This window comes from Podarcis vaucheri (genome assembly GCF_965113315.1).
Source record: "Podarcis vaucheri genome assembly, chromosome: 8".
NCBI lineage: Eukaryota > Metazoa > Chordata > Lepidosauria > Squamata > Lacertidae > Podarcis > Podarcis vaucheri.
In genome coordinates, this window is record NC_138766.1 from 16,099,054 (window position 1) to 16,171,142 (window position 72,089).

The following is a 72,089-nucleotide window of genomic DNA, read 5'->3' on the forward strand; positions in this document are numbered from 1 at the left end:
ATTCCGGAGGTCCGCTCTTAACATGAAACTGTTCTTAACCTGAAGCACCACTTTAGCTAATGGAGCCTCCTGCTGCCGCCGTGCCGCCGGAGCACAATTTCTGTTCTTATGCCGAAGCAAAGTTCTTAACCCGAGGTACTATTTCTGAGTTAGCGGAGTCTGTAACCTGAAGCGTATGTAACCTGAGTTACCACTGTATTTTAAAAGAGAGTGAACTTTAGATTCTCTAAAATGTCTTTGAGGAAAGGCTTACAGCAGTGTTAGTGATCCTGATCTCGCCTCCTGCCTTGTGTTCATAGGCACAGAAGGAGAAGCCTTAAAAAGTCCTTAAATAAGGACAAACCTATCCTCATGATGACAACAACTCAATCCTAGAAATGGCTGCTGTTTCCTCTTCTGACTCTTCTTCTTTGCAGCTTCTGCACACACAGGGGGAAATGAACCCTCGCCAGTTGACAGAATGATTCTTCTTCAGAAAATGCAAACCGTTTGTTTTAGAGTGTACATATTTGTGCAGTATACATCTTTTTCTGCTTTCTGAGGGGAGTCACAAAACAATGTAAAATAAATTTTGTAAGCACATGGTTTAAAAATAAACTTTTTAAATGTCATAAAAGCAAAAAGAAGAAATATCATTTTTCTGCTCTATTTGTATCATAACAAGGTATTCGTTTCCAGAAAATACCATTTTGCCAGGGCTGTGTGTGTGTGTGTAAAGCACTTTATTGTTATGTTAAGCAAAATTTTGCCAGCTAAAACTGCTACTAAGCTACAGCTGTGCCTCTCATCATTTTCTTGTGATCCTCCCTGGTTTCTAAATATCCTTTCACTCTTACATACATGGCCTCTGTTTCTATTCCTGCTTCTCTTCTGTCAAAGAGTAACCTTGAAATGGCCTTTCTGCACCATAGATTCTTCACCATAAGAGAAACTCCTTTCCTTGGGCTCTTGGCTTCTTTCCCACCCTCCCTTACTTTGAAACTCATTTGGATTTAAGGAAAAGATACACTGCTGGTAGAGTACATAATAATAGCAGGAAAAGGTGCTGTAATAATCTGCACCAACCAGCAAAAAGGGAAGTTTTTTTAGGGCGGTTTGAAGCTCAACATAAAAAAAACCGAAGATCATGGCAACTGGTCCCATCACCTCCTGGCAAATAGAAGGGGAAGAAATGGAGGCAGTGAGAGATTTTACTTTCTTGGGCTCCATGATCACTGCAGATGGTGGCAGCAGCCACGAAATGAAAAGACGCCTGCTTCTTGGGAGAAAAGCAATGACAAACCTAGACAGCATCTTAAAAAGCAGAGACATCACCATGCTGACAAAGGTCCGTATAGTTAAAGCTATGGTTTTCCCAGTAGTGATGTATGGAAGTGAGAGCTGGACCATAAAAAAGGCTGATCACTGAAGAATTGATGCTTTTGAATTATGGTGCTGGAGGAGACTCTTGAGAGTCCCATGGACTGCAAGAAGATCAAACCTATCCATTCTAAAGGAAATCAGCCCTGAGTGCTCACTGGAAGGACAGATCCTGAAGCTGAGACTCCAATACTTCGGCCACCTCATGAGAAGAGAAGACTCCCTGGAAAAGACCCTGATGTTGGGAAAGATGGAGGGCACAAGGAGACGGGGACGATCGAGGATGACCAGAACTTTTTCTGCGGTTGAATTTTTCCTGGCATAGCACCCTCATGTGAGTTGCTCAAATCCACTCACTGTTGATCCAGCAAGGGCAATTTGTCTATAGAAAGAGACCTATGTGAATGAATTGCGCTGTTGGATGATCCTATGGTCGTGGAAAAGATTGAGGGCACAAGGAGAAGGGGACGACATAGGACGAGATGGTTGGATAGTGTTCTCGAAGCTACCAGCATGAGTTTGACCAAACTGCGGGAGGCAGTGGAAGACAGGAGTGCCTGGTGTGCTCTGGTCCATGGGGCCACGAAGAGTCGGACATGACTAAACAACAACAACAAGGTAACCTGAAGTGTCTGTAACCTAAGGTACCACTGTATGGAGCCCACAGCAAGGCCATTAGAATCAACAGATGCATTTCTAGAATTGAATTATCTTCATAACTGGACAACAATAGGGTTACACACATGTAGCGTTTTGGATTGCTTTTTCCTCCCCCTCACGGCTTGTTTCATGTACCTACTTGAGCTATGTTTTGTATCCATATTCCAAAATCGTTCCCATGCTTCTATGTCTATATTATGACCAATATCTATTGCCCAATGTATCATTGAAGATTTTACTTGCTCATCCTTTGTTTCCCATTCCAACAATATTTTATACATTTTAGACAGCACTTTTACATTACATTCCAACAGGTCTCTCTCTAATTGTGATATTTGTTCCCCAAACCATTGTGTCCTATCTTTCTGAAATAGTTCATTCAAATGATGATCTTGTATCCATGTTGTTAATTTTCCTGATAATTCCTTAAATTCTTTTAATTTATACTCTCCTCCCTCTTGTTTCAATAAATTTCTGTACGTTGTCCACCCTTCTATCATATTCTTTTTCTTTACCGCTATAGCTTCGAACAGTGAGAACCAAAGTGGTGTTTTTGCCACTAATAAATTCTTATATTTATCCCATACGATATACAAGTTTTCCCCAATTATATGATTTGTAAATCCTTTAGGAACCTTTGCCTTTTCATACCATAGATAAGCGTGCCTACCATAAATATTGTCATGATCTTCTAAGTCTAGAATATGTGAATTTTCTAATGGCATCCATTCCTTCAATCAACAAAGAGAGGATGCCTCATAATATAGTCTCATATCTGGCACCAGAACAAAAAAAAGACTTGAACCAAGTATGTGAGCCATGTTTTGTGTTGACAAATCTTTTTGAAGTTTACCTTTGTTAACAAGTCTTCTTTTGTTAACAAGGGTAAAAACTTCCAAAAGATATGTCAACTCAAAACATGGCTCAAGTACATGCAAGTCCTTTTTTTGTCCTGGTGGTGGTTGCTTGATTCTTGACTGATCATCTGTCTCCCATTGTCTCCCATCCTTTTGTCCCATGCTGCACCAGGTGAGGATCCCATCTTTCTGTTTCTATATTGTCCATGAGCAGATCCAAGAGAGACAGTTCTCAGGCCCACCATAGCCACATCCCATAGCTCAGGCACCCAGCAGCTATGCCAGTTTCACATTTTGACATTGGCCAAAGGGGCAAGGGAACTGTCGGGAAAACATGGAGGATATTGTGGGTGTCTCACTGCTCTACGCAGGAAGGCAGAGACACACACTCCATGCATCTGTATCTCCCCCAAGAATAAGATAAAGACTCAAGGATGGGAATCACTGTTGCTTCCTGTTATTTTAAATTAATTACTGAACATTTATGAATACAAACAGCAAAAAAGTGAATAGCTTTGTTGAATGCAAAATATATTGCCTTTACTAAATAATTGGAGAGCTGCTTCTGTAGGTCAGCATCTTGACCATCAACAAGCCCCACAAGTCCATCTGAAAATCCATAGGGAAGAGCCTGGAATCTGTACTGTGACCTCAACTGTCAGGGGCCAGAAGACTTTGCCATATATTGCCTCCATATACTTCTGTCATAAATGTATCTCTGTGTGCATTTTAATTGCAAGCCACTTAGAAGGCCAATCTCAGCTGGAAATTATAATTCATAAATACATACATGCTTACAACAGTTCATTTTAGTTTTGTATAATAACAATTTAATGGAATTGTAATACTCGTCTACTGAGAATTTGTCAACTGGCTCATACTGTACTCTGCTTCTTCTTATGACCAAAAAACGTAATTTGCAGTGATGAATCTAAAGGTTGTTTAAATTCTAAAATAAATATACTTGGGTTTAGATTTCTCTAAATTTCTCCACATTTCAACGGTAATTTCAAATGAGAAACCACATTTTTGAGGCATTATATAACCCTTTAATCCACTGCTGAGTTACTAACAACAGCTGTATCTGCTATGACTGTTTTAGCAAACTCTTCAGCATACCTTTTGGGTGGTTTACCGTTTGTGGCCCTTTCAGATCTGCATACTATACACTAGTCTTCCATGCTAGGCTTTTTCTTTTCAGGAGAATGGTGGGCAGGGTGGAGGCCTGGGTCGTCCTCTTATATACCTGCTGGGATTGACAAGGCATCTGACCCTCACCTGAATCTCATAGCTCTCTTGTAGCTGCCTCTGATTAGTTATCATTTAACTCTTGGGGGAAATAATTAACATCACACATCATGTGCATAGAAGTTGCCGAACCAATTAACCAGCTAGAAGGATTACTGTTTGTTGTTGTTGTTTAGTCGTGTCCGACTCTTCGTGACCCCATGGACCAGAGCACGCCAGGCACTCCTGTCTTCCACTGCCTCCCGCCGTTTGGTCAAACTCATGCTGGTAGCTTCGAGAACACTATCCAACCATCTCGTCCTATGTCGTCCCCTTCTCCTTGTGCCCTCAATCTTTCCCAACATCAGGGTCTTTTCCAGGGAGTCTTCTCTTCTCATGAGGTGGCCAAAGTATTGGAGTCTCAGCTTCAGGATCTGTCCTTCCAGTGAGCACTCAGGGCTGATTTCCTTAAGAACGGATAGGTTTGATCTTCTTGCCGTCCATGGGACTCTCAAGAGTCTCCTCCAGCACCATAATTCACAAGCATCCATTCTTCAGCGATCAGCCTTCTTTATGGTCCAGCTTCTGTTAAGATTGTACAAAATCACTTCTGTTAAGATTGTACAAAAACAAGATTGGGTGCAGGCCTGGCCAGGACATAGGCGTCGTGACTGTGACAAAGGTGACCTGTGTGCTTGCTTGCTTGATTAACAGCTGTTGGCAATTTCAAGGTCCCTGCTCTCCCTTCTTATGGTCTTTGTACTGCACCTGGAGACTCCAATAGAGAGCATTCTATGTCAGGAAGGAGGTTAAATGCCATGAAGGCTGAACTTGATTCCTTAGAGAGGAACAGGACATGGGAACTAGTTCCAGGCCTGCCCAGGCCACAAAAGGTTTACAAAGTTCAGTTATTGCAAAAGTTTTTCAGTGTTAATTTTATGCATTTTTTAAAATCGCCATGGCATTTAACAATATCTTATGTCCTTTAGAGGAAAAATTGTGAATGGTAGAATTTTAAATACCCGTCATCATCCTTGGCTTCACTCAATTTTGTTTATAACACTCTTCCATTTTCTTCTAGTTGTGGGGGAGGGGCCTCACAAGTAGAGTAGCCTAGGGTCTCTCTCCATCTAAATTCAAGACTGATTGAGGGAATACATAGAACAGATTTTGTGGGCTGCATGGGGGAAGGTGAAGGGCAGGACGTTCCAATGAGCAAGCAAAAGTCCTTTAGCAAATGGGATGTTTCTTTGGATACAACTCTTAGGTTGAAATTCTAGCATGACTTATCTAGGAACATGTTAGTCCCATTGGAAAAGACAAAGGAATGGGACATAGGACTGAGTGATCTAAGTGCCATTGATTTCAGCTTGCAAATTGCTTTTGCTGGGCTTTTTCTTTATTTTTACTGGGCCTAATTCAGAGGTCCGCATTCCAGAGTGGCACACTCCTCACTTTTCCACGACCATAGGATCATCCAACAGCGCAATTCATTCACATAGGTCTCTTTCTATAGACAAATTGCCCTTGCTGGATCAACAGTGAGTGGATTTGAGCAACTCACATGAGGGTGCTATGCCAGGAAAAATTCAACCGCAGAAAAAGTTCTGGTGTTCACAGAGCCTCTCAAGATGGTTCAGAAATGGCAATAACATTCCAGTTCTTCTTAAAATAGTATTGTGATGGAAAGATTAATTTCCCATCTTTCAGATTAGTATTTTCAAGAGTGATAGTTTAATTTGCTTTTAAATAAGATGTAGCTAAAATTACCCACCAGGAACCAGAGTCTCAATACTCTTAGTTTAATAATTCAAATAATTAGTATTCAAAATATATTGCCGCCCGCTACTTAAAGGAGATAGAGAATGTATACCCTAGGACAAGAGTGCATTATCTCCCAATGACACATTTTCTTTATGTATTATCAAGATATGAGGGGAAACCCCCCCACATTTGATGTACAACTAATAAAACATTAAACGACAGAGCGATTCAAAAGGATCCATTAAGTACAACAATGTCTTCCATTTCAAAAGGATTGATATATCTGAATCATGAAAGAGTCTGAAACAAAATTTTCTTATTACTTCAACAAATGAGATTAAAACAGTTAATTGCATTAATTATGTGACTGTGGATTTTCCTTCTAATATTGGCCTGAGCTGTTTTCTGCATTTAAATCTATCCAGCTTAAAGCCAAATAAGCAGATGGGGGAAAGCGATGATCTTTTTTCCTATATATAAAAAACACCCTTGGTAATTAAATGGCATAATGTCTTCATTACTAAGAAAGCAACTCATTTCCATTTTTGTTTTGTTTTGTTTGTATTAAAAATACATTTTGCGCTGCTGCTCTGCTCCAACTTATTTATGACTAGTGGCAGAACACACCAAGCCAACCCCATCAGCTAAAACTCTGAATTGGACTTCCACCTGTACAATGGGGGTTCCCCCTTAACCCCCTTAAATTATCTGGAAGTGACAGGAGAAACCCCCCCCAAAAAAACAGTTTGTGTGGGGAGGAGGGGGGTCATTTCATCTGGCAAGAGCAGGATACAGTATTGAAATCTGCCCTTCAGAAAACTCATGAGGTAGAATTCAACTATGTCATATGCTCTAGGTATCAGCCCATTGGATTCCGTGGGTCTACACTGAGTGTGACTTGTACATATACTGTAGAGAGCGGGTGGCGCTGTGGTCTAAACCACTGAGTCTCTTGGGCCTGCTGATCAGAAGTTTGGTTGTTCGAATCCATGTGACGGGGTGAGCTCCCATGGCTCTGTCCCAGCTCCTGCCAATCTAGCAGTTTGAAAGCACACCAGTGCAAGTAGATAAATAGGTACGGCTGCGGCAGGAAGGTAAATGGTGTTTCCATGCGCTCTGGTTTCCATAACGGCGTTCCATTGCGCTAGAAGCAGTTTAGTCATGCTGGCCACATGACCCGGACAGCTGTCTGTGGACAAACACTGGCTCCCTCGGCCTGAAGCAAGATGAGCACTGCTACCCCACAGTTGCCTTTGACTGGATTTAACCGTCCAGGGGTCCTTTACCTTTTTTAGCTTTTACTGTACAGATGCCACTCTTCTGCTCATAGAAATCATACTGAGATACACAGATCAGAGGGGAAACTGGCTGCTTCTCCAAACTAGGGGCTGCATGCCAGTGGCAGGCAGGACCAGAGATAGAAAAGTGTGTGGCACCAGAGACAAAAAGTGGTTGGAGCAATGTGGCTCTTACTTTTGAACAGAAGCTTATACAGTCGTAAAGGTAAAGGTAAAGGGACCCCTGACCATTAGGTCCAGTCGTGATCGACTCTGGGGTTGTGGTGCTCATCTCGCTTTATTGGCCGAGGGAGCCGGCGTACAGCTTCTGGGTCATGTGACCAGCATGACTAAGCCACTTCTGGCAAACCAGAGCAGCACACGGAAACACCGTTTACCTTCCCGCCAGAGCGGTTGCTATTTATCTACTTGCACTTTGACATGCTTTCAAACTGCTAGGTTGGCAGGAGCAGGGACCGAGCAACGGGAGCTCACATCCTAGGCTCTGTGGTTTAGCCCACAGCGCCACCCGGGCCCCTATACAGTCATACCTCTGGTTAAATATGCTTCAGGTTGAGCGTTTTCAGCTTACGCTCCACGGAGACATGGAAGTAATTGAACGCGTTACTTCCAGGTTTTGCCGCTCGTGCATGCGCAGACACTCAAAATGACGTCACACGCATGCACAGAAGCGGCGGATCACGACCCGCAGTCACGGGTTGCATTCTACTCAGGATGCGAACGGATCCCATTCGCAACCAAAGGTACCACTGTAGTCAGAATTTTCTATACACATTATGATGTCAGGGACTGGCTGGATACTGAGCAGTGGTGACTGGCTCGGTGTGCACCAGGAGAACTGGGGTTGGAGACAGTTGCGGAGGAAGGGGCTTTGGTATCCGGGGCAGCGGGGGCATGGCACATTGCCCGTGGGGGCATGGCACATTTCGTGGGGGCGTGGCACATCGCACGTGCAAGCGTCCCAAGGGGGAGATGCGAGCATCATCCCAATTGGGTAGGCACCTGCCCGTGTGAGCATCCCAGGGGGGAGGCGCCACCCATGGCAATGTCACCCCCCCTGGCTGACACCCAGGGCCACTGCCCCCTCTGCCCCCTTCCTCCGCCACTGGTTGGAGACTGACTTGGAAGAAGGGAGCAGTCTCCTGGGGGAGCCTGTAACAGCCAGGAGATGATAGTCAGAGTCAAGAGACACGGCAGGATTGGAGAGTGAAGAAGAGGGGCAAGAAGGATAGATCAGGCTAGTGTAGAATCAAGAACTTCCACACCTCCTCCTCCACTGTCTTCCAGGACCAAAAGAGATTGAAGACGGATTCTTTGCATGCTTGCGCACGGCTCAAGTGGAGGGAGATACATGAGGTTGGGGACAGGGTCCCTCTGTTCTGGCAACTGCCTCATCAGGTGCACACCTAGGAGTAGCAGAGAGAGATGTAGGACTGAGGGACATGCGTTTCCTAACTTCTAACTTTATACAATTGTCAATTCCTCCCTCTGGACATTCCTTGCCTGACAGCGCTGGGACACACACAAACATGGAGCTCTGTGTCTAGATAAGGAAAAGGCCTCGTCGCAGTACAAGGGACCATTCCAGCCAAGAAATACACTGAAGGAAGACGGAGACCAGGGTTGGCAACAAAGGCATACCTAGGCTCCGTTGAGCTCTTGGCAAGGAGATATTGGCCACCAAGAGCACAGGAGGAGCTGCCCAGGGAGTACACAGATAGGTGCGCAGGCCAGAGTGGAGAGCCACAATTTTTGTGCTTCCCTGGACCTGAATGCTTGATGGGGGCCAGCCCCTAGGAGAGCAGGTGTGGCTTGGGGAGAGTTCTAAGAGGGGCTGAAGCATCACATTCCAATCCTCCTGTCAGGGAACTGACATCGGAGCTAGAGGTGGAGGGAAGGCTCTCAAATGATGCTGGAGAAGGGCCCAGCAGGGAGAGAGCCAGTTCCGCAGATGGGGAAGCAAATCAGCGCAACACCAGGGATATAGAGGGGCTGATGGGGGAATCGGCGAGAGGGCTCCAGGACTCTTCACCGGACACCAGCGGGGAGAGCACGGGTCCTCCGCTACCCACGCCCACCCTGCGCAGAAGACCTCCGCGCAGAGAGAGTAGGAGGAGACTGGGTGTCAAACAACTTTTATGTTGGAAAAGATTTAAGAAACGCCCACTGACGGATTCTGCTAGCGACTGAGGCAGCCACGAAGTGAAGGGCTGCCCAGACTGAAAGGTTTAGCAAGGCAAGAAAGCCTGGAGAGGCGGCAACTTACGCATGAGCAACCCATACTCATTACACCTCCCTCCCCTTCAAAGTCACAAAATATTTTTATATTGAACAAACACATTTTGTTATAAGGCGAACAATATCCAAAAGATTTCATAAAGGGTGTTAAAATAATCCCCTTTCTTGCACACTCCAGCTCCGGCCCAGTCTATGCTAATGTAATACAAGCACAAAGTAAACTTAGTACAATACTTGTTTCGTCTCAGAGGTTTATATTTTTCTTGGACGGAGCGCTTCTCTTCGTATTGAGCACTCTGCATTTACAAGCTGCCTTTTTTAAAAAAAGAAGAAAACTGATTTGATGCGTCTGAGAACAATATTCTCGCAGCTAATAAGGATAGCTTCCTTGATGCTGAAAAAGTGAGCTCTGCTAATGCAGTGTTTGGGAAGGAATGGCTGAAGTGTCTCGTCCATTTCCTGGTAATTGGTAAAGGTAAAGGTAAAGGTACCCCTGCCCGAACGGGCCAGTCTTGACAGACTCTGGGGTTTGTGCGCCCATCTCACATCTATTGGCCGGGGGCCAGCGCTGTCCGGAGACACTTCCGGGTCACGTGGCCAGCGTGACAACGCTGCTCTGGCGAGCCAGAGCCGCACACGGAACGCCGTTTACCTTCCCGCTGGTAAGCGGTACCTATTTATCTACTTGCCCCCGGGGGTGCTTTCGAACTGCTAGGTGGGCAGGCGCTGGGACCGAGCAGCGGGAGCGCACCCCGCCGCGGGGATTCGAACCGCCGACCTTTCGATCGGCAAGCCCTAGGCGCTGAGGCTTTAGCCCACAGCGCCACCCGCGTCCCCTGGTAATTGGTAGGCTCCTACAATTGAGGTGCAAATAACTCCTTGCCTGAACTAAATTCTATAGGAGATGCTGAACATAAGTGTGGCCTTGCTGAGTCAGTTACACTAAATGTTAAAAATTGAAGCATTCCAGCATGAAAGGAGGGACTGAAATATTCCCCTCAAGCCCCTCCAGTCTTTATTTTATTGTGCCTGATTGATGATATTCACAGCCCTTCCAGATTGCTGCTGTCACCTCCCCATGTCCCCTTCTAAGCTCCATCATAGCCTTTATCATTGCCATCAGCTTGCTAGAGATACAGTCCATTCAATGAGGGATCACATAGCCAGTAAAACTCCAGCTCAACAGCATGTTTAGGTTAGGCTGTGCAGTGACTTCACAAAGCCTAAATCAGAATAGACTACATGATGATATCAGTTGACTCGGTATATGGACAACACTCTAAATGGGCATCACAGAGTGCTACAAACATGCTGCCACACTGGGTATTTTCAGGGAAATGCTTATGAAGGGCACAATCCTGCATTTTGGCTTATTTCTGGTGCCATTACCTTTAACCGTTGTGAATAAGAACAGCACACACACAAACCCAGATAAACCTGTGGCATGATTCCTATCATTCATACACCATTTCTAGCAATCAGAGTTTGGAGGAACTCACCTCTTGGCAGTCTCTTTTAGCATAAATACATTTCACCTGATACAATTGGCCTGCTTAAATGGTACCCATAAACAATATCAGAAGTTAATTGTGTGAAACAATGTTTGTTATTAACATATGCCTGCTGGCTAGTTCCTCATAGATATCTAACCATAAATTGAAAATCAATAAAGCAAGAAACCAAATTAATTGTTTTTCCTCCCAAATCTTCTCCGTCTTGTCTCTCACTGTCTCTGGGTGATTCTGTAATTCATTCTGCACAGCAAGCGTGCTGTCTTTGAGTTCTTTCTGACAGGTTGCTCCATCTCTCATCTTTGAGATCCCTGCTCCTGCTAAAACTTGACAGGTTTTCCTTTTCACTTTTAGTTTTTAACCATCCAGTTCTATTAAAATACTTATTCATTCTCATATTGTCTTGAGAATTGATGTAATGTTATTTTACATGGTCTGAGGCCTTCATTTCCCCAGCACAACCATGAATAACACGCTAGTCCTTCTGCTGCTCACTTCAGTTTTCTTTCCTCTCATTTTGATCACCTGTTCCTTTTGCTTTATATTGGTTCTTCTTCACTAGATTAAGCTTAAGCTTCTTTTATTTGTTTTTCAGTGTCTTCGTGATCTGTGTCTCTGTGCCCCACAACTCTGCTTTCTCTTCACACACCTTCTCTGTCTCTCTGTGATTCAGTTTTGTTTCAAACCTCATCTCTCATACATCATTCCTTGGATTTGTTCTACGTATCTTGCGGCATAATCTGCTGGTCGACCACCAACACGACTGGCTTTTCCCATCATTTTATTTAAGACATTATTGGATCTATTCAGTATTGCTTTCCCTTTCTGATTTTTCTTCGAAGGTCACAAACACCCAATTCACATTTAGTACATTAGCCCTTATCCTTCTGATTTCTTTTCCTTGTGTGCTGTGTTTTACCAGATTGTAAGACTGCAGATAATAATAATAATAATAATAATAATAATAATAATAATAATAATAATAATAATAATAATTTATTTATACCCCGCCCATCTGGCTGAGTTTCCCCAGCCACTCTGGGCGGCTCCCAATCAGTGTTAAAAACAGTACAGCATTACATATTAAAAACTTCCCTGAACAGGGCTGCCTTAAGATGTCTTCTGAATGTCAGGTAATTATTTATCTCTTTGACATCTGATGGGAGGGCGTTCCACAGGGTGGGCACCACTACTGAGAAATCCCTCCAGCCACTCTGGGCTGCTTCCAACAAAACACTAAAATACAATAACCTATTAAACATTAAAAGCTTCCCTAAACAGGGCTGCCTTCAGATGTCTTCTAAAAGTCTGGTAGTTATTTTTCTCTTTGACGTCTGGTGGGAGGGCGTTCCACAGGGTGGGCACCACTACTGAGAAATCCCTCTGCCTGGTTCCCTGTAACTTGGCTTCTCGCAGCGAGGGAACTGCCAGAAGGCCCTCGGCGCTGGACCTGAGTATCGATGGAGGTGGAGACGCTCCTTCAGGTATACTAGACCGAGGCTGTTTAGGGCTTTAAAGGCCAGCATAAGCAAATAAGGTGAAGCTAGGCTTTCCCTCCATGAATAGAATGACTCCTTCTGATTGTGGAGAATTGGGATCCAGACAAGGCTCCCCACTGAGGGAAGGGAGCCTACATTTTTCCTGTAGAAAAACCACTCACGGATTAAAATTGCAGCTAGTTCTGTTTGCATTCCTCTAATACTTTACCTGTATGAAGAAGAAGAGTTTGGATTTGATATCCCACCTTTCACTCCCTTTTAAGGAGTCTCAGAGTGGCTAACATTCTCCTTTCCCTTCCTCCCCCACAACAAACACTCTGTGAGGTGAGTGGGGCTGAGAGACTTCAAAGAAGTGTGACTAGCCCAAGGTCACCCAGCAGCTAAATGTGGAGGAGCGGAGACGTGAACCCGGTTCCCCAGATTACGAGACTACCGCTCTTAACCACTACACCACACTCGCTCCACACTGGATATTTCCATGATTGTGATCGCAGTGCAGCATGTGTTTTGTCTTCTTCAAATCCTCTCTTGAAAAATTCTGTTCAAAACTAGATTATAGGAGATGCTTTAGCATGAAAGGAGTAAAATGTGCAACTTCAGATAAATTGGAGGCTTAACATATCACAAAAATGTAGATATCACAAAAATCATCATTTGCAATTACATACAGCCTAACACAATATAAAAGGGTGGTTGATGGCTGAAATACAGTTAATTTCAGTTTCCCTGCCCAAATTATTGGAGAAAGATTTTAAATTGCCAAAGCTGTTTTGTGTGTCTTTATGCATCAAGCCTAAAAATTCCTTTGATTACGGTCCTTGAGTTCAGATTCATACTGTAATTTATGTACAGAAAGCTTTACAACAGAAGCCATTTATGAAGTGTGCAAATTTGCACTTATTTGCATTGACTGGTTTGTCGTTTTGTTACCCATTCATTCTGTCTAGAGAGATCCACTTTGAATCCTTCACAGACAATTTAGGAGTTCATCGTCCTGAATAATTTGGCATAATCTGCAAACTTGATTACCTCACTGTTCACCTCTGATCCCAGATAATTTTCAGACATTAAGTAGCAGCAGTCCCAATACAGAGAGACCCTTGTAGAACTCTGCTGCTTACTTCCCTTGGTTTAATGCACTTAAATTGGTTGTGGGTGTAGCAGTCAGGTGTGTGCATCTGTGCTTAATACAGAATACAAACTGAATGTGCACGCATACACATATACAGATCATTTGGGGGCATTCATTTGTTTATACCTAATTCTGAAAGTCCTCCTCCTCAAGATCAGTTACATATTTGTCTGCAACATACATTAAGGCTGCAATCCTATGACCGAGGAGGAAGCTCCATTGGACTTACTTCTGAGTAGACACCTATAGAATTATGCTGTAAAACAGCCTTCCCCAGGACCTGTTGCTCTCTGGATATTTTGGATTACAACTCTCTTCAACTTTGACCATGTTCATGCTAGCCAGAGCTAATGGCAGCTGTCCTCTTAAACAACTGGAGAGTGACAAGTCAGGGAGGGCTACATTAAAAGCTGATTTTGAAGTGTTCCTTATTGCTCTTTAGACTATTTAACTTCCAAATGTGTGCACTCAAGGATCATCTTGTTTTAAGCTTTTCCGGTATCTTGGAATTCATTTGGGCACCAATGTAATGCATATACAACTGGATCCCACGACAGAAGTGCTGTTTAGTTCTTACTAACATTTTTGACACATCCTGTCAAGGAACTGCCATCGGCTCAGGGGCAAGAGGGGGAAAGCCGGATGGATTACAGAGAGCCCCCAAAGATCGTGGGAAGCAGCACCTTCTCAGCGAAGGAGAGTAACCACGCCTCCAGTGGAGAGGAGCTTCAGGGCTCGGAGGAGGCAAGGCGGTGCCAGGACACCTTGCCTGGGCCAAGCAGTGAGGAGAGAGGTCCTTCATTGCCCAACCCTCCCTGTGCTGTTGGGTTCTGTGCCAAGAGGGGAGGCGCAGATTGGGCGTCAAGAAACTACTCTGCTGGGGAAGGTTTAAGGACCGCCCACTCACAGATTCTGCCAGTGAATGAGCGAGCCACGGAATAGTGGCACTCTGCATGGTGAAGGGTTTTTGGCACCAATAACGAGGCTTTACAGCCGACCAGGGAGGCATTTGCCTGATTGCTCTCAAGTAACCCCCTGATATCCTTACACATCCCATTTCACAAGGACCTTGTTGTTGTTGTTTTCTTTGTCCGTATTCCGGCTCAGTCTACAATAACTATGCCTTTTCTCTACATACAGGCAGGTCTGCAGAAGTACAGTGGTGCCTCGCAAGACGAAAAGGATCCGTTCTGTGATTCTCTTCGTCTAGCGATTTTTTTGTCTTGCGAAGCAAGCCCATTGAAGGATTAGCGGATTAGCGCTATTAGCGGCTTTTAGCGGCTTTTAGTGGCTTTTAGCGGCTTTTCTGCTGATCAGATCAGCTGATAAGCGGCTTAGCGGCTTAGAAAAAGGGGGGGGGAAGGAAAAAAAACCAGCAGGAACTTGCAAGACATTTTCGTCTTGCGAAGCAAGCCCATAGGAAATTCGTTTTGCGAAGCACCTCCAAAACGGAAAACTCTTTCATCTAGCAAGTTTTCCGTCTTGTGAGGCATTCGTCTTGCAGGGCACCACTGTACTGCATGAAACGCACTGCTGCTAATTTGTCAAGGTCATTCTGGACCTTGCTCCGACTTATATTACTACGTACTCCATAGGCTATTGCACCGCCTAGTCATGCATATGATGGATCTGGGCCATCCGTCAAAATTAATCACTTTCTTCATTATGCAAATCATTAAGGATCGGATTGTTAAGGGGATGCACTGCATCCATCCTTCTCATCACAGTGAGGCATGGCAAGGGAGGTGTCAGAGTTAACAGGATGAGCCTGAAAATCTTCAAGAGATGAAGTAAAAAATTATTCCCGCAAACCATTAGCAAGAACACGTAAACATGATACTTCTAGTTTAAAACATATTCTGCATGCGAAATTGTTGTTGCCCGGCCAGGAAAAAACACACCATATCAATAGTATTTTTTCTGTTAGGTTCCACCAGTATAGCAAGCCAAGATTAATTGAAGTTGCCAGCAAGTTTTGTCTAAAATGAGTTCTAAGGTGAAATTGAAGGATCCTGCTCCGTGGGAACACAGGGAGGGGTCAAAGCTCGGAGCAGGAATGCATGATTTGCGTGTAGACCTTGTCAAGTTCAAAGACTAGCTGGAAACGCTCAGGTAGCATGGCTAGGAAGGACCTTTACTGGAGTCCTTGGGAACCTTCTGCCAATCACCGTAGACAGCGCTGAGCTACACGATCTGACAGCATATGACAAGTTAATATACACATACACACACTTTCAGTAGGAATGTCAAAGCAAGTTAAATTGAATGTGGATTAGACTGGCAAGGATTCTTGATGGGTGGGTTGCTCACTGCTATCCCACCATTCCTTCTAGGTGTCATACATGGAGCTATATGTAACTTTATCCTTGTAATCATCCTGAGAGGTTGGGAGATAGGGGCCTCCCTAAACTAACCCAGTGAATTACATGGTGAAGCAGAGCATTCAACCGAGGTCAGTTCATTTCAAGTCCAATATTCTGGTGTTATTTCCCTCAAGGAACCATAGGACTTGGGGAAAGGGTCTGGCAGGAAGGTCTGGGTACTGGTGGTGCAGGATCTGAGCTCCTGTCAAGCCATGCCCAATGCAATGGGTACTGGACCAACTCAAAATGAGGTTGGGCTTTCTAACTGAGAAGGATCCTCATTTTGAGCTCTTTTCCAATGCATTGCCCCACCATAATGAGAATTGATATGAGTCTAACCCTATTTGCCAGATTCCTAAACTAAATTAACAAGTGGCTCCTATCTGAATCGGGGGGGGGGGGCAGCAACGTGAAGATTTGTGCTTATTGCCAGGCAGATAAAGACTGGCAAAGAATGAGCAATCGGAGGCATATGGACAATACCCAAACCGTTAATTAGTTGGCAACATATTCCCCAAGAGTGGAAGACCACACTGTAAAATATTCAGTTCGTATTTTGTATATGCTGTTTTTCACTTTAGTGTATGCAAATAACATTTGTGCTGCAAAATATATATCCAGCTAAGGATACTCAGCAGATGATGCCCATTGATGCTACAGAAAGGGGCAGGCATTTTAAATGCTGCAAATTAATTTATGCAGTGGTCTATTTCTATTTTGCCTTGCCAGGTATTATAGTAGTACCTTGGTTCTCAAACTTTATCCATTCCGGAAGTCCGTTCCAAAACCAAAGTGTTCCAAAACCAAGGCATGCTTTTCCATAGAAAGTAATGCAAAATGGATTAATCCATTCCAAACTTTTTTTAAAAAAACCCCTAAAATAGGAATTTAACATGAATTTTACTATCTAACAAGACCATTGATAAAATGAAAGCAATAATCAATGTACTGTAGTATAAAATAAATAAGACAGTATAGTAGATGATAAAAATTATTATTATTTTCTTACCTGCACTGATGATAGTCATTGTTTGGATGGGGGGCTTTTAGCCATTTCTGCATTCACATAATCAATCAATCAATCAATCAACCAATCAGTAGCTGAACCGGGCTCCACACAGTCACAAAAACGAATTATCTGGAAAAGCCTCAAAAACAAAACGCAAAATAAATAGCAAAAACAAAAGCACCAAACTTAATCCATTCTGGAAATCTGTTTGACTTCCGAAATGTTTGAAAACCTAGGCACAGCTTCTGATTGGTGCAGGTGCCCCAGAAACAATAGCTAACAGCCACATCGGACGTTTGGCTTCCGAAAAATGTTCAAAAACGGGAACACTTATTTTCGGGTTTTCGGCGTTTGAAAACCAAGGTACCACTGTATACTACTTCCAAGCACATGTGTATGTTACATGTTTCATATCATAGGACTGTAGAGTGGGGATCCATGATTTTTTGCCATTCTTCACCAATATTTTTTCACAGGACACAATGGAAATGACCAAGCTTGCAACTTAAAAAAGAAAAACAAAAAAACCCCTGTGCCTTGACTCAACTGCACTTGTGCCCAGAGCTCTTATCAGATCATTGGCATTCAGAATGGGGGGAGCCCACTTCTCTTCCTCCCCATAATATCACAGTTGCTCTAACCAGGGCTATGTACACAAAGTTCCAGTTGCTACATACTCACAACCTTCACATGCAACATCCACAACTGCACATAGCTCTACACCTAGCAATTAGGTTTATTTGCATTAGGTCTATTAGGTAGGTAAGTAGGTAAATAGGCAGACCCTTACTGAGGCTGGAACATTTATGTTCCTGTAGGTCTATGATTCTCCTGATAAAGAAGAATGAGGGGATCAGGCTTAATGCTGAGAATAACATTACTATTCTGTAGAAGTCTGCAAACACCAACTCCATGGTGTAATGCTGGAAAATGTCAATCACTTCTCCTACCTGGGCAGTTGTCTATCCACAAGAACCGACATTGATGCCAAAATCCAACATCGCCTGAGCTCTGTGAGTGCAGCTTTCTGCCAATTGAAGTGCAGAGTAACAGGAGCAGAGTGTTTGAGGACCAGGACACCAAAATGCTTGTATACAAAGCTATTGTACTACCAAACTTACTGTATGCTTGTGAAACATGGACCACTTTTAAACACCATCTCCAACTCCTTGAAAGATTCCATCAACAGTGTCTCCGAAATTTTTTTACACATCACTTGGGAAGACAGGCGAGCTAATGCCAGTGTCCTGGAAAAAGCAAAGATTGACAGTGTTGAAGCGATGATTCTTCAACATCAACCTTGTTGAACTGGTCATGTTGTGTAGATGCCTAATTATCATCTTCCAAAGCAACTACTCTATTCCGAACTTAAAAATGGAAAATGTAACTCCAGTGGTCAACAAAAGAGGTTTAAATACTCTCTCAAGGCAAATCTTTAAAAACATAGTATAAACACCAACAACTGGGAAACACTGGCCTGCGAGCGCTCCAACTGGAGAACAGCCTTTACCAAAGATGCCATGGGCTTTGAAGATGCTCAAACTCAGGATGAAAGGGAGAAACATGCTAAGAGGAAGGCACATTTGGCAAACCTTCACTGTGATCAACTCCTGCCTGGAAACCTATGTCCCCACTGTGGAAGGACGTGTGGATCCAGAATTGGCCTCCACAGTCACTTACGGACTCACTGTTCAAACTGTGTTTACAGAAGACAATCTTACTCAGCTTCAAGTGATCACCAAAGAAGAAGAAGAAGAAAGACTTGAAGGTAACTTCCATTGAGCTCACTGTAAGTATAGGATTCCAAACGGTTTTATTTAAATTGACCATAGTGACCTCATAAGCAAACACAAATGTTGGTGATGCTTTGGAATAATGTCATGCATATAAGAGACAGTACATGTGTACAGTCTCTCTCAACTGTTTCCTCTCCAGCAGTCCTCTACTGAACGTCCTCACTTCTTCCAGTTGGAGAACAGCCTTTACACTTCTTCTTTTCAATCCCACAAAGCCGAGAAAGCTTTAGAGCTATGGCAGTAGGATCACTGGTAACTACTACAGGGAAAGGGGTATGTCTATAGATATTGTTATAGGTTTCGGTGGGGAGCAAGAATCTGAGTAAATTCATACATTCTTGAATTTAGCAAGGGCTGGGAATAACACCGGCTAACTTCCTCACCCAACCTGGTGACAGAAATCATATATCAAACAGATGAAAAGCTCTTCAATCTGAGCAGGCTGAAAGCAAAGAGTAAGGTTATCATAACTTCCATCATAGACATTCAGTATGCTGATGACAACGTAGTGTGTGCACGCTCAGAGGATGACCTACAAACCATCCTAAATATCTTCCAGAAGCTTACGAAAAGCTTGGCCTGTCGCACAACATCCAAAAAGCAAAGTGCTGCACCAACAAGTACAAAATAACCCCTCTGCAGTTCCACAAATCTAACTCAGTGGTGTAACATTGGAAAATGTCAATCACTTCTCCTACCTATGCAGTTATCTTTCCACAAGGGTCAACACTGATGCCAAAATCCAGCATCGCCTGAGCTCTGCGAGTGCAGCTTTCTCCTGATTGAAGTGCAGAGTGTTTGAGGACCCTGGACATTCTCAGGGAAACCAAAATGCTTGTTTACAAAGCTATTGTGCTACCAACCTTACTGTATGCTTATGAAACATGGGCCACTTACAAACGCCATCTCCAACTTCTCGAAAGATTCCATCAACAGTGTCTCCAAAAAAATCTTACACATCACTTGGGAAGACAGGCAAACTAATATCAGTGTACTGGATGAAGCAAAGACCACCAGTGTTGAAGCAATGATTCTTCAACATCAACTTCATTGGACTGGTCATGTTGTGTGGATGCCTGATTATTGTCTCCCAAAGCAACTACTCTATTCCGAACTTAAAAATGGAAAGCGTAATGCTGGTGGTCAACAAAAGAGGTTTAAAGACTATCTCAAGACAAATCTTTAAAAATGTAGTATAAACACCAACAACTGGGGAACACTGGCCTGCAAGAGCTCCAGTTGGAGAACAGCCTTTACCAAAGGTGCCATGGACTTTGAAGACACTTGAACTCATAACGCAAGGGAGAACCATGCTAAGAGGAAGGCACGCTTGGCAAATCCACACCGTGATCAACTCCCGTCCAAAAACAAATGTCCCCACTGTGGAAGGACGTGTGGATCCAGAATTGGCCTCCACAGTCATTTACGGACTCATTGTTAAAACCGTGTTTATGGAAGACAATCATCCTCGGCTATGAGTGATCACCAGAGAAGAAGAAGAAGATGGCTCCATTTCTCAGAGGACTGTTCTGGCTGCCAGAAAGCATCGTGAAAGGCAATCATTTTGCTAAGTTTCTGTTGATGGTACTGCAACTCCAGTGAAAAAGATTACAGTCCATTTCATTTCAATTGTATTGCTTTGCAATGAGGTGGCATCTGTGACACCTGTGAAATTGACCATTGGACTGACCCTTTGCTTTGCTTTTCTGTCAGCCCAGCCTCTTATTTTCTTTGCATTAAGATAAAAAATAAACAGTGTTTGGAGGCAACAAATGACACTGCTCTGCACTTTTCCTAGCTGCACTTGTAAGAAGCAGAGGCATCATTAAAGGCAATGGGAACTTATCACTATGAGCGAATTTGTTGCTCTCGAATCCATTAATGCACAGGTAAATGCAGACTCTTGATAGTCTGGGATATTACAAGGTTCCACAAAGAGCATGCTAAACCAACCAAAGAGTTTGTTTTCTTTCTATGCTTATTATTAGAAACAATTACAGAAGACATATTATTCTGTTTATTTCAACCTGAGGTTACTGAAGGAAGAAATGAACCCTTTCCAAAAGTCAGCATAAATGAGGCAACTTACTTACATTTGAGATAAAACCAGCATTGGCTCATTGATGTCTTGGTTAATTTGCCTGTTGTAATTCAACATAGGAATAGCACCAGTGGCAGAGCAAGACGCCAACCGAGTGAAGTGGCAGCACTATTGTAAGAGCTCTAGGACGATGACTCTTTGTTCCACAAATTTGTGTTTTGGAAAACAAACTGAAAACCAAAGCTGTAAATCCAGCAACCAACCCCCTCAGCATGCAAGGAGCAGCATATCACTTGCCTACCTGCTCCCAGGTAATGTCTCTTCCTGCTCCCTGCATCTTACATCACAATGCCAAGGTTCCAGTCTCCATGGGGACAACTATGATTTATGTTTTGAATATGTGGTATCACAGCTGCAGCTCTTGAACTGTAACTCCCTACAGTGCACTTTGACTCAAAGTTTCCTGATGCCAGTGAGTTATTGTGCATTGTCCATTGCAGAATAAATTGGACTGAGCTTACGGAGAAGTTGATGGACTCTCAAGCTCCTGTGCCAGAAGCGGAAGGAAGACCTGCCCCACTGGGTATGTGAAGAAGAGAGTCTGGCAATGGGGGATCAGAGGCATGGAGAGAAGGCAGAAAACACTATGAATTGAAGGTGTTCTGGTGAATGAGGATTAAATAGTGGGAAATGATTTTGTACATGCCTGGGTTTAACAGAGGAAGGTAAAAAGACTGAAAGGAAAGTCAAAGGAAAGCTTAGAGAATATCTGTGGGATACTTGGCAGAGCTGGATGTTAGATTTACAACAGGACAACTTTTATGCCTATTGTGTTTTGCAGACCAAGATTCTTTTTGGCAAGGATGGCCAGTTCTAATTGCTGAGTAACTACTTGTGCCAAAGCAACTAAAGTTGTCAAGAGCTGATTTATAGGATTGGAATTTGGGATCTTTAAGATTACTTTGAGCTGAAATTTCAGTAGCTTTTTGACGAATTATGTTCCCACTTCCAGGAGACACAATTTTCCTGTTGCTCCAGCCGTGCTGGCCCTTCTATATGGTTATTTGACATATTTATACATTGCCTAAAATATTTCAAGGCGACTTCTGCTTCTGCTCAGAAAGCTAATTCACACATACATGTACACAGATCACTTGGTTCCTCGCTGCAACATCTAAATAACATCCGTGAGAGTGAGCCTTGATAGATCTAAAACCACCAGCAGAAGTTTTATAATGTGCTCAGTGTGGTGCTGCCCTTGAAAACAGTTCAGATATTTCAACTAGCATAGAATGCAGAGGTAGGAGTGATGGCAGTTGCTCTGGGTCAGAGTCATACAACACCAGTTCTGAAGGATCTGCACTGGTTGTCTATTTCCAGGCCCAATTCTGTCCTCTCCCCCATGCTTTTTAATATCTATATGAAGCCGCTGGGAGAGATCATCAGGGGGTTTGGACTGGGTGTTCATCAGTATGCAGATGACACCCAGCTCTACCTCTCCTTTAAATCAGAACCAGTGAAGGCGGTGAAGTTCCTGTGTGAGTGCCTGCAGGCGGTTAGAGGATGGATGGCAGCTAACAGATTGAGGTTGAATCCTGACAAGACAGCAGTACTGTTTTGGGGGGACAGGGAGCGGGTTGGTGTGGGGGATTCCCTGGTCTTGAATGGGGTAACTGTGCCCCTGAAGGACCAGGTGTGCAGCCTGGGAGTCATTTTGGACTCACAGCTGTTCATGGAGGCGCAGGTTAACTCTGTGTCCAGGGCAGCTGTCTACCAGCTCCACCTGGTATGTAGGCTAAGACCCTAACTGCCCGCGGACTGTCTTGCCAGAGTGGTGCATGCTCTAGTTATCTCCCGCTTGGACTACTGCAATGCGCTCTACGTGGGGCTACCTTTGAAGGTGACTCGGAAACTGCAACTAATCCAGAATGCGGCAGCTAGACTGGTGACTGGGAGTGGCCGCCGGGACCACATAACACCGGTTCTGAGAGATCTGCATTGGCTCCCAGTACGTTTCCGAGCATGATTCAAAGTGTTGGTGCTGACCTTTAAAGCCCTAAACGGCCTCAGTCCTGTATACCTGAAGGAGCGTCTCCACCCCCATCGTTCAGCCCGGACACTGAGATCCAGTGCCGAGGGCCTTCTGGCAGTTCCCTCATTGCGAGAAGTGAGGCTACAGGGAACCAGACAGAGGGCCTTCTCGGTAGTGGCGCCCGCCCTGTGGAACGCCCTCCCATCAGATGTCAAAGAGATAAATAATTACCTGACATTCAGAAGACATCTTAAGGCAGCCCTGTTCAGGGAAGTTTTTAATATGTAACGCTGTACTGTTTTTAACACTGATTGGGAGCCGCCCAGAGTGGCTGGGGAAACTCAGCCAGATGGGCGGGGTATAAATAATAAATTATTATTATTATTATTATTATTATTATTATTATTACACAAACATATAAAGCCCCCAAAGGACATTGGACCCATATCTTCAGGAACTCTTTCTGACCATGCATTAAGTTTTGCAGGGTTCCAAATCCACTTGTGGTTCCATCATGACATGTAGTTCAACCAGTGGTGGCATGTGAAAGACCTTCACTTCTGGAATGGCCTCCATTCAGAGATGCATCCAACACAGACACTACTTTCTTTTTGTTTTGTTTTTTTAAATAATATTTATTGAGATTTTACAAACATTAAAAAGTTTGAAAGTTTAAGCTTAACAAGTAAAAACAAAGAATGACCCTAAGAAGAAGAAAAAAGAACTACAAAAATACAAAAACAGAACACATGAAAAAATACAAAATAGAAAACAGTCAACGAAAAGAAAAAAAGGAAAAAGATCAATAATTTCATATCTTATACTTCATTTACTAGTTTCCTGACCTCCTCACACCTCCCCTTCTGTATTCCAGTTCAGATATTTAATCCTTACCCTCTATCATTTATCTTTACTCAGTATCTTAACCTATTATAGCCATGTGTTTATAACCATTATCAATCCATATTTACATATTCTTGATAATCTTTTTACCAATACCACTTATTTTCCATCCAACATCATTTTAACATTCTTTAATTTTACAGTATTTCTGCAAATAGTCTTTAAATTTATTCCAGTCTTCTTCCACCGACTCTTCTCCCTGGTCACAGATTCTGCCAGTCATTTCTGCCATTTCCATGTAGTCCATCACTTTCATCTGCCATTCTTCCAGTGTGGGTAGATCCTGTGTCTACTACTTTCTTTTTGTTGATTGGGGAAGATGTGTATCTTCCCCAAGGACTTTTGGAGGGGCTGAGATTTGTCACAAGATGCTGCCAGTTAAGAACATCATCATCATCATTTTTAATTTGTATACCATATTTCTATCTTACAATACTCAAGGTGGTTTACAAGCTGAAGAAACAAAAAATGTACATCTTATAACAATCTAATGCAATACAAAAATGTGATAATAAAACATAACTTTAAAATAAGCAACCTACATCAGAAAAGTAACATTCAACAATCATTAGAATAGTATAAAATAATAATATCAGCATATAAAAGTTAAACAGAAATTCATCCTTAACAGCTGCTATAAATAATTTCTAAACTATAATCAATAAAACAACGGCAAGCCACAGTACATGAAATAATACAGTGGTACCTCGGGTTACAGATGCTTCAGGTTATAGACTCTGCTAACCAGAAATAGTACCTCGGGTTAAGAACTTTGCTTCAGGATGAGAACAGAAATTGTGCTCCAGCGGCGCAGCGGCAGCGGGAGGCCCCATTAGCTATAGCGGTACCTCAGGTTAAGAACAGTTTCAGATTAGGAACGGACCTCCAGAACAAATTAAGTTCTTAACCTGAGGTACCACTGTACAGTAGAAATTTAGAAGCAGAGACTAGAGATTGGAGCAAGGCAGGTGGAAGAGAACCTTGCCTGATGGAGTCTCTCCCCTCACGGTTCTTCCTCCAGGCACATCTTCCTTATGAGGAGTCCCAGGGCCGGGGGGGTGGGGAAAGGCAGGTGGAAGAAGGCCTTGCCTGATGGGGGCAGCGCATAGTCTTCATTGATATCCCTCTTCTCCATGAATTTGTCTAAGTCTCTTTTAAGGCAATCTAAGTTGGTGGCCATCATTGCATCCCGTGATGGTGAGCTCCATATGTGATGTGTGAAGAAGTTGATCTTGAGTATCTAAGGATCTTTCCATTATTCTTTAATTAATAATTATTATGCTATTGTTTTATTGATGTGTTGTTATTGTAATTCTGTCCAGTGATCGGTTGGTGCAGGACAGATTAAGAATACAATAAATTCATTTTTATTTGATTTTAAATTGATTTTTATTGAGTTTTCCATATTTAATTAGATTTCATTACACAAATCTGTAACATAAAGCATTGCTCAAACAGAGCATCAACTTCCTTCCCTCCCTCTTTCTGACTTCCCAAAATCTTTTAGTAAATTCTTCGCATTTCTATAGCCACTTTTTTTACCTTCTTTAAAAAAAAAATCACCTCTTTATATGTAAATCGGTTCCTTATTTTCACATTACAAGGCATTTCAATTCAAACCTACAAACATTTTCAATTTTTTACAATTTTCTTTCATATAAAATATAAATTTGCTCCAGTCCTTCTGAAACAGTTTGTCTCTGGTGGAAATGACGAGCAGAATCCGTGACCAGGGAAGAGATACAGCGCAGGAAGATTGGAAGAAATTTAAAGAGTATTTAAAGAAATATTGTAAAATTAATGAAGGTTAGAAAAATGCTGGATTGGGTATTAAGGGGTTAAAAGCAGTAAGGGATGATTAGAAGAAAATATTTTTTTTAAAAAAAGGTAAAAGTAGGGTAAGGATTTGCTGACAATTGAATTTGAAATTGGAATACAGAAAGGGAAGGTATGAGGAAATCGTGAAAGTAAGCTAAAAGAAAGTAAAAACTGGAGTTATACGTGTGTGTTTTTTTTGTGTGTGTTTGTTAGTATATTATTGTTATGGTGTTGTTATGGTATTGTGGTGATTTGTTAAAACTTCAATAAAAATTTAATTTTTAAAAAAATGAAACAGTTTGTCTCGCCGATTCCGGATCTTCCCCGTCAGCTTTGCCATCTCCACATATTCTACCATTCTACCAAAAAGAAAAAAGAAAAGAAAAAAGAAATACAGTAAATTAATAAGTTAAATTAATCACCTGTCATCTCCTTTAGTGCAATATTTTTCACTGGAATTAATACAAATGCCCACCTTCAGGGCCTCAACTGTACAGAAACAAAGCAAGGGACATTCACGTGTGAACCAGTCAACAGAGACTGCCATAGCTAGAAAATCAGTGATTACTCACCCTTTTATCCAATCTCAGCAGTTTTATACTTGATAAATTTGTAGATAGAGACAATAATTGACTTATTCTGTCTTTCAGAATTATAATAAAACAAATGCTATAAAATATTAGGATCTGAAATATTAGGATCTAAGGGATGCGGGTGGCGCTGTGGGTTAAACCACAGAGCCTAGGACTTGCCGATCAAAAGGTCGGCGGTTCGAATCCCCACGACAGGGTGAGTTCCCGTTGCTCGGTCCCTGCTCCTGCCAACCTAGCAGTTCGAAAGCACATCAAGGTGCAAGTAGATAAATAGGTACCACTCTGGCAGGAAGGTAAACGGTGTTTCCGTGCACTGCTCTGGTTCCCCAGAAGCGGCTTAGTCATGCTGGCCACATGACCTGGAAGCTGTACGCCAGCTCCCTCAGCCAATAAAGCGAGATGAATGCAGCAACCCCAGAGTCGGTCACAATTGGACCTAATGGTCAGGGGTCCCTTTACCTTTAACTCACGGGTGATGGAGCAAGCTTGCTTTCTCCTGCTCTGGAGGGTAGGAGTCTGGTCAGGGGTCCCTTTACCTTTATTAGGATCTGAAACAGTTATGTCACATATGAGTTTTCATGTCCTTGCCCTCCTGGGTTGTAATATAAACAGCACAGAAAATTAAAATAGGAAGGGGGTATTGTTGTTGTTGTTGTTGTTGTTGTTGTTGTTTTTGTTATATGCCACCCATCTGACTGGGTTGCCCCAGGCACTCTGAGAGGCTCCCAACAAAATATTAAAAAAACAATAAAGCATTAACCATTAAAAACTTCATTGTAGAGGGCTGCCTTCAGATGTCTTCTAAAAGTCAGACAGTTATTTATCTGTCTGACATCTGATGGGAGGGCATTCTACAGGGCAGGTGCCACTACCATGAAGGCCCTCTGCCTGGTTCCCTGTATCCTCACTTCTCTCAGTGAGGGAACCGCCAGAAGGCCCTCGGAGCTGGACCTCAGTGTCCGGTCTGGATGATGGAAATGAAGACACTCCTTCAGGTATACATTTATTTAAAAATGCATAATTGTAGAAACATTAATTGGCGTTGCTGCCGTAGGTCCACAACTTCCTTCCCCAAGGAGGCCTTCCTGGTATGAACTTAGTTATCCTTCTGGTGCCACGCAAAGACGTTTCTGTTTACCAAGATTTTAAAAATTATAAAAAATTCTAAGGTTTTGAAAAAAATATTTTTTCTGACTTTTTGTATGTTCTCTTCTTCTTGTCAACCACTCTGGAAGTATTGTTGGAGAGAGAGAGAGAGAGAGAGAGAGAGAGAGAGAGAGAGAGAGAGAGAGTGTTCAACAATAAATTAATAACATAAATAGGAAGGAGTGAAAGGTTTGCCAGTGTTTCTGTCAGTTTGCATTTCTTAGTGCAGAAAGTATTGATCTGATGTGTAGAGATCTTTCGTATTCTACTTAATTCAAGTGGGTTCTGGAAGCTTCTGTATGTGAAAGAAGCAGGAAGCAGGTTCATGATGTTTGGCTTATTCCTTCAGAGAAGCTGAGGGTTCTCTTATCTCTTTCTGTCAAGGTCATGCTGACTATAAAAGTAGGGCCAGAAGGAGCCTGGTTTTCACTCTATCTCTCTTCCTTCTGGTGTGGTGTTCTGCTTAGTGTTAATATTTTAGACTTATTATAAGTTATTGTAAGTTTAAGTTAAGTCTGCTGCAACTGGATTTCTTATGGACAGTGCCAATCCTGGATGTATTGCTCATCTGCCTTCACCAGCATTAAAGCTCTGCTAGATGAAATATTAATTGCCTCTGGTCTGTTTCTTGGGAATCCTGCAACGTGTTTAAGTTTTTACTCTGCTAACTATACATTGGAATTCTGCTCTGGATCACTACTGAGTAGAATTTCAATGACAGTTTCTTCCTCATAAACAGCACTTGGGAGGACATTCCAGAGAGTGGTGTGCAGCTACTCTTTTGGGATGCCGTAAGGTGGGCGCGGGTGGCGCTGTGGGTTAAACCACAGAGCCTAGGGCTTGCCGATCAGAAGGTCGGCAGTTCGAATCCCCGCGACGGGGTGAGCTCCCACTGCTCAGTCCCTGCTCCTGCCAACCTAGCAGTTCGAAAGGACATAAAAATGCAAGTAGATAAATAGGTACCGCTCCAGCGGGAAGGTGAACGGTGTTTCTGTGTGCTGCTCTGGTTTGCCAGAAGCGGCTTAGTCATGCTGGCCACATGACCCGGAAGCTGTATGCCGGCTCCCTCAGCCAATAAAGCGAGATGAGCGCCACATGCCCAGAGTCGGTCACAACTGGACCTAATGGTCAGGGGTCCTTTTACCTTTACCTTTAAGGTGGCATTTGTCAATTGTAGCATGATCACCAAGGCCTCTTCCAGAAGACCTGGAAGATCGACCAGAAATCTGACACACAGCACACATTTTTTTCACATTAGCCACGTGTTAGAGGAGGTGGAACCACGTGACTGGGAGTCACATAGCACAAACAGTATGCATGAGAACTTGTCAGTCAAAGGATTTAATTTCCATTTCAAAGTATACGCTTCCACTCTCCATCGTTACAGTGAAGAAGTTATACTCATCCTACCCTCTAGCCATGCAATTATGCTTCCTCATTTCTTCCGTGAAATGTTATTCACAGCGAACAGAAACATCCAATCCAAAATGCAGACCAAGAGGATATTTGCTGGCCTGCTTAGTGTGCACACACAGAAGGAGGGCACCCATGTTTACCCTGTTCCTCAATACAGAAGCTATTTCTGTCCCTCTCTTTTTTTTCCTCCTCCAAGAAATTTTGGTCTGATATTCCCATTCTAATTTCAACCACTGTAAATAAATCTTTTACATCTCCGTATTTCAAACGACTGTGGGAAATTGAAGGAGCTCTGCCAGTCCAGTTTCTGAAACCTGCACATACAGTATTAATTTCTTTAATTTGTCCTACGAGATGACCTATTTTGATCCTTTTTAATTATTTTTGCTTCCTCCTTGAATTTTTTTTTTTTATGACTTCATGATGTAATCTCAGAATGACGGATACCAAACTCTATTATTTCTCTTGATTAAAAAAAAAAAAAAAGGCAAGGCAATAACCGAGCTGACCCTGACTTTCAATCAGGATTATCACACCATGCTTATTTTCTACTCATCCGCCATAGCTGAGATAATGGGGGAAATGTCCCTTTCTATATTGCCAAGTTCTGAAAGAAAGAAAAAAGGAAGACAATCTGCTCAACATTTGGGGTTGGACTATTGGCCAGTTATGCTGAAAGGGGGAAAAACAAGTACAGCTGCATTGCAAACACCAATTCAATTAAGTCAGGCTTGTGGGGCTCTCAATTCCTTAAAAAATACAGTGGTACCTTGGTTCTCAAACTTAATCCGTTCCACAAGTCCGTTCCAAAACCAAGGTGCGCTTTCCCATAGACAGTAATGCAAAATGGATTAATCCGTTCCAGACTTTTAAAAACAACCCCTAAAATAGCAATTTAACATGAATTTTACTATCTAGTGAGACCACTGATCCATAAAATGAAAGCAATAATTAATGAAATGTACTATAAAATAAATAAGACAGTATTGTAGCTGAACTGGGTTCCACACAGTGACAAAAACAAATTAACCAAAAAAGCCTCATGTCAGGGGATGATTAGCTGCTTGTGCTTAAAATTGTGCCCCTTCAGAGTTTGTGCGGCCCCACAAACCTCTGTGTGTGACAGAGCTCCTCAGACATGTCTGCTCTAGTCACTAGTAGAGTCTGACAGTGGCTGCCTGCGGAAGCGCTTCCAGCAAAGAAGTTCCTTAACGGAAACGCGTCTCCTGGACTCACGACGTGGCAGCTTCCGGCGAAGCATGGGTCTCCCTGCAGTTGCTTCTGACACCTCCCCGCTATTTTCGCTGGATGTGTCTCTCACTCCTTTCTCTCCCCTGCTGTTTCCTGCCTGGGCTGCTGCGTCTCTCTCAGCATTGCTGAGATCCTCCTCCAGAGACCCCTCGCTCCCCCTCCTTGTCCCTGCTTTGGCTGCTGACTCTCTCCCAGTCTCTGGGAGCCCTACCAACTCCCTTTCCTCTGATGTCAGTTCCCTGACATCCACCTCCCCTCCAGGGCCCCCTTCTCCCCCGCCCCTACTCTCTCCTCTGGGCGGTGAGGAGCTGAAACCCCGAAAAGAATCCTCTTCATCTTCAGACGTCTCGAACATTTCCCTCCATCGGTCTTCGTTCCGACTCGCTGAATCCTCCTCCACCTCGGAATCAGAGAACCCCTCCAACTCTTCTTCTTCGTCGGTGGTGGCGAAGTATTCCCTCCGGAACCTCGCCACTGGCTGGGGTTTACGAGGGAATCTCTGATGAAAAGTTTCAATCAAAACCTCGTCATCTACATCCTCTGCCCTGACCCAGGTGTTTTCCGACTCCGGCTCCCCTTCCCACATTACCAAATACTCTACTTGCTCTCCCTTCCACCTGGAATCGAGAATCTCCGCTACATGGTAGCTGTGTTCTTTTTCCTCCATAGCTGGTCCCCTATTGACCCTCCCCTCTCTGTCCCCTTTATACGGTGACAGCAACGACCTGTGGAACACTGGGTGCAACTTCATGTGGTTCGGTAACCGGAGTCTGAAAGCCACTGGGTTGACCTGTTGCGTGACTTCAAATGGGCCCAGCCTTTTGGGTCTTAACTTCTTACAACCTCCTTTGAATGGTAACCCTTGGGTGGACAGCCACACCTGGTCCCCCACCCTAATGCTTTCCCCTTCCCTTCTGGTTTTGTCTGCCTGCCTCTTATATTCCTCCTTCGCCCTGTTTAAATTAAGTTGGAGCTGGCGATGGATCGCTTCCATTTCTTCAACGAACTGTTCTGCAGCTGGAACGCTCCAGTTCTCCCCTTCCCCCCCTGGGAAGGCTCGGGGATGACACCCGTGATTAGCCAAAAAGGGGCTCATCCCCGTGGACACGTTCTCTGCATTGTTGTAGGCAAATTCTGCCAACGCCAGCTTCTCCACCCAATCATTCTCTCTGTCATTCACATAACACCTCAAATATTGCTGGAGGACACCATTAGCTCTTTCCGCCTGCCCGTTGGTTTCTGGATGACGGGCAGTTGAGAAATTCACCTCTACATGCAATAAGCTCATGAGCTTCCTCCAGAACCTGGAAGTAAATTGTTTCCCTCGGTCAGAAACCACCCTCAAGGGGGCGCCATGCAGCCTAAACACATTTTCCACAAACAATTTAGCGGTTTCTTCCGCTGTGACCGCATGTGAGCAGGCTATAAAGTGGGCCATCTTGGTTAACAGGTCTACCACAACCATGATGGCTGTTTTCCCTTTGGACCTGGGCAGATCAGTCATGAAATCTATTGCCACTCCCTCCCATGGCCTTTCCGCACCCTGGTCAAAATATCATCAATCCTGGGCATAGGAAAAGCCGCCGGCTCTGTCACTGCATTTAACCGCCTAAAGTCACATACCAGTCTCGGCTTGTCCGTGTTTTTTTTATCCACAAAAAACACTGGGCTACCCCCCGCTGCCTTGGACTCTCTGATGAAGCCTCTCTTCAGGTTCTTGTCAATGAACGCTCGCAACTCCTGCATTTCCCTGTCTGACATGGCATACAACTTGCCTACAGGAAGCTGTGCTCCAGGGAGTAAATTGATCTGGCAATCAAAGGGCCTATGCGGGGGTAGTTGGTCAGCTTCCTTCTCGCTGAACACGTCGCTGAGATCAGCATACTGTGGTGGCACCTTCCCCTTTCCCATTACTTCAGTCCCTGCCAGGGTGGCTTGGGCCCCTGCTGACCCCTTTTCCCCCCTGCAGTGTTCTAAGCAATGTGCTGAACCGAAGGAAACCACTCTTTGATGCCAGCCCACCAGCGGATCATGTAAGGCTAGCCAGCTCATCCCCAAAATAATGGGAGCGCCTCCCAAGGTGGCCACATTAAACGCTATCAGTTCTGTGTGCCTTGCCACCCTCATTATCATTGGGACGGTCTGCAAGCTAACTCCTCCTCCCAACAGTTCCCTGCCATCGATCGTGGTCACCTGCAGGGGGTTGCTTAAAGGGATAGTCTGTATCTGATGTTCAGCAGCAAACTCCTTGCTCATAAAATTGCAGGAGCTGCCTGAGTCCAACAGCGCCTTTATTTTTAGGGGGTGTCCATTTTGCAGCTCTAGCGACACTTCAATCACTAGAGCAGGTCGAGGAGCTTCTGGCACGGGCACTTTCACTGCTCTTTGGCCTGGCTGCAGTGCCCTGACGGTGGCAACCAGGCGTTGGCTTTTACCTGCTCCGTTTCTCCCTGCTCTCCCCCCTCAACTGCTCCCACCATCCCTTGCCATTCCTTCCTCTGGGGGCATACTCTGGCAAAGTGGCCTGGCTGTTGGCAGAGATAGCATTTCCGGGCTCCCTTTCCCTCCTTCTTCGCCCCCTCACTGGGCTTTGAAACTGCGCGCGCGCGGGCTGTTCCGATTTCCATCGGCTCTGCCGGCGGGAAAGCTGGCTCAGGAATGTCTGGAATGCGTAACTCCTTCCAACGTTCCCCTCTCCCTTCCCGCCTCTCCAAGGCTCTTGCCTCCTGGCGCGCTCCAATGGTCAGCGCAGATTTGGTCAGCTGATCCATAGACACCGCCCTGGGGCTCCTGGACAGCTCGTCTTTCACAGCCGAAGAAAGACCTTCTTCAAATAGCATCTGAATGGGTGCTGCCGATAAATCCCACCCCAATCTGTGAATCAGCATGGTAAATTCAGTCCAGTACTCACGGACAGATCTGCTTCCCTGCTTGCAAGCCATTAGCTGTCTGCGCACCACCCCTTCCTCAATATCGCTGGAAAACATGATATCCATTGCACGAAAGAATTTCATAGTGTCCTTTAGGATATCGTTGTGCGTTGCCATCAGGGGTCGAACCCAGTCCCGCGCCCCCTTCTCAAGATGCCCAATTACGAAAGCAACTCGCGATTCCTCATCAGGGAACTCATCAAACTGCACATTCAGGGCATATTGCATCTCGGTCCTAAAGGCATGGTAATCCTTGGGGTCCCCCCCAAACTTCTGCACCAATCCTGGTACCTTTCTGGGGAACTGAGTGGTTCTCCCCTTTTTGTCAGCATCCTGAGCCCTTCTCTCCTCGAGCCTCGCCGTCTGCAGCGCAAGTTGGACCTCCAGAGCTTGATACCTTTCTTCCAAGCTTGGACCAGCTCCAACCCCTGCCTCTCCGGTTCCGGCTGGGTTGCTCATGATGCTTTCTCCTGCACAGGCAGCGTACAAAGACTGTCAGACTGCTGTCAGGGGATGATTAGCTGCTTGTGCTTAAAATTGTGCCCCTTCAGAGTTTGTGCGGCCCCACAAACCTCTGTGTGTGACAGAGCTCCTCAGACATGTCTGCTCTAGTCACTAGTAGAGTCTGACAGTGGCTGCCTGCGGAAGCGCTTCCAGCAAAGAAGTTCCTTAACGGAAACGCGTCTCCTGGACTCACGACGTGGCAGCTTCCGGCGAAGCATGGGTCTCCCTGCAGTTGCTTCTGACACCTCCCCGCTATTTTCGCTGGATGTGTCTCTCACTCCTTTCTCTCCCCTGCTGTTTCCTGCCTGGGCTGCTGCGTCTCTCTCAGCATTGCTGAGATCCTCCTCCAGAGACCCCTCGCTCCCCCTCCTTGTCCCTGCTTTGGCTGCTGACTCTCTCCCAGTCTCTGGGAGCCCTACCAACTCCCTTTCCTCTGATGTCAGTTCCCTGACACCTCAAAAACAAAAAATGCAAAATAAATAGCAAAAACAAAAGCACCCAACTTAATCCATTCCGGAAGTCCATTTTACTTCCGAAATGTTCAAAAACCAAGGCACAGCTTCTGATTGGTGCAGGCGTCCTGGAAACGATAGCCAACAGCTGCATTGGACTTTCGGCTTCCGAAAAATGTTAAAAAACTGGAACAGTTACTTCCAGGTTTCCGGCGTTTGAGAACCAAGGCGTATGGGAACCAAAGTACCACTGTATCTGAAGAACTGCCCATGTGAATCAGACCAAAGGGATTCTATCCCAACAGCAGCCAACTATTTGTCTCTGATAAATCATAATCTGGGCATAAAAGTAATAGCCTTTCCTGTTTAAAGAAGTGGGATTGAAAATGCAAAGTACCTTCCCATTTCCACTAATTTTCCCCTTCCGCTGATGCCCCCTCCGAAGTCATTCAAGAAAGCCTCCCAACTATTAAGCATGCCTTTCAGGATTTCTCAGGCTCTGCAGTGGGAAGAACTGGGCAGAAAATAAAAGGTAAGGTAAAGGTAAAGGACCCCTGGACGGTTAAGTCCAGTCAAAGGCGACTATGGAATGTGGCACTCATCTCGCTTTCAGGCCAAGGAAGCTGGCGTTTGTCCACAGACAGCTTTCCTGGTCATGTGGCCAGCATGACTAAACCGCTTCTGGTGCAACGGAACACCGTGACGGAAGCCAGAGCTCACAGAAGCAGTGGTGCCTATTTATCTACTTGCACTGGTGTGCTTTCGAACTGCTAGTTTGGCAGGAGCTGGGACATAGCAACAGGAGCTCACCCTGTTGTGGGGATTCGAACCGCCAACCTTCGGATCGGCAAGCCCAAGAAGCTCAGTGGTTTATACCACTCACTGATTGAGCAGAATTCTTCTTACACATTTCTGCATCCAGCCCTACTTGTGTGACTTCTACTGTTTGATAATCTGATTTAGTCTGGGAATTATCCCACCATGGAAGCCCTGATTTTAATCCCAGACCAGCCACTCATTTATTTTAAGGCTACAGAAATGATCTCCTATCTCCCAAAATCATAAACCAAGAACCCAACTTTGCTTCCACTGTAATGAACATGCTCTGAGTCGCCGCCTGAAAATGAATGGATTCCAAGAAGAAACTAGAGGATGAAATGAACAGGATATGCGAAATGAAAAGAGTGGTGTGAAGAAAAGGGCACTCAATCTCATACTAAAATTCACCTTGAGAAAGTTTCCACTTCTGACTAAATTCTTCTACGTATTTGAACATCAGAATTCTGCTTTCCCAGCTACCTGTAAAAATGTTGTAGGTCATTACTATTTCCAGATGGATGACTGACACTTAATTACTATTGAATGCAACCTTCCAGTTGACCTTTTTGAAAGAAAATAGTTGTTGAGATTTCTTGGAAAACCTCCTTGAAGATTAAAGCAAAACGTCTGTTCATCTCCATGGAAGCAATTCAGCCCTTGCAAGCCACAGAATTATATTACTTTCTAAAAAGGGTGAACTTTTCCATGGAACCTACTGTCTCTCGTGTGACATGTTGTCTGTAATTATACAGTGTCTGTTTTCCCGTATTTTTGCACTTAACAATTATCGCCTCAGTATACAATGCGCCAGGACGCAGGTGGCGCTGTGGGTAAAACCTCAGTGTCTAGGGCTTGCCGATTGCATGGTCGGCGGTTCGAATCCCCGTGGCAGGATGAGCTCCCGTCTTCGGTCCCAGTTCCTGCCCACCTAGGAGTTTGAAAGCACCCCTAAGTGCAAGTAGATAAATAGGTACTGCTTTATAGCAGGAAGGTAAACGGCGTTTCCGTGTGCTGCGCTGGTGCTGGCTCGCCAGAGCAGCTTCGTCACGCTGGCCACGTGACCCGGACGTGTCTCCGGACAGCGCTGGCCCCCGGCCTCTTAAGTGAGATGGGCGCACAACCATAGAGTCGGACACGACTGGCCCGTACGGGCAGGGGTACCTTTACCTTTATACAATGAGGCACGAACAGTTCGTACCTCCATCCGAGGAAGTAAATGCTATCGCAGCCAGTGGGGTTTACATTCAAGTAAATGTGCTGACGACTGCTCTGTTAAATTTATAGCCAAAGCCCTGAAACTGTTTACTCTGGAACAGTCACATGACGTGCATGGTAGTAAGAACTGGAAAGAAAGAAAACAAATCCTTCTAGCATTCAGAAAAATATGCTAAATCAAATATGGTGAATGTTGTATGTTTCTAAAGCAAGAGGTCAGCAGTCTTTTGGGACTCATGTGTACATTTCCAAGCCTGAAAAACAGTCCTGGGCAGCACAGTACAACAACAACAACAACAACAACAACAACAACTTTTTATTTGTACCCTGCCCATCTGGTTGGGTTTCCCCAGCCACTCTGGGCGGCTTCCAACCAAGATTTAAAATACATTAAAATGTCACACATTAAAAGCTTTCCTAAACAGGGCTGCCTTCAGATGTCTTCTAAATGTCAGGTAGTTGTTTATCTCTTTGACATCTGATGGAGGGCATTTCACAGGGCAGGCACCACTACCGAGAAGACCCTATGCCTGGTTCCCTATACAAACACATGCTGCACACATATTGCAGCCATTTGCATACATGCTCATACCACACACACACCCCACATGCATACTCACGCTCCCCACACTCCTTAATGAGGTTTGAATAAAATATTTTATTTCGCTTTTTTCTAGACTAATTGGAAAGGGCTTGAAGTTAATCAGCTGCCATATTCAGGAAGATCTCCACAAACACTGTGTAACAATTCTTTTGGAATGAATAGAAGTGTCTGTCCTGCCCCCCCCCCAAAAAAAAAACCTAATTTGAGTGAGGAAGAGGCAGTTGCCAAATGGTCTCAGCTGAGTAATAGAAGGGTTAACCCTTAACCATTGCAGCCCTCAAATACACCCATCCACAATCTCAATTAGAGTTTGTTATTGCAACCAAAAGGCTTTTCTCAAGCCTGGCTGTGGCAGTGGGAGCCATCAGGTCCCTCTTAAGCATATCCGGCGCCATGGTTCAAAGATCCCTCTGACGCCCCCCGTTTCCCAAAGTTGTCGACCTTTTCCCAAGCCTCTGTGAGGATCGCTCTCCACCCACGGAGGCTTGGGAAGGAAGCTGCACGCCCGCCAGCCATATGGTTGACGGGGCACAGCTGGTGGGCATGCAGGGGAAAGGGAGGCCGCCAGCAAAGACGTGCAGCTCCCCCACTCCACGAGGCGCCCCCGAGAGGCCAGCACCCTGGTGCAACGCGCCAGTAAGCCCAATAGGAAAGGCGGCTCTGGGAGCCATCTTCAATGTGGGTGGTCACAACCCTGACTTTAGTTTTCTTGTAACTCACAGCCAGCTGTTCTCTTTGGCAGTATCCTGAGAATGCCCTCATCAGTCTTTTTAGGCCTAATCTTGAGACAGAAGTACCACATCATCTGCGTAAAATAATATAGAGATGGCATTTGTGGCCAGTTTAGGGGCATGATACTCCAGAGATGTTAAACTCTGTACAGTATCATTTATATATAGATTAAGCAATGTGGGAGCTAGGATACAACCTTGCTCAACTCCCTTTGTGGCTGGTAAGGATCCTGTGAGCTTCCCATTTGTAGAACAACACACTTTCAGCACAGTGTTTTTATACAGACATTTAAGCAAGAACAATAATCTTTTATCTATACTTGAAGAGTTCAACTTATCCCGCAACTAGGGAGGAGGAAGGTCATTTTTCCTTTCCCATCTGTGACTTCACTGAAATCATCCATCATCCATTGCAATTAGCCCCTTTCAACACTCTAAGATTACACTGGCTTCATAGACCTGTGGACTTAAAAGCACTGTATTAGCAAATGGGTATGCAGCCCATTCTCTTAAAGCACAAGGCTTGCCCTTAAAGCAGAGGGGGGGGAGCAGGCTTAAGAGTCATGTTGCACACCACCCCAGTCTTCGAACAATGCAAGGCTCCAGGCACTTACTCAGGGTTCGTACTTCCTTTTGGAATGAGGCACAGCAGAGACTGTGGTGTCTTTATGATATATGGCTTATTTACACATATAATCAACCTGAGCCTATGATGGATGGGTTCACAGCATTAACACCCCAAGAAGGCCTTTCTTCCCCCATAGCCACAGCCTTGGATTCAAACATTGCTCCCACTCTCTCGCTTCTAGCTTGCTCCTCGCTTCTGGCTCACATCTCTCCAGCTCTCTGCTCTCAACTGTCTGCCTTTGTCCTTCTAACTATTGCAAGTTGAGGGAAGAAGCCTCAGCCATTTGACTTCCCACGCAAAACTCCTTCCTTTGTTCCAGTGCTATTTTTCTAGAAAAAGAGGTGCCAGAACTCACCATGATCAGCTCCCTTGTTCTCTTATAATGACAGTGGTGCCCACCTGAGAGGTGCTGGAACTAAGTTCCGGAGAGTTCCGGCTGAAAAAAGCCATTTTGTTTTGTTCCATTAATGGCCCATCACCTCAGGAGGAAGCTAGCTTGGCTAGTCCAAGAATGAGATGCAGGCAGACATTAGAAGGGTCTTTGCATACAGCCTACTTCCCCCCCCCAAAAAAAACACCCTCATAACCGTATCATTCTTTATATACCAAGTGGAGATAATAATACAGGAATGAAGCAGAAATGAAGTTGTGTTTATTTTAAATTCACTGATTAAAATGTTCATACCCCACCGCTCACTCAAAGATTACCAAGCCACCTAACAACATTTTTTTAAAAAAATGTAACGCCGTTCTAAATTCCGCAGTAAATTGTGAAACAAATAAAAGCAGAGCAGATAAATCAACACATTAGCAGCAACATTGCAACGTGCTCTCTGAGGGGCTACTCTTGGGCTTGGTCCAGAAGTGCCAGCTGGTGAACAATGCTATAGCTAGACTGTTGGTGGAGGCAGATTGCCACCAGCGAATAACATCCATGCTTAAAAGCATGTGCTGGCTGTCCATATGCTACCAGGACAGATTTAAGGTTCTTGCATTCGTATAGAGGGCTCTTAAAAACGAGGGTCTAGGCTGAGATCTAAAAGGGACGTGGGTGGCGCTGTGGGTAAAACCTCAGTGCCTAGGACTTGCTGATCGTAAGGTCGGCGGTTCGAATCCCCGCGCGGGGTGAGCTCCCGTCGTTCGGTCCCAGCTCCTGTCAACCTAGCAGTTCGAAAGCACCCTTAAGTGCAAGTAGATAAATAGGGAACGCTTTATAGCGGGAAGGTAAACGGCGTTTCCATGTGCTGGCTCACCAGATGCAGCTTCGTCACGCTGGCCACGTGTCTTCGGGTGGCGCCGGCTCCCGGCCTCTTGAGCGAGATGAGCGCGCAACCCTAGAGTCGGTCACGACTGGCCCTGTCGGGCAGGGGTACCTTTAGGCTGAGATCTTCACAGGAGTCTCTGTTGGTGGTCCCCCGTGGCCCAAATTCATGGCTGCACATTCAGTACAGCGAGTTCCATTCAACAAAACTCCATCCCGGTTGAGATTACACAGGCCCCCAACACAAGTACACAGTGGTGTAGCGTGGGGGGTGCCAGGGGTGCCGGCCGCACCGGGCGCAACATCTGGGGGGGGGCGCGCTCGCTGCCTCTGGAGTCGCCGAAGAGCCTCGGGCGCAGGCTGTAGCGGAGCCGCATGTCTCGCGGAACCAACGAGCTGTGCGCGCGTCCGGGCTGAAGGCGCCCGGCAGGCAGCGGCTCTCAGCGCTCACCGCGGAGGACGCGCCAGGCAGCCCCTCCTCACAGCCCCGCCTCCGCCGGTGCTGCTGCAGCTGCTGGGCCGTTGCATTTTCCTCGCCTCTCTGCCCCCCTCCTCCTCCGGGCAAGCGGCGTCGTTTGGGCGGCAGCGGGGGGCACAAATTACTTGCCTTGCCCCGGGTTAGGGGGCGCAAATTACTTGCGTTGCCCCGGGTGCTGACAACTCACGCTACGCCGCTGCATGTACAAGTGTTTACATGAAAGAGCATGCCCTTGTTGATTTGTACCATTCAACCCTTCGTGTACACAGGTTGACAGAGTGTTCACTCATTTAATGTAACATGTGAACACTCCTACTGACTTTGTTGACGAAGGATTTGGTTGTACGATTGTAGATATTCAATTGGTTTTATATACCTCCAAACATTCTGTCCCCAAATATAAATCCATGCCATTATAAAAAAGCGGAAGACAATAAACGTGTCTTAACTGATGGGGATCCAAAATAGCTAAATGTTTTTTAGCATATTAGGACAACCTATAAAAAGGAAATGGGCTGTGTTCGTTAGTTAGTTTAGATTAGATAGATGATAGATAGATAGATAGATAGATAGATAGATAGATAGATAGATAGATGATAGATAGATAGATGATAGAAAATAGATAGAGAGGTGATAGATGATATAGATAGATAGATAGATAGATAGATAGATAGATAGATAGATAGATAGATGGATAGATAGATATCACTGAGAGACTTGATGCACTTACCTTGAAGACTACCGGAATTTTTAAATCATCAGCACATTCTGACCTATTGATCTGCTTTCCAACTGCTGACACCATTTACTACCATGCAGAGCAAAATCAATAAAACAAAAAAAAGATACCTGTTTCTTTACTGACTTGGTTATTTTCCAGCAACTCTAAAGTTAAAACTGATTTTTTAAAAAAATAAATCTGAGGTGGGGGGTTAATTACAATTCCAGTTTTATGGTAGTACATGAGTAATATGGTAAATAATAAATAACTACAACAACCATTGTCTCCCTGCTTATTTAACTTATATGCAGAATTCATCATGTGAAAGGCTGGGCTGGATGAACCCCAAGCCGGAATTAAGATTGCCGGAAGAAATATAAACAACCTCAGATATGCAGATGACACAACCTTGATGGCAGAAAGTGAAGAGGAATTAAAGAACCTTTTAATGAGGGTGAAAGAGGAGAGCGCAAAATATGGTCTGAAGCTCAACATCAAAAAAATGATGATCATGGCCGCTGGGCCCATCACCTCCTGGCAAATAGATGGGGAAGAAATGGAGGCAGTGAGAGATTTTACTTTCTTGGGCTCCATGATCAGTGCAGATGGTGACAGCAGTCACGAAATTAAAAGACGCCTGCTCCTTGGGAGAAAGGCGATGGCAAACCTAGACAACATCTTAAAAAGCAGAGACATCACCTTGCCAACAAAGGTCCGTATAGTAAAAGCCATGGTTTTCCCAGTAGTGATGTATGGAAGTGAGAGCTGGACCATAAAGATGGCTGATCGCCGAAGAATTGATGCTTTTGAATTATGGTGCTGGAGGAGACTCTTGAGAGTCCCATGGACTGCAAGAAGATCAAACCAATCCATTCTGAAGGAAATCAGCCCTGAGTGCTCACTGGAAGGACAGATCGTGAAGCTGAGGCTCCAATACTTTGGCCACCTCATGAGAAGAGAAGACTCCTTGGAAAAGACCCTGATGTTGGGAAAGATGGAGGGCACAAGGAGAAGGGGACGACAGAAAATGAGATGGTTGGATGGTGTTCTTGAAGCTACTAGCATGAGTTTGATCAAACTGCGGGAGGCAGTGGAGGACAGAAGTGCCTGGCGTGCTCTGGTCCATGGGGTCACGAAGAGTCGGACACGACTAAACGACTAAACAACAACAACAACAACACAACAACCATATTCGCCTAAGAAAAGCAGACTGACAGTTCATGTTCCCAGAAACTGGGATACATCTTCAAGATTTCCATAATTTCATTTGGGTAAAGTATATAATTACATGGGACGCGGGTGGTGCTGTGGGTTAAACCACAGAGCCTAGGACTTGCTGATCAGAAGGTCGGCAATTCGAATCCCTGTGACGGGGTGAGCTCCCGTTGCTCAGTCCCTGCTCCTGCCAACCTAGCAGTTCGAAAGCACGTCAAGGTGCAAGTAGCTAAATAGGTACCACTCTGGCGGGAAGGTAAACGGTGTTTCCATGCGCTGCTCTGGTTCACCAGAAGCAGCTCAGTCATGCTGGCCACATGATCCGGAAGCTGTACACCGGCTCCCTCGGCCAATAAAGAAAGATGAGCGCCGCAACCCCACAGTCGGTCATGACTGGACCTAATGGTCAGGGGTCCCTTTACCTTTACCTTTTTTATATAGTTACATGTACATGTACATGCATATTCATATTTATGCTTATGCTTATATTTATATTTATATGTCTAAAGGTTACCTCAGTGTTACAGACAACTCAACTCTCGCATACATTTCACAGAGCGATCCTGTCTTTGAGCGATGGGGTTGTAGATAGGATAGCTCTATCTCTAGCCCCATCAGGTACAGAGTTGGGGTTGGGGATTACAAAGGCACAGCAATACCCTTCCTCTGACCGGAAGCTAGCAATCACCAATTGAAATCTTTATGCCAGGGTTGCCAGTGTAGTATCTGTGAACACAAGGAAGCCAATGTGGACTTTCCCTGGTGCTCACAGAGCCTTTGACCCCCCCTTTTGTCATGAAGTAGTACAGATGGTTACCTTCCCGCTCCCTCCCAAAAGGTGAACAGAACTGGTTTCCAGGCCCTTGATCATCTTGGTTGCCCTCTTCCACACACGTTCCAGCTTCTCAACATCCTTTTTAAATTGTGGTGCCCAGAACTGGGCACAGGTGTGGTCTGACTAAGGCAAAATAAAGTGGTAGTGTTGTCAGTTTGAATTTCTTAGTGCAGAAAGTATGGATCTGATCCTATTCTAATTATTTCAAGAGGGTTCTGAAAGTTTCTGGAAGCTTCTCTGCGTGAAAGAAACTTCATTTACTGTATTTTTTGCACCATAACACTCACTTTTTTCCTCCTAGAAAGTAAGGGGAAATGTCTGTGCGTGTTATGGAGCGAATGCCTGCAGGTGGTGGTGGGGGGGGGATCTGCTGCAGTTGTGAGCAGAGGATCCATGGTTCCCCTTCCTTCCCTCCGTGGTTACAAAGCATGGATCCACGTGGATCCTCAGGATTTTTGCATTGGGCTACTCCAAACTCACTGTCAGATCACATGTCTGTGGCCACAGCATGAACCACAAAAATCATATATCCACTATTTCGTTTAGAATATTTTTTTTCTTGTTTTCCTCCTCTAAAAACTATGTGCGTGTTATGGTCTGGTGCGTGTTATAGAGCGAAAAATACGGTATATGTTTGGGTTATTCCTTCAGAGAAGCTGAGTGCAACTGACTTAAACCGGTTCTCTTATGTCCTTCTGTCAAGGTCATGCTGACTATAATACTCAGGCAAGAAGGAGCCTGGCTTTCACTTTCTCTCCCTATCTCTTTTGCTACTGATGTGGTGTTCTGTACATAGGATGCTTAGTGTCAAGGTTTTATAAGTTATTGTAAGTTTAAGTTACCGTAAGTCTGCTGCAACTTTGATTTCTTATGGCCAATCCTGAATGTACTGGATTTGTGATCATTATGCTCATTTGCCTTCAGTAGCAGTAAAGCTCTGCTGGTTGAAATTTTAATTGCCTCTTGTCTATTTTTTTGGGAATCCTGCAACGTGTTTAAGTTGCTACTCTGCTAACTATACATTGGAATCTACTCTGGACCAATATGGAGTGGAATTCCATGACAAGTATAACTTCCCTTGATCGGGACACTAGTCTTCTGTTCATGTGTCCTAGAATAGCATTCACCTAGAAATAGCATTCACTTATTTTGCTGCTGCATCACACTGTTGGCTCATGTTCAGCACGTGGCCTACTAAGACTCCTAGATCCTTTTTACATGTACTTCTGGCAACCCAAATGTCCCCCATCTTATGTTTATTCATCTGTTTCTTCCTACCTAACCACAGAGCCTAGGACTTGCCGATCAGAAGGTCGGCAGTTCGAACCCCTGCGACAGGGTGAGCTCCCGTTGCTCAGTCCCTGCTCCTGCCAACCTAGCAGTTCGAAAGCACGTCAAAGTACAAGTAGATAAATAGGTACCACTCCGGTGGGAAGGTAAACGACATTTTCATGCGCTGCTCTGGTTCACCAGAAGCGGCTTAGTCATGCTGGCCACATGACCCGGAAGCTGTACTGACCTCACATTAATTACACATTGTGTGAAGGTAAGTGTGTGAAGCTACAGCATTCCTACTATCAGCTTAAGTGACACATTCACTCTCTCCCTCACACACACACACACACACACACACACACACAGAGGGAGAGGGAGAGAGAGAGAGAGTAGAGCCCCTCCGAGCCAAAGGCCCAAAGGCAGAAAGCCCAGCCAGCAGCCAAACGAAGCCTCAAGCGGTGGTTCCCACAGTGCAGCAACCCGGCAAAGGGATACAGCAGCAAGGAAACCACCACACCGTCCCCTCTCCGCTGGGAAGCGCTGAGCAAAGGCGAGTCCCCAGGCAACGCGGCCGATTTGATCGGCACAAGGCATGCAAGCTCCACCCCCCCAGTCGTTCTCAGACTCCTTACTGGGCAGCCGAGCAACGCAGTTGAGGAGCCTCCCTGGCAGGCCGGGAGCCGGCAGGGAGAGGAGCTGCTTCCTTTGAAATCTGGGAAATTTACGGGATATCAACAATCCGGAATAGCAGCGGGAAACGGCACTGGAATAAGGGAGTTTCCTGCCAAATAAGGGAAGGTTGACAGCTATGCAAAAGGGAGATCCTGCAAATGATATGGGAGCTGTTTGAACTCAGCTCTGTTTGAACAATCTTTTCTTGACAAAGAACATTAATATATCAGGACAATGTTTAGATCTAGGCTTTCCTTGTCTCAGACAAGCTCGTTCAACATGTGAAGGGGGTTATATTCACATGTTTTATCCCCTGCAACCCATCAACCAGTAAGTACATCACATGAGGCTGCTGTTTCTGCTCCTTAACTCTCATAGCCTTCTTCTAGAACAATGTGTCCCCAACTTGGGTCTCCAGCAGTTTCTGGACTACATCTCCCATCATCCTTGGGTAGCAGAACCAGTGGTCAGGAATGAAGGGAATTGTAGTCCAAAAACTGCTGGAGACCCAAGTTGGGGACACACTGTTGTAGAATCAACAACAACAGCAACAACTGCAAAGCACAAGATTATGTCCCTGCCTATACAAGGGATTTACCCTATCATTTAATGTGTGCCGCAAACAGATGGAGAATAGGTGAACAAGTGTGTGCCACTCAGTAGAATAAATGGAGAAAATGCCTTCATTATTCCTCTTACCTTTGGCAGGCTATAAACTTTTAAATGCTGTGAAACCAACAGGGTTCCTTTAATTGGGCACAGTACAGTGTTATTTCAAATGTCAGTGGACTGATTGAATCAGCTAGTGGCACTAATAGAGTTAAATTGGTTTCAAAATACCAACAGGAGGCATCTACAGAAAAACACGTCAGCCAAAATATTGGCCAGTTCTACCACACCTGAAACAGGGAGATTCTAGACAGAGGCTTAGGAAGAATCTTAGTAGATCACTATGAAGAAATAAGGGAAGAAAGTCAAGGTCACAGTGAACCATTTCTGTGATGTCTTTATTTAGAGTTTTTCTATAGGCTTGTGCAAAAGCATCAGTTATTGCCCATCCCAGTACTCACCTCATTGGTAGAATTCATCAGCTGCTGTTGCCTTGAAGAGAGAGCACCACACACAGTCCATTGTCTTCATATTCTTTCTCCAGTATACTAGTGTACCAAATACAACTCTGAAATTCAAGATTTACCTTCCTGGTTGTGCATTTAAGGACCAGATGAAATTCTGAATTCTGACTGGTATATTGGGAGTGGCAGGGGCAAATATATAAAGGTAAAGGGACCCCTGACCATTAGGTCCAGTTGTGACCGACTGTGGGGTTGCGGCGCTCATCTCGCTTTATTGCCGAGGGAGCCGGCGTACAGCTTCCGGGTCATGTGGCCAACATGACTAAGGCGCTTCTGACGAACCAGAGCAGTGCACGGAAATGCCGTTCACCTTCCCACCGGAGCGGTACCTATTTATCTACTTGTACTGGTGTGCTTTCAAACTGCTAGGTTGGCAGGAGCAGGGACTGAGCAACGGGAGCTCACCCCGTCGCGGGGATTTGAGCCGCCGACCTTCTGATCGGCAAGTCCTAGGCTCTGTGGTTTAACCCACAGCGCCACCCGCATCCCTGGGCAAATATATAGTGAATCCTAAAAAAGATGAGGGTGGGGTCTCATTTTAGGCCCTTTTATTCTGGCAGAGGTCAGCCAGCTGCAGGAATCAGATTATCCATACCCTCCAACATTTCTCTGATGAAAATAGAAACATCCTATTCCATGATGATGATGATGATGATTACCTTGCCCCTCTGACTGGGTTGCCCCAGCCACTCTTTGTGGCTTCCATCGCATACAAAAATGTAATAAAACTATACAGGGCTGCCTTTGGATGTCTTCTAAAAGTTGTACAGGATGATTTCCTTGGCTTGGCGTCACATAACTCCAAAGCCTCCCACATTTCTCCGATGAAAATAGGGACATCCACAGGAAAAGCAAGACATCCTGGGATCAAATCCAAAACTAAGACATCTGTAAATCTGGGATGTCCTTGGAAAATAGGGACACTTGGAAGGTCTGGAGTTTCTAGACCCTTTTCGGTCTGGTTTCGGAACTGTTTTTTGCAGTGAAACAGCCTTGGTCACTCTAACAGATGTCCTTTGTCAGAAGGGAGGCAGAACTGTGGCCCTGTCCATTTTTACTGATTGCTCAATGGTTTCTAAAGTCATTTTCCTGTGTGTCCTTCTGAAACAACTCAGGGAGTTGGAGATACTGTGTTGCAGCTGTTCCACTCCTACCTGCAGGATTGTTGACAGAAAAAAACACACCAGGAGAGTGTTGTTTCAGCCTATGACTTTTCAATTCTGGGGATTTGAAGCATGGTATCATCAGTATGCTGGTGGCACATAGCTCTGTAAAGGTGTTGGACCAGAAGCAGTGCTGGGCTGGTTGAGGGGCAATAAACTGAATTCTGATAAGACAGAATGGGTGAGAATTTTAAAAGAAATCATTTGACTTCCTCCTGCCAAATCATAAAAGCATTGCAGTAACTCTTACATTAGGAACATTATGCTATTTGCTTTTCTGGTCCATTTATGGTGCTAGATGAGTGGAATTTAAATAGCCTTCCACATTTTTATGAACAGGTGTCATGAATTAATAAATTAATACTTAATTTACTGTGAACCTGTGGGAGAATAAAACAAGTTACCTGAATGTCAAACTTGGAACAAAGTCTACTAATATCATTTGAACTGCTATGTGAATGTACAATGCGTTAAGCCTATATACACATCATATAGCCTCACTGTGGTCAGTTTCCCTATTCATGGGGGCCACTCTGTGCTCCAGGCAGTAAATGTATCTTGTTTTTGAATGGTCAGGCCCCATAATGAAATTAGCACCATGTAGCAGTCAGATCTCATATCCTCCAACTGTTCTCAAGTCCAGGTTTTGTCTTCTTGAAGAGATTTTGGATTTGCCTTAAAAAGAAAAAGATTTGTTAATTGCCACAGGGGGACTTTCAGCAGAATGCAGTGCGCTTCCCTTACACACAGATTTTCTCTCATAAAAACATATGCCTACTCAAATAGTAAATGTTACAGAACATTTTCAAACTGTATCAGCTACTCCAAGTGCAAATAGATCCACTTAGATTTTAAAAGTCCTATTAAACATTCGTATATTCCCAAAGGAAGATGATTACGGTCCGTTTTACTAACACGCCCTGGTTCAGAAGTCAGTGAAGAGAAGGTATTGCAGGGTGTAAAAAAAAAAAAAGCACAAAGCAAGCCAAGCAGTCTTTGACAAAAGGTCCCAGTAAAAAGGGTAAAGGGACCCCTGACAGTTAGGTCCAGTCGCGAACAACTCTGGGGTTGCGCATATTCATCTCACTTTACTGGCCGAGGGAGCCGGCGTACAGCTTCCAGGTCATGTGACCAACATGTGGCGAACCAGAGCAGCACACAGAAACGCTGTTTACCTTCCCACCGGAGCATTACCTATTTATCTACTTTGACATGCTTTCAAACTGCTAGGTTGGCAGGAGCAGGGACTGAATAACGGGAGAATAATTTTAATAAATTGCCATTGTTGTTTGGCTACTTGCAATGTGCCCCTATTTATTCTACATCAAGCCGGATGTTATGAAATTTAACTTCCTTCTGTGCTTTAGCATAGATTGCCATTCCCGGCCATCAAAATAGGATGGCAGATGTAGAGTAAACATTCAAGACTATCCCTAACAATATGCTGTAAGGTGAAACTTTTGTACACACGTTACTAACAGTCTTAAGGCTGCTATTCTATGCCCACAGTGGGACTTACTCCCAAGAAAATGCGTACAGGATTGCACTGTAAAGCTGCTGCTCATCACAATTCTCACTCTTTCTTAGCCTGCAAAATTATGCTAAGAGCTGCTCTAATAGAATATTACTGAGAGATTTCACATTTTAAAAAGTCAAAGAACTCGTAGCTATGTGGTTCCCACAGAAACCACTACACTGTGAATATATATTATGGCATTAAAATTTAACACCATATGGAGCAATCCAAAATATTATCCATGTGAAATGTGGGCAAGTTGCAAGTGCCAAGGGAATGATTAGCTTGAAATCCCTTTACTTCTGTGTAAAAATTGAGTAATGTCCTGACATAAAACGCAGATTTGGGGATATTGTCTGTACATTACTTTTTCTTTCAATACAGTAAGATTTCTCTGCTCCTCTGATATCATCAACCATTTGATCTGAGTAAATGTATGGTGGCAGGAAATTCTAACATTTGGCAGTGCTTGAACTAAGATGGAAAGGTAGAGGTCCCCTTGATATAATCCACAGTACCCGCTCCCTTAATTTTAGCCTAATCATGACCATGGGACCTCCTGAGCTACTGACATTAATCACACAATTTTCTCTTGTGTGCATGGTTTTTTCTTGCAGAAATAGTCTGCACAGGGATCCCAGTCTGGATTAGGAGGAGCTTTGCCCCTTTGCCTTCTAGTGCAAAGATAGGCCCTTGAACCCGTAATTCATATGGGAGAGGGAAGACTTCCAATGGAGCAAATAACATGTTTTATTCCCATGCAAACTGTAGGCATAGTGCTCAGTCCAGCTCTGGACTACAGTATGGTCGGGGGGGCGGAGTGTAATTTACCAACCCACCATCCAGGGTTCCAGGGTATTGCAAGCCACTTTGAGTCTTATTGTACAAAGTGATACAACCTGCAGTGGCTGAATCATCAATCCTTCCATTGTTAAATGTCAGAAATGAGCCAGCTCCAAGCAAAGGTTTGTAGATAGCAGCCAGGAACAGAGAGGCTTTGATGTTAGTCAGACAGTGGAGAGCCGGCAGCTGCAAACTTCTGCTCTTCCTGACCTTGACAGAGAAGCTGATAGTAGCTGAGAGCAGGTTAGAACACAGCCAAAGCTTGCCAGAAGCAAAATCAGGCACGAATAAACTCAGACATAGCCTCTCAGAACTGGAAGAGGTTGGAGCTGATCCAACAAATCTGAGGAGTCAGCGAATGGGAGGGTTGTTAGACAGGAAGCAAAACAAGAGAAGTAAGGGTCGTAAGTTCAATATCTGCTGGAGACGCCGGAAGAAGTCTTCAGAAGAGTCATCTTGAGTGATGGTGACGGAGGCTTTGTTAGAGCCGTCTGGAGCTATCTGTTTGTTTTTGCAATAAATCCTCCTTTTTAGTTAGCTATGCTTACTGTGTTATCAGTCTGGGAACCTGGACTCCTGACATTAAACTACTCTGGGAATTGTAGTTTTCTGAGGGGGATTGGGCTCTCCTAAGAACCCTCATCCCCCTTAGCTAACTACAATGCCCAGGATTCTCTGGGAGAAGCCGCTGAAATTTAAAAGTATACTCTAGGTGGGGGTCTAGGATCCGAAGAAAGGTTAAAATTGCCAATCAGCTGGCACACCCAACTTGCCCCAGATCCAAAGACCCCTGGAACTGGACACCACTATTGCCAAGCCTTTAAGTGGTGTGCATTTGACTGTCATGTGCCAAAATCGATATTATATATAGTAAGGTTGAGCTTTTACAATAAAGAAAATATTACTTACTGGATATATATCCATTTACAAGAAATGTTAATTCCATGTTTGCTATGAGTTGCACCAGTGGAGTTGTTCCTCTTTGACATCCTCCTTTAATAACGAATCCAAACAACCAACACTGATGAGGGACAAAAAGTTATCCATTACTCAGCCCATCTGTGCAAGGTAATTGGCAAACTGTATACCAAGAATTTATCCCCATTTATAGAGGGAAATGAAATAGATAACAGGAAGAAATAAAAGACAGAATGAAGGGGTAGGGTGGGGAATGTAGTAATGCACTGTTGAGAAGAAAAATTGCTGCCATCAGTCTTGCCAGTATATGAGAAACTGAGCTGCAATTCATGAATGTGACAAAACACATCCCCTTTACAAAACAATAAAACATAAAAAGGACAGACAAACAGGGATGCTCGTAAAAGGTGTCTTGCACAACTTCGAACAGGGCAGATTCAAACGCAGAGGTGGATGTGGTCCTTAATTATAAATTTGTCGTTAAACAAGGTCACCCAGGACAGGCAATGTAGAAACATGGGATTTGGGGTTTTGGTTTATGGAAGTGTGAAGATAATGCTGAATTTTGCTTCATTCTTAAAGATGCTCCACCCCCCCCATCCCCCCAAAAATAACTGGCCAGGAGACATATGTGGTTGCAACTGGTCAGGGGAAAAGAGAGCTTTAAGCATATGACTGTATGTCTTTTAATTATGTTGTTGTTCTTTATTACAGTGGTAGCTTGGGTTATATACGCTTCAGGTTACAGATTCCGTTAACCCAGAAATAGTGCTTCAGGTTAAGAACTTTGCTTCAGGATGAGAACAGAAATCGTGCTCTGGCGGCGCGGCAGCAGCAGGAGGCCCCATTAGCTAAAGTGGTGCTTCAGGTTAAGAACAGTTTCAGGTTAAGTACGGACCTCCGGAACGAATTAAGTACTTAACCTGAGGTACCACTGTACTCAGTTTCCACATACGTTCGAAGCTGATGTACAAAATAGAATAAAAATGCAGCTAAAAACTGTTACAAAAAAAGCATATGATGAGCATAAAAACAATACCGAAAGGACACTTTGGGGAGAGATCTATGGGAAAGCTTGTTGGAATTAAAAGGTCTTCCATTGTTTCTGGAAAGTGCAAATTATGGACACCTGTCATATCTCAACAGGAATGCTGTATTTACACAGATCAGAGGCAGCAACACCCTCTTTAGTGAGAGAGCCAGTGTGATGAAGTGGTTAGAGTGCTGGATCTGGGTGATCAGGGTTCAAATCCTCACTCGCCATGAAGTTCACTGGGTGACTTTGGGCCAGTCACTGGACTCAGCTATGCAACTTCAAAGAAAACATTTTAAGTGCATTAAACAAATGTGGCACTAGATAGTGATGGTGAGCTATGGCAAGTTCAATATATTTTTCAAAACGTGTTGTTGTTTTTAAGCAGTTTCACAATGTTTTATATATGTGTCTAGATTCCACCCAGGACATTCAATACAGGATCTCAAAGCAGCTGTCTTATTACAAAAGAATTTCAGAAACAGACTTGAAAGAGAAGTTGCTGAATTACATCTTATCACTAAACTGAAAACTATGGAGAGACCTGGTCTTAATAGAGATAATGGATTCCTGTCTCATTACATATGCCAATCATCTGCATACTATCCCTTGCTTTTTCCTGTAGGACTAATTGCAATCATTGTCAACAGGTTTAGCATGCCCATTGAGTCAATCACCCATCTCCTACTACCCTCCTGAGTAAAACCCCACCCCACCCTCCCACTATATATAAGGGTCTGGTGACTTCTGTTTCAGTGTATCTGAAGAAGTGTGCATGCACATGAAAGCTTATACCAAGAACAAACTTAGCTGGTCTCTAAGGTGCTGCTGGCAAATTTATTTTATTATATATTGAGATTCCACCACTCATTCTCAGCCTATCCTACCTCACAGAGCTGATGCTATGAGGATAAAATGGGGAGGAGACGTATGTGTACCACCTTGAACAACTTGGAGGAAAGGTAGGATATAAATGTAATAAATACATAAATAAACAGTGAGCTATAATCTTGATCCTACCCTCTTCCCTCTAATTTGCTGTACGCAACAGTTGTCACTTAGTAAGACATTCCAATCCCCAGAGTCAAGCTAAAGGAAGCTATAACACACCACTCCAGAGCCACATATTCATTCACAAATGAAACCACTAAAGCAGAGCCCCATAAAAGCACTTACCAATTGTGATCAATGCCAAAACATCAGGAAATAGGAGGGGGAAAATCCTAGCATTAAAAGCCAGTCACACCAATGGCGAACACAAGCAAATGGAAGTGAGATTTCCCATAACAATAAAAATCTATTGAACGGCGTACAGATTTTCTCACTCTTCCATTCTTTTCTCACCAGCCAAAATTTCCTGTTCTATAATCAACAGAAGCACAGAAACAGCATTCAGAATGGTTACTGATCACTCCTAGCCTTAGATGTAGTAAAATATAAGGGGAAAGTTTCCAAATGACATCAACTTTGCAGCTTTGCAATCACTGGTCTTTGACCATAATAAATTATTATTATTATTATTATTATTATTATTATTATTATTATTATTATTATTCAATCTCATGACCCTGAGAATAAATCTCATGCTTTACCAGTTGAGCTACCCAGATGACTAGGGTCTTCATAAATAGAGCAATAAAGCATATAAGGTTGGATCCAACCAAGTCCTACTCAGAGTAGACCCAATGAAATAAATTTTGGGTTTACTCTGAGTATAACTAACACTGAATACAACCTTAAGATACTTGAATGTAGGTCCTATTGAAATCAATGGAACAAGTTAGACATGACTTAACAGAAGTTTCACTATTTACAGTAGAAATTGAGTGCGAATAATTTGCTCTGGATCCAATCCATGGTGTTTAATGTCTTCAGTTCCATTGTTATCACAATTATTGTGGCAAAAAAAAATATGGAATTAAGTAGTGGAGATGTCATTTCCTGAAAGACTGCATTCAATAATTTATGGATCAGCATCCGGCTGGAAAATAGTTTCTTGCAGGGTACCCTAGAGATCAATACTGGGACTAGCGCTACTCAACATCACCATTAATGACTTGGATGAAGAAGTGAATAGTACATTTGCAAATGAATGATATAAGATGAATGATATAAAATGTTAGGGAAGTGCAAAGAACAGGCTAAAAACGATTACAATAAAGGGGATAAGAGAATTAGTAGTGATAAATCAACAAAGACAACTTCACACCTGATGTCTAAAAACAGCCTCCACATGGTTTGAAGTCTTCAGCTGACTCTAACAGTTGCTGATTCTGACAGATATTATGACAGTTAGCCACAGAGCATTGTTCTTCTTTTTTTTTGCAATAAATGCTCTCACTCAGCCACCAGCCTCCATGCAATGCTGCTTGAGAAAAATAGATATTTCCTTCTTTAAATCTGTACAATTAGGCATTGAAAAAGAAGAAGAAGAAGCTCTAGACACTCTATATTTTACCCATGAAATGTTTTACCACTCCCCTAATGAGCATGTATTTTATGAGTACTTAAGTGGTCCACTCACACTCCTAAATTCTTTGCATTGTTTCAATTTCTGCAGTTGGGTAATTGTCTGAGCATTCAGCCAGATGTGCATTGACTCCCATGCGGTATTGTCATCTCTTTATGATGATGATCCTTTCAAACCAATAGATTTCACAAAGACATAATAACTCACAGTGTCAACATCTTGTTCAAAACCCCACTGAACGTCTGGAGATATTGGAAAAGCACACAGAAGGCTTTCTCCATTTCTGAGCATAGTTGCAAGAAACCAGGGATCTTAGACAAATCTAATTGGATGGGCTTTGGGAAGAGAGGGCGACAACAGCATGGGACATGCTGATGCAGTATAAATAAAAGGGGCTTCCAGATGGAAGTGCTACAAAATTGCCGCTTTCCCACTGTAAGCTACAAATAGAATTGCAATGGACTTCTTCCTCATCCTCATTTACATGTGCTGTTTATACCAAAATAAACTCTGAACTGACTTAACAATGTAAAATATAAACAGATAAAATTAACCAAAGACCAGAAAATGCTAAACAGTTTACATATACGATATTATTACTACTACTACTAGTAGAACCTAGCTGTTCAAAAGCACGCCAGTGCAAGTAGATAAATAGGTACTGCTCCAGCAGGAAGGTAAACGGCGTTTCTGTGCACTCTGATTTCCAACACAGTGTTCTGTTGCACCAGAAGCGGTTTAACCATGCTGGCCACATGATCCAAAAAGCTGTCTGTGGACAAACGTCGGCTCCCTCGGCCTGAAAGCGAGATGAGCGCCGCAACCCCATAGTCGCCTTTGACTTGACTTAACTGTCCAGGGGTCCTTTACCTTTTTTATAACCTTTACTATGGTCAACATTTTTCATTTTTATGTAAAGATTCCAGTAAGCGCTGTATCTTCTGAGACATCCTCAAATACCAGGTTTCCCAATTCACATTTCCTCTTTGTGAATGTGGCCTGATTCTCACTGGTGTGGTAAACCTGTATCCAAATTTCACTGCCTTGGGCTTGCAGGTAGGAACTACATGACATAATATTTCTACACACACACACACACACACACAAAATTTGGAGAGAAGTTTATAGAGAGAGAAGCAGCCAGCCACCATGTTAACATCTCCCTGCAGTCTGAAATAGTGCAACCCAGAAGCAGGTTTGCTACTCTTCCATTGAGAACTAGGATCTATCTGTTGGTTTCTGCTCTCTTCACTGTGCAGCGAAGTGCTTGTCAAAAGACAATGTTTACATTCCACAGTCAGAGTACTGTTGGGTTTTCCCACGGGAATGGGAGACTGGATGTGACGTACACTGGTTTCCTGTTTTTCACTCTTCTCTCGGAGTTCTTTGTTCCGAGGAGAAGGACGGTTGCTTCTCTGCTCCCGCAGAGGCAAGATGCATGTTTGTAATTTCTCAACTTTGAACTGAAAATAAAGCAACGTTAAGCATGTGGCACGTACTGCTCATCATTCCGTTGTGCACAGGACTCTGCAATTACAACATTTTTGGTTCCGGGCCCAGAAAGACGCAATCAAACTGAAGAATGGAGACTCCAGAGGCCGAGTCAGAATGCCGGCAGAGGGACAGAGAAACGGATCGGCGTTATCTGCTCTGCGCGTCGAGTTTGATTGATGGAGGTATGTGCTCATGCTCCGGGCAGCCTGCCAACTCCTAGTTTATAGCTTTATGGCTGGACTTCGGACTTTTAAAGCCATTTTGCCGTGATACAGGCAAAGGCTTTAAGGCACAGGCTTGGAGGCTGGGAAAGCGAAAGTGCTTTTGGATGCAGCTGCTGTACTGTGACGCAGCTTGATTAAAGCAGCAATGATGGCTAATGCAAAGCTGGCTGATGCTTTTGGGATTCCTAAGCTCAATAAGAAAAATTATACGGACTGGGTGCAGTATGCAGAGGCAATTCTGTGGAAAGAAGGTCTGTTTAATGTTATTACAGACAACCCCCCAGCTCCAATTACAGATGAATGGGCTACTAAGGATTCCAAAGCAAGGGGAACACTTACATTGATAGTATCCCCAGAAGAGCTCTGTCTGTTGCATGGAAAGACCACAGCCAGAGAAATTCGGGACACTTTAAGAGAGGCTCACTTGAGGACAGAGGCTGGTTCCTCAATGTACTATTATGCCAAGCTGCATGGTATGGCTCTTGCTGAAGGTGGAGATGTGCGTACACATCTGATGGAGATGCAGAATCTGAGACACGAGCTGCAACAGAGAGGACTCAACTTTCCAGAGGCTGTGTATTCCTTCATGATACTACATTCTTTGGGTCCAAGTTGGGAGTCCGTTGCCACTCAGATTGCTGTACAGCCAACTGCTCAGCTCACAGTAGCCTATGTTACTGCCGTGATCCAGAATGAAGCAGATCGCCGGGGTGCTAGCTGCATGGGTAAGGGGGAGTCTTCACAGACGTCATCCCAGAGTGCAGTGGAACCACCAGAGGGCGCCAAAGCTTTGAAGGCAGTGAAATGCTACTCGTGTGGACGTCTAGGCCACATGAAGAGGGAATGCAAATATCCCAGGGCCAAGACAGAGAAGCGCAGCGGAAGCTCATCGCGTGGAAAAGGCCAAAGCAAAGGAAAAGGTCCGGTCTCCAGGACAACGCAGCATAAGGCAATGGTCTCACGCTTCACTCCAAATGTCGCAAAGGTCCAGAAGACGTCTAGATCTTTCTTCGTTGTTGATTCAGCAGCTCCCCACCACATGTGCAACGATAAGAGACTGTTCGTGTCTTTTACACCGCAGGAAGGTGCGATTCACCAGGCGGATGACCACACGATCCCCAGTCAAGGCTACGGAACTGTTGTACTTCACAGTTTGGACTTATCGATACAGGATGTATTGTACGTTCCAGATGCCACACACAATCTTCTCAGTGTGATGCAGCTGAATGAACGGAACATTGACGTTTCCTTCAAGAACAAGAAATGCATCATCACAAAGAAAGACGATTATGTATTGCATGCTGAGAATGTTGATCGTTTGTTTGTTTTGTATTATGATGATGTTGTGCAGAATGAGACTTGTTGCATTGCAGGATCTAAAAAAAGTTTGCATGCAGGATGTATTCACGATTTTCACCGAAAATTTGGTCATTTGCATTTTGAGGCAGTATCTAAAATGCCTGCCTTGGTTGAAGGTATGACTATTAAACCCTGCAGGTACCACATGAAGTGCAAGGCATGCGCAGCAAACAAGGTGAAAATGGCTGCAAAAGGTAAGGTGTCTAGTAGGCAAGCTACAGAACCATACCAGGTTGTTCATGCTGATTTAGTTGGTCCACTATCGCCCTCTTTGGGTGGAAATAGGTTCTTCATGGTTCTCATTGATGCATTTTCCAGGTATATTTATGTGTACAATCTCAAGCAGAAATCAGAGGCTTTTCCAAGGTTCAAGGAATTCTGTGCTTGGTTGGAAAATGTGCATGGTAAGAAGATAAAAATTCTTTTCACTGATCGCGGGGGAGAATTCACTTCTCAGCAGTTTGAAGCTTTCCTGACTGAGAAAGGAATTCAACACGATTTGTCCAGTCCTCGCTCGCCATGGCAGAATGGACTTTGCGAAAGGGCAAATCAGACATTGCTTCAAGGGTTAAAAACCTTGCTGCATGATGCCAATCTTCCAGAGAGTTATTGGGCCGAATCTCTCTCGTGTTTTGTTTACAGTTACAATCGCAGGTTATCTTCAGCGATTGGTTGTACCCCCTATGAAAAGATGTTTGGCAAGAAACCGTACATCAAACACATGAAAATTTTTGGTTCTGACATGTGGGTTCACTCACCACAAAGCTCAAAGTTAGACAAGTGTGGATTGCATGGTATCTTTCTAGGTTATCAGAAAGGTTCTTACAGAATAATGATGACTGACTCTAAGACAATTAAACTCACAAGAAGTGTTGAGTACAATGCCAAGTGGGGGGAGAATGTGGGAATTTTTCAATGTTATCCTGATGACAGTGATGAGACTGAGGATAAGCAACAGCAAAAGCAGCCGCAACAACCCACACCCACTGATGAAGGTTCTGATTCTGAGTCTGAAACTGAATCGGGTAATTCAGAGGATTTCAAGAGTACGAAAGCCTCTATGCGACCCTCTGAAAGCTCTGATCAAGAATTGGAAGAACCATTGTTCACAATAGGTCATTTTTCTCCTAAGAAGGAAGAGGAGAGTGTTGAGGACTTAAGGCTGATTCGCAGGTCACAAAGAGCCACAAAAGGCAGACCTCCAAAGAGATTTGCTGATGAATATGCTAAGACAGCAGTAGCAGCTGTTAAAAGCTCCAAGAAGGTATTTGAACCTTCAAGTTTCCAAGAAATCCAGGATTTGGATTCTAAGGAAGCTGAGCCATGGTTAAACGCCATGAAGGCTGAGCTTGATTCCTTAGAAAGGAACAAAACTTGGGAGCTAGTTCCAGTAGTTCCAGGAATGAAACTGCTTGGAAGCAAATGGGTCTTCAAAGCGAAGACTGATCAAAATGGCAAGATAGTCAGACACAAAGCCAGATTGGTAGCCAGAGGTTTTGCACAGGTACCAGGTGAAGACTATCACGAGACCTACTCACCCACTGTGAGGTATGAGAGCATTAGGCTTATGCTCAAGCTAGCTGCAGAGGAAAATCTACACATTAGTCACCACGATGTGAATACAGCGTTTTTGTATGGATCTCTAGGTGAATCACTTTATATGCTTCCACCTGATGGCATACAGGTAAAACAGGGATTTGTTTGTGCTCTAAAGAAGTCCCTTTATGGTCTCAAACAAAGTGCACGGTGTTGGCACACAAAACTCACTGAAGCATTGTTTTCTCTAGGATTTCAGCAAGGGAAAGCTGATCCATGTGTGTTTGTCAAAGAGGAGGGGCAAAAGAAGCTGTATTGTTTGTTTTATGTTGATGATATTTTATTCTTTTGGAAAGATGTCACAATGTACAATAACGCCCTAGCTCAACTGAAAGAGCACTTTGACATGAAAGATCTTGGTGAGGTAAACAACTACTTATCTCTGGAAATAGAGAAAGATCAAAGTGGTAACATTCTAGTACACCAGTCACGGAAAATTGCTGATGTGTTAAGCAAACTGAACCTGATGGATGCTAACCCTGTAGACACACCGATGACAACAGGTTATCAGGTAGAAGACACTGAAGAAGCATTTTCTGACACTACACTGTACAGAAGTGTGCTAGGCAAGCTAAACTTCATTGCCAGATGTTCAAGACCTGACATTGCTGTTAGCTGTAATTTGCTAAGCAGACAAGTTAACAATCCTACTGTTAAGGATTGGAAAGCTCTGAAATGCATAGCACGCTATTTGAAAGGCACTATGCATTACAGACTGAGATTTAACAATCAGAAGTCTAATGGTCTTGAGATTTTTGCAGATGCAAGTTTTGGAAGTGACACTACAGACAGGAAAAGTACGTCTGGAGTTTGCTACATGTACAATCAGGGTCTATTTGATTGGTCATGCAAGAAGCAAACAACAATTAGCTTAAGTACTTGTGAAGCTGAACTAAATGCACTGTCTTATTCACTTAAGGATTGTGAATGGTTGTTACAATTGTGCAAAGACATGAAAATTCCTGTCAAATGTCCAATCCAGGTTTACCAGGACAACAAAGCATGTTTGGCTTTGCTGAATTCGGAAGGTTGTAAGCAAAGCACGAAGCACTTGCAATTGAAGTTGCAACATGCTAGGGAACATATTCAGAAGGGACTCGTAACGGTGTCCTATATGCCAGGTAATGAAATTCCTGCTGATGTATTGTCCAAGATTGTATCAAGGGATCAACACTGTAACTATGTACAGAAGTTGGGTTTGTACTGATATTGTACGAACACGCTGCCCAGTGATGTTCACAGAAAGGGGGAGGATGTTGGTTTCTGCTCTCTTCACTGTGCAGCGAAGTGCTTGTCAAAAGACAATGTTTACATTCCACAGTCAGAGTACTGTTGGGTTTTCCCACGGGAATGGGAGACTGGATGTGACGTACACTGGTTTCCTGTTTTTCACTCTTCTCTCGGAGTTCTTTGTTCCGAGGAGAAGGATGGTTGCTTCTCTGCTCCCGCAGAGGCAAGATGCATGTTTGTAATTTCTCAACTTTGAACTGAAAATAAAGCAACGTTAAGCATGTGGCACGTACTGCTCATCATTCCGTTGTGCACAGGACTCTGCAATTACAACACTATCACGCTGGATTTCCAATAACTACCTTGCCTTTTCTAGCTAGTTTTGCAAGGACATACCCATGACAGAGGAGGCAATTTGTCTAGCAGGCCCAGAAAATCTCATCAACAGCCCTCATTCTTTGATCCACATAATTAAATGCTAGTCCCGAGAATTCTCCAAAAATCCACGGGCTTTCTCTTTTCTAGCAATATTCCTCATTATCATTGCATGCACACATCGCATGCTTCAAATTTTATTTTATTGTAGTAAGCATATGGGCTTTTATATTATAATTTTAACACCTCATTGTTTAATCATAACTTTATTGATAGGGTTCCTTAAATGGCTGTCTGGGTCTAGATTTGCAAAATAAAATGGTCTCATTTATCCATTAGTGGAAATAACTACTTTTGTAAAACGGATCTATAAGAAATTACATGTGGTTTCCATCTTCATCCCGCCTATCTTTACAAATTTATTGTAGCCTCGCTGGATAATTAACGGGTGTTTTCCCCCCCCCCCAAGGTTCAGACCAGTGATCTCATAGATCCACATGATTAATGTACCATAAAAATGTAGTTTAAAAAGGTAGAATGTATTACATGTCATGTCTCTAATATACTGCTAATATTTAGGAAACACTGATTACAGATGCCAGTAAACACTATTATTTGTGTGCTTTTTATGTAGAGGCTCCCTCTACGATGCCAACAAAAATAAGGTATGGTGGGGAAATGCAATTAATTCAAACACACAGTAGGATAATTCAGCATGGGAACCAAGACAAACGCTGTGAACAGACCAAAATGCTAAGAATATGCTGCTAAGTTGAACAGTGTGAATGGAGTCAGAAATTGGATCATATGGGAGACTGAAGGAGTAGGGGGTGGATTTGTTTGATCCACTTCTTCACGTGTGCGACAACGGCTGCGAGAGTTCTGGTAGCACAAGGATGGAAGACTGAAGAAACCCCAACTAAAGAATCATGGCAAGAAAAATTGATGGACTATGCAGAACTGGCAAAACTGACATATACCGTATTTTTCGCCCCATAAGACGCACTTTTTCCCCTCCAAAAATGAAGGGGAAATGTGCCTGCATCTTATGGGGCGAATGCAGGCTTTCGCTGAAGCCTGGAGAGCGAGGGGGTTCGGTGCGCACCGACCCCTCTCACTCTCCAGGCTTCAGGAAGCTCTGCGCAACCCTCGGGAGACCGGCTCCGAGGGTTGCGCAGAGCTGCCTGCAGTCCCGGGACCAGCGCAGCTCTGCCCGGCCACCGGGAGCCGGGGGAGAAGCTCCGCCCCGCTCCCGGTGGCCGTGCAGAGCTGCCTGCGGTCCTGGGACCAGCGCAGCTCTGCCCGGCCACCGGGAGCCGGGGGAGAAGCTGTGTGGGAGGGGGGAGGGAGGAAAAATGGGGGGGAACAAGGATGATATGTTTTTGGATAATATGTCTTGTTAGAATTTTGAATATATAAAAAAAGAAGAAGATGCAATTCAACATTCCCAAACTTGCTTGCAGATCAGAATGCAACTATCACCCAGCTTATCCACTTCTCCAGATTCCACGATGCAGTTTTAGTCCCAAAAATGTGCGTTTTCCATAACAATACATTCAAGTGCATATTTTATGAGGGGAGCAAATATCCTTGGAAAATGTGTGTTTTATGGGGAAAGTGTTAACCAAATGAATACAAAACATGCAGATTTTATTGTGCCTTCTTTTGGGAAGACCACAAAAAAGAGCAAAGAGCAAAATTGACATGGGGCAGAGTTAGGCTCGTCAGTCCATTCCTAAAGTGGACTTAAAATTAAATAAGAGGTTAAAAACTTGAGATAGAACTATACTAGGGAACTGAGGGCACAGCAAAGAAGCAATAACTTTGTTCACACTTTGCCTCACCTTGGGTTTACAAATCTACGCACTGATGACTGTGTCAAAGCTGCATGCTCCACTACCAGGCAGAGAGCAGGCAGGGGCGTGGCACGCATCCCGAGGGCGTGGCTCACTCCGCTCGCAGAGGCGTTGCACACGTTCTGGAAGCATGGCGCGCCGCCTGTGGGGGAGTGGCACCCAGCGCGGGAGAGGTGCAGCATGCTATGGCACCCTACCAGAATGGTGGTGCCAGGGGCGGTCCACTCCCTCTGCACCCCCATTCCTCCGCCAGTGTATGCAACCACCACATACGCAAAATTAGAACATGAATAACAGTATATGCCATCAGTGATACCCCTGTCAGCACATGAACAGACATACAGTCTGGGTAGCACAATGCTGCACACAGCAAGTGTAAACCTAAGGCAGTGTGTTTTGAATTCCACACTTGAGTATTATAGCCACTGCAGGAAGACAAACAAATCACACAGAGTGTGCAGGAGAGGAAATGAAATTGAGATAAACAGATCAAAGCTAGAGGCAATACATGAATAATTGTCCTTTTCCAATCTCCCATGTTTTAAGGAAGCATATACTCCCCCCCTTTTTTATTCTTTTGCTTCTAGTACAGTATAATTATAAGGCGATTTCCTTATCACATTTTTGTCTTTTTTCTTTTGAACTAAGATACATATTCTTTCCTACATGTTAATTCACACATCCTTAAAACTATGCAAAACATTTCTTTTTGTAAGTCTGCCCTTTTATTAAAATGTTATTTGTTTAGTTATCCATGCATTAAAATAATAACCATTGTCTGTTCTGTTATTATCAGACACATATCAGACAGATAAGTAGAAAAATATGGGCACAGACACAGCACCTAACAAACCCAACCGTAAGTCAAACTAAATGCTATAAATCAGTAGTTCCCAATTGGTAGCCCATGGAACCCAGGGGGTCCACATAACCCACCCAGGACGTCCGTGGCACCCTTTGCATAACAAAAAGTACCACAGAGATATGAACATTTTCAAAAGTAGGGGGTCCATGGTTCGGCTTTTTGAAAAATGGGGTCCACGGTACTTAGCTACTATAATTGGGAACTACTGCTATAAATAAGGGAATTGGAAAGGCAAGAGAAACTGTGTGAAGTGGGTTGGGAATGTTAGAATTCCTGCTGCATGACTGCAGTCATGGGATTTTTGTCTATCACATAACGTGGTATGCTTTGACTCCACAGAGTGGGAAGTGATAGAGACAGGATGTTTGTGTTACTGTGTTCCGTGAAGTGGGACTATAGTCCTTTGTTCTTTTTCATTTTTTCTTTTTTAAATTTTTTTTATTCAAAGTTATAACAAGACATATTATCCAAAAACATACCCTTATTCCCCCCCTTTTTCCTCCTGTTTATTGAATTTATATACTGCCCTCTATCTGGAGGTCTCATGAATAAAATCAATTCACAGAATAAAATCAAAATACAAAACCACAAAATACATAATCAAAATAAAAACAACAACCCAATAACCCCCCACCCCCACCCCCCAAAAAGCACATTTTTAAAGGGCATAGGATCCTCACAACATTTAAAGTAAGACCATTAACAAACCTGGACAGTAGCCACTCGTTGGAAATACCATGATCTCAGAAATCATTGTAGACTGCAAGAAGATCAAACCTATCCATTCTGAAGGAAATCAGCCCTGAGTGCTCACTGGAAGGACAGATCGTGAAGCTGAGGCTCCAATACTTTGGCCACCTCATGGGAAGAGAAGACTCCCTGGAAAAGACCCTGATGGTGGGAAAGATGGAGGGCACAAGGAGAAGGGGACGACTGAGGATGAGATGGCTGGAGAGTGTTCTCAAAGCTACCAGCATGAGTTTGACCAAACTGCGGGAGGCAGTGGAAGACACGAGGGCCTGGCGTGCTCTGGTCCATGGGGTCACGAAGAGTCGGACACGACTAAACAACAACAACAGCCAATGGCAGGGGGGGAGGCACAGGGAGGCCATGGCCCCAGATGCAAATTTCTGAGGAGGTACAACCAGGCGCCCTCCACAACAGACTCCCTCATCAAGACTGGGAGGCAAGCCACACTTGGGCTGGACGTTCGGGGCTGGAGCGACACCTCCTTCTCTTCATGGACGGCAAAGGGATGCCCATGCATGCCTTGCCCCTGGACCAGCCAAGAGGGAAGAAGGAGGAAAGCACTGCTAGAGCCATGTGTGCTGCCCAGAGGTCCCCACTGCAAGGACAGGAATGCAAGGTGACCCAGCAGCACTCCTGGCTCCATGTTTCTTTGCCTGTTCCCAGGTTGGGGCTAGTTTGCAAGGAAAGATTCCATTGCTTAGGGCCCTGAGGAAGCAAGTCTATCCTCCACAAGGGCCAGGGCTTTTTCAGTGATGGCTCCGACCTGGTGGAATGCTCTGTCCCAAAAGACTAGGGTCCTGCAAGACTTGATCTCCTTCCACAAGGCCTGTAAGACAGAGCTATTCCACCTGGCCTTCAATTTGAATTAGCCTGATCCTCTAGTCCCTTTTCCTTTCCTCTTCTATGAAGAAACCCTTTCTGGGACCCCACATTTGAATTCTTCCCTGGTCTCCTTGTTGGCCCTAGTAGGACCAATTTGGCCAGTTAGCCGTGGTGATCATTTGATGTCTACTGACTGGGTTTTTTCTCTTTCTCTCCCCGCCCCTGCCCCCCATGACACCTGAATTTTTGAATTTTAGTGATATTGATGCTGCATTTTATGTTGTATTTTATGCTGTTTTATGCTGTTTTTAAGTCACATTTTAATCAATATTTTATATTTGCTGTTAGCTGCCCTGAGCCCGGTTTTTAAACTGGGGAGGGCAGGGTATAAATAATTTTTTATTATTATTATTGTTATTATTGTTGTTATTATTGTTGTTATTATTAGACGCTGGCCGGTGAAAGGATTAGCCGGGGGCACAACACTTGCCCTGCCCTGGGCACCTGCAACCCATGCTATGTTCCTGGCTACAGCCATCCACAAAGAACCATCACCCAGCTATCTCCCAGCTACTGCTCACCCTATAGAAGTGCCCGGCTTCTTTTTGAAGAAAAGAAGAGGAACAATGAAGCCACATCAAAATTGTGCAGAGCGTACTCTAGGAGTATCTGGGCACCTATCCCTTCAAGCTACAGATCTGCAGCAAAGCTGGCAAATTTTTCCTTGTTTACTTTGTCAACAGATGTACTGGTTCAGCTTCGGGTTAATATTTTATTGACAGGAAATAATTAGGAGAACTAAGCTGGAGAGCAACCCTTGCGGAACAACAGAGGTTTGAATTTCACCATATCCCTTTGAACCCTCTTTTTCTTTCTGTTTTTAAAGGGAATATAATATCTGTATCTTTTCCCCTCCTGCAATACTGATGAGGTTTTCCAGCATACATTTGCATAGAGCTCTCCTCATTACTGTTTGTGTTTTTAACAGCCGCGTATGCACTTGTTTTTCCACAGAAAATAAGCAGAAAGTATATGAAACAAAGAAGTTAACAAGCACACAGACAAAATACGGAGCCATTGAAGCAAACTTTACATGACAGCATTGTAGTGCCCTTGAGTCAAAAAATGACAGAAAACTTTCCTTTACACCGCAGTGACTGATTCTTCTTCAGTATGTGATCATGAATATGCATTATTAACAAAATACATATGGAATCAAATTACCTGACTAGATAAGGTGTCCTGAGGCCAGATCTGTTTTCAAATAACCCAGTCCTATGGGGTTGCTATTATCTGTAATAAAATACTAAAACAGTGAAACTCTCTTGGTTTGTTTTGTGCCTTCCTCTCAAATATTCCTAACAAGATGTTAACCAGATTAATCAGGTGGGGGTGGGGGGAGGAAGCAGATTTTTTAAAGGAAGGTTGAAGACAATATGTTATAACTCAGGCATATGCACAAACAGGGTGAGAGTCTAAAGTACCTATCATTTGAGCTTAAATTATTTCCGTGCATGTAATATATTGATTTTCAGTTGCAGCTGCAGCTTCTTGCACTGTGTTGGCTGCCAAAGAGACAAGGTCCATACCCTCCAACATTTCTCCAATGAAAATAGGGGTGTCCTATTCCATATAATGATAATTTTACTATTTCTACCCGACCCATCTGACTGGGTGGCCCCAGCCACTCTGGGGGTTTTCCAACGTATATAAAAACATAATAAAGCATTAAACATTGAAAAACTTCCCAATATAGGGCTGCCTTCAGATGGCTCAGGGGTCAGATAATGTCATCCCCTCCAACATTTCAATGAGAATAGGGACATCCATAGGAAAAGCAGGACATTCCAGGATCAAAGCAGAAACCAGGATGACTTCTGTAAATCTGGGATTGTTCCTGGTCAATAGGGACACTTGGAAGGTCTGAAGGCTTGCAGTGAGCAGAGGATCCCATAAAAGCTCCAGTGTGACCTCACACAAAGACATGTGTGTCTGCAGGGAGGGCAAGGGGTGCCCTGCTAATCCTAAATGTATGTATGTTTGTATTTGCTTACATACTTATTATTTTAATAAACAAAGACATACAGATCCATCCATCCATCCAGGGCCGGCCCTACCATGAGGCAAAGTGAAGCAGCTGCCTCAGGCGGCAAATTCCAGGGGGTAGAAAGTGGCTAGAAAGGTGCACCATACGTTATGCCCTGCAGCCCCTAAGCTAGTTTGTGGCCCTAACATGGCCAGCGCACCAATGGGACAATCTGAGGCAACCCGCCTCAGGTGGCATTCTCCACAATGGGCAGAAGATCCTGATGTGGCCACTGAAAGCTGAAGCCAGAATCAACAGCAGCAACACCCACTTTTTGGCAGAACTCTTGGTGAGTAGGGACCGTTCCTGCAGAATGGATGCGTTGCTGCTGGCCTAATTCCCACCCAGGGCGAGGGAGAAGGCATCTGTGTGGCACGTCTTGCCTCAGGCACCAAAAGGTCTCAGGTTGGCGCTGCATGCATCTAGTCAACAAGAGGTTTGCAGTGATCTCTCAGACCACTCTGATTAACAGTGGCTGTCAGGAGACCCTTCCTGGGTCAGCAAGCAGCTGGGGTGAATGCTACTAGTAAAGGTAAAGGGACCCCTGACCATTAGGTCCACTCGTGACCGACTTTGGGGTTGCGGTGCTCATCTCACTTTATTGGCTGAGGGAGCCGGTGTACAGCTTCTGGGTCATGTGGCCAGCATGACAAAGCCGCTTCTGGCGAACCAGAGCAGCGCACGGAAACGCCATTTACCTTCCCGCCAGAGTGGTACCTATTTATTTACTTACACTTTGACGTGCTTTCGAACTGCTAGGTTGACAGGAGTTGGGACCGAACAACGGGAGCTCACCCCGTTGCAGGGATTCGAACAGCTGACCTTCTGATCAGCAAGTCCTAGGCTCTGTGGTTTAACCCACAGCACCACCTGCGTCCCCTGAATGCTACTAGTTGTGTCCTAATGCTGCTGCTGCTGTAAATCTTACATGATTGGGAAATCCTAGAAATGTAAACAAAGGAGGCGAGCAGCTTGCAGTGCTCCTGCACCTGACCCTGCTTTTGGGAGAGGAGGGTGTCAAGAACAGAAACCAAAAGTAACCCAGCAGAATAGAAACCTAAAGTACTGACAGGGTTCTCAGGAAATGTGTACCGAAAAACCATTTCCTGGGGAAGCAGAAGCTTAATGCTCTTGTTTTGATTGGTTGACAGCTGAAAGAAATGCACAAGGGTTTTCTATATAAGGTTGCTAGAGAAAGAACAAGCAAAGAAGCAGAGCTGTTTTTATTTGTTTGGCTATGGATATCCGCAACTCCTTCAAAAAGCAGAAGACAGCTAGTCAATCTGAGACATACACATACGATAGTACTTCACCAGACATTGTGCAAGGAGCATGCAATATATCTGCCTCGAAAGAGACAAGAAATATCCAGTTTCAGGCAGGGGCAGGGCATGATAGCATCCTACCTGAAAATACTAAGGCGGTTACCAGTACCGTACAACTTAAATTTATTACAAGAAAAGCGGCATATAGGAAATTATATAACGAAAGCAAATGCTCCATCAGTCAAATGACTTAAAATCTGTGCTGCCTGATGCCTACAAAACGTTGTGACTTTAGAAATGATAGCATGGGTCCAAGGATATTTTGCCATGTGTCTCTTTCTTATTCTAGGTTAACATACTCACTGTTTCGAAAAGACTTGTATGCTCTGTTCAGTTCAGTAAGTTTATTGTGCTAGCCAAAAGCCATGACAGAAGCATACGAACACGGACAATTTCAAATACAAGATATAAATCGAGGCATCTACAAACAAGCATCAAATACAAGATATAAATCGAGGCATCAATTTATAGCTTTGGGAAATGTGTACGGGTTAAATTCACCTTTAAATGAGAAGGAAATCACGTTTCTCCCCCATCTCTGCCATAAACTAAACCAAACTACCTTCCATGGCAAATATGAGCAGAAAATACATCTGTAACTCTCAGCCTGCCCTTTCCAGATACATCAACGTCCACAAAACCTTTCCTAATCATTGCTTGCATGTATTTTGAAGGAAAATGTCAAGAGCTGTATACTGGTATGTCCTTTTTATGTAGTGCAAGAAGCACATTTTCATTTATTTCTTTTTTTTTGTTCTCTGGCATTAGAGCCTAAGTTCAAAATGTCATTTAACAAGCAGGCCTGAGAGGGTTTCCTTTATAGAACCAGATGCTTCCGTATCAGCAGATTGCAGACTGATTGAATTGCCCTAGCTGCCTGGTAAGCACTGGACTGGACTTCAGTTTCCTTTGTACATTTCAAGCTGATATGGGCTGTATGTATTCATCCCACCACAGAGACAGAGAGGGGATAGAATTTTGCATTTTAAATATGCTGAATAATATAAGATTTCCACTACTAAATTATAAGAACTTCATTTTGGCTAAGATCCATTTCAGATTTTTTGTTGATGATGTGTTGGCACTAAACAAGTCATACAAGAGTGATTTTGCCACAGTCTGCATTTTCAAATGCTCCAGTGTTTGTATCATAAAATTCTGAACACGTTCCAGAGAACTATTATTTAGACATATTTAGCTCTTTGCTATCAGTATAAATAAATCATAACATGCAGGTTATTCTTTCTACAAAGATGTACATAGCACGTCATTTATGAATTATACATTATTTGCTTAATTTAAAATAAGTACATAGAACTGGCAGAGTTCTCAGTCAGGCTCTCTGTTAATGTGTAATCTGATTCGGAGGAAAGTGATGCCTTAAGTTAAATCCGTATGGCAGCCTGGTCCTAGCACTGAAGATGCAAAAATATCAGTGATTTACTAAGAAGGGCAATAAATATTTTAAAGGAAATAGTGCAATGACAGTTTACACATTCGGTGGTGGTTAAACACCTATAGCTGAAATATACCACACATTAAAGGAATCTTAAAGGGCTGTAAAACTGTGTTACTGGTAAACCTAGAAAACCCTTGGAATGATAGAACATTCCAAAATATCAATAAACATAAATGTAAATAGAAAGTGCTATGAAATTTCTTTGAAAGCCCAACTAATCAATATGAATGCCTAATCGTGATGGAAGTGATGGAAGGATTGAGGGCCCTGCTTACCATCTGGCCTGAGGCTGGGACGGGACGATATGGGATTGCGGGGGGGGGGGGCAACTCCCATCTCTTGCAGGGGTGCAATTAGTGCCAGCACCGTCCGTTAAGAGTTTGGGTGTAATCTTTGACACCTCCCTTTCCATGGAGGTGCACATTGCAGCTATAACAAAGGCGGAATTTCTCCATCTCGGCCAAGCTAAGCAGTTGGCTCCTTACCTCTCTCGCCCTGACCTAGCCACTGTGATCCATGTGACGGTCACCTCCAGACTGGATTATTGTAACTTGCTCTACGTGGGGCTGCCCTTGAGACTGACCCAGAATGCTGCGGCGAGACTCCTTACGGGGTCTTCACTGCGAGATCACATTCATTCGGTGCTACACCAGCTGCACTGGCTCCCGGTGGAGTACAGGATCAGGTTTAAGGTGCTGGTTTTAACCTTCAAAGCCCTATACGGCCTAGGACCCTCATACCTACGGGACCGCCTCTCCTGGCATGCCCCACAGAGGAACTTACGGTCTTCAAATAAAAACATCTTGAAGGTCCCAGGCCACAGAGAGGTTAGGCTGGCCTCAACTAGAGCCAGCTTGGAAATATAGCTCTCATTTCTCTGGATGTGAGGGCAATCTGGCTGCGACATCTGTCACCCCATTGAACGCCAGGGTTGATTCAGGTGATCTGGCTGGCTAGGCGGTTGTCCCCTTCCTCTCTCACCGCTCCATGTGCATCTCTCCCAAAGCTGCGTGCTCGGTGGAAGATGACAACCATCCCAGATAGAAGGTGTGTACCGTTCTTTGGTCAAGGGTATACGATAGCTGCGCTCCCCTGCTAGAACCTCCAAAGCTGAGTCAGTTTTTCAGACAAGCTACATGCCCAATGGGCCTGTATCAGCCCTCAAGGGTAAAGTCTGACGGCATCTTGCATCCTTCCACTATAGTCATACGGGTTGCCACAAGAAGACTACCACTTGCTTTCAGCTCCTGTTTTGGAAGAAAAGTTTGACATAAATGTTAATCACCAGCCTCATCCTGATGAGTAAATATGAGCTACCTTGGCTCTGAGGGAGGTGGAGGGGGTGGAATGCCTTCTGGCAAGGGTATTAGTTTTTGGATTCTAGGATCTGCAGAGGAGAGAAAAAGAGATATGGAAATACACTTTTGGAATTGGATGTAGATTAGCACCTGGCACAGTCCCAAAGAGCGAGCTGTTCCTTAAATTTGTGTAAATTCTTCTCAACCATGCAATAAATCTCAAGCATTGTGTACTTATTTAATTAGCACTAAGTACTGGCCTGACACTGCAGTCCTTGTACAAGCAAGCCTCTTGCTGAGTTGCTAAAACCCTCTTTCATTGAGGCTTTGCTCAAGCAACAGGATGCAGGACCATGCCCAAGAGAAATGAGAGCTATATTTCCAATCTTTCACATTTGGATCAATCCCAAACAATCTGCGGTAGTAAGCATTTTAACCAATTTGTGTATGCTCTGAGGTTTTCTGTAAGAAGCTAATAAAAATAAGCTAATTTAAAATAATCATGCTGAAAAAGTCAATGAATCAATTCTATTTCAGAACATGAATATTTTTATTGCAAAGCTAAATACCAACCAAAAGAAAAGCAGCGTGTTACTTTTCATTAGCAACAAAACGTGTAGCGCGGACTGATTTGGGGATTTCATCATCAGATTAGCAATGCATTAAATTCTGATAAGCCCTAGCCAGCATGTTCGGTCATTGGTCAGTGATTACAGGAGTGGTAGTTCAGCACCATCTGGTTGCCATCCCAGCTCCATCTGGTGTAACACTCTGGCTCTGCAATTTAGACTCCACCCATATTCCAATTTCAACAGTAAGTGGCACATGAACGTAAAAGCTAAAAACTGATTGCCATCTCACTGACTTAAGGGTAGGTAAAAATTTCTGTGTGCTTGTTTATCTCTTCAACACATCACTACTACCTTTCAGTTGCATAGTTCTCAAGTTCCTTAAGAACAAAAGCCTAGGATCCTCAGAAGAGCACAAAGCAGAGGTGGGAGAGCCACCTGTCATGGATTCTTGAGCTGAGATTCCTGCCTTGCAAGGGGTTGAACTAGATTTCACGCCTACCATTCTATGATTCCATAGGGGAGCACCATTATGAATAATCCAGCCACAGTTAGCACTCTCAGATTCCATTATTTTCAACTGGAGTGTTTGAAAATGCTTTAATTTCACTGGATCGTGCCATTTGGTGGCCTCTCCACTCCATGTTTTCCTGGATGAGGTGGATTGTTCAGATTATTCCATTTTTGCCTTGTCTAGGAACTGAAACAGCCTTGCCTGTCTTGGTGGATGAGGTTTTCTGGGAATTAGACATGGGGAGTGTGTGCCTGTATTGTTTCTGCAGGATATCTCAGTAGCTTTCAATACTATTGACCACTGTATCCGCTGGGCTGTCTCATGGGGGTTGAACGTTGGAAGAATGGTGCTACCATGGCTTCAGTCCTTTCCTTTGTAGAAAATCAGTTCCAGAAGGTAGCACTTGGGGAATTCCTGATTGACATCTTGGGTTTTGGCATGGGAGGGATCCCAAATGCACTTATTTCAACATAAAACCACTGGGGAAGGTCATCCAGGGATTTTGAGTTCAGTGCCATCAGTATAGAGATGACTCCTCCTCACTCTCTCTTCCTCTCTCCCTGTCACCCTCTGGGTTCATACTAACAAGGTTGTGGGGGGTCCTGGACTGATATCCAGAGGAAGCAAAGACTAGATATGCAAATAAATTGAAGCTTCATTAAAGCCAGGCAGCGATGCTTATGGTCATTAGAGCCGGCTGAGGAATTCACATTCAGCCACTGTTGGGTGGATGAGGTTGCATTGCCCTTGAAAATGCAGGTGTGTAATACGAGACTTGTCTTACCATTCTTGCATCTAGCTTGCTTCCTGGTCATTGTATCTTAGTGCAGGCAAGAATCCGCACCCTGTTGACTATTTTGTACAGTGGAGTGGGAAAGTTCAGGGGGAGACCCCACTTCTGGCAACCAATTAAGTTCGTAGATGGGTCGGAGAGTCTA

The 72,089-nt window shown here is 44.1% G+C and overlaps 1 long non-coding RNA gene across 1 annotated transcript; it reads right to left on the reverse strand.

The window, feature by feature from the left end:
• Positions 1–25,797: 25,797 nt before the first annotated feature.
• On the reverse strand, positions 25,798–37,523 carry LOC309538984. The gene is made up of 3 exons (XR_014222577.1): positions 37,366–37,523; positions 35,027–35,098; positions 25,798–25,866 (listed from the first exon to the last, which is right to left on the reverse strand). It is a non-coding gene; the product is annotated as an uncharacterized lncRNA (long non-coding RNA).
• Between the last annotated feature and the right edge of the window lie 34,566 nt (positions 37,524–72,089).